At 40.2% G+C, this 72,089-nt stretch overlaps 1 protein-coding gene across 1 annotated transcript; it reads left to right on the top strand.

Annotated features, from left to right (window-relative positions):
• Positions 1 to 28,615: 28,615 nt before the first annotated feature.
• Positions 28,616 to 64,450, top strand: LOC126234239 (coiled-coil domain-containing protein 137). The gene is made up of 4 exons (XM_049942930.1): positions 28,616 to 28,821; positions 33,789 to 34,080; positions 50,442 to 50,789; positions 64,162 to 64,450. Exons 1-4 carry the CDS (start codon positions 28,745 to 28,747, stop codon positions 64,396 to 64,398), a joined length of 954 nt encoding a protein of 317 aa, XP_049798887.1. The 5' UTR covers positions 28,616 to 28,744; the 3' UTR covers positions 64,399 to 64,450.
• The last annotated feature ends 7,639 nt before the right edge of the window (positions 64,451 to 72,089 follow it).

The raw sequence follows: 72,089 nt of genomic DNA, 5'->3' as shown, positions 1-72,089 counted from the left end.
TTCGCGACATAAAGTCTTCTTCTTTAAATAAAAATGAATTTGTATAAAACTGCGACGGTTAAAACTCGACGAAATGTGAACCGTCTGTATGGGTGAAGCACTCAATTTCGTTAACTTGATATTTGCTCGCTCTCCTGGAGTCCTTATCGACAAATGGATTTACATTTTAGGTCCATTAACCGTGCTATATGAATTAAGACACAAAACGCGTTTACACTTTTTCACTGCATATTTATTGTACAGCGTGACACGTGTGGTGCCTCACAAAACCTCTGTCAACAATGATCGCCAGCGAACTGGCTTTTCCTCTTAGATATTATCTCTAATTATGTTCTCTTTATTGCTGTTACAGATTTTCGATATTGAAATTAAAAATAATTACATCCAATTCATCTGACTCCCATACATTATAGTTCCAAGTGCTCTAATCAGTTTTAGACATACAATTCAGCCAAATTACAATGTTATTAAAGGAATTTGCATCAAACATGTAAAACAAACAATGAACTTATTAGCTTCCTTAATTACATGAAGACGAAATTAACCATGATTATCCTACCCTGTTTCCGATATATTTCTGATCAGAACTTTTTAATAGTGTTAACAGTAATGCTGTCTTTTACGCATCTACATCTACATCCATACTCCGGAAGCCACCTGACGGTGTGTGGCGGAGGGTACCTTGAGTACCTCTATCGGTTCTCCCTTCTATTCCAGTCTCGTATTGTTCGTGGAAAGAAAGATTGTCGGTATGCCTCCGTATGGGCATGTATGGGCTCTTGATTTTACTCTCATGGTCTCTTCGCGAGATATACGTAGGAGGGAGCAATATACTGCTTCACTCCTCGGTGAAGGTATGTTCTCGAAGCTTCAATAAAAGCCAGTACCGAGCTACTGAGTGTCTCTCTTGCAGAGTCTTCCACTGGCGTTTATCTGTCATCTACGTAGCGCTTTCGCGATTACTAAATGATCCTGTAACGAAGCACGCTGCTCTTCGTTGATCTTCTCTGTCTCTTCTATCAACCCTATCTGGTACGGATCCCACACCGGAGAGCAGTATACAAGCAGTGGGCGAACAAGTGTACTGTAACTCACTTCCATTGTTTCCGGACTGCATTTCCTTAGGATTCTTCCAATGAATCTCAGTCTGGCATCTGCTTTACCGACGATTAATTTTATATAGTCATTCAATTTTAAATTACTCCTAATGCCTACTCCCAGATAATTTATAGAATTAACTGCTTCCAGTTGCTGACCTGCTATATTGTAGCTAAATGATAAAAGATCTTTCTTTCTGTGTATTCGCAGCACATTATACTTGTCTACATTGAGATTCAATTGCCATTCCCTGCACCATGCGTCAATTCGTTGCAGATCCTGCTGCATTTCAGTACAATTTTCCATTGTTACAACTTCTCGATATACTACAGCATCATCAGCAAAAAAGCCTCAGTGAACTTCCGACGTTATCCACAAAGTCATTTATATATATTGTGAATAGCAACGGTCCTACGACACTCCCCTGCGGCACACCTGAAATCACTCTTCCTTCAAAAGACTTCTCTCCATTAAGAATGACATGCTGCGTTCAGTTATCTAGGAACTCTTCAATCCAGTCACACAATTGGTCTGATAGTCCATGTGCTCTTACTTTCTTCTTTAAACGACTGCGGGGAACTGTATCAAACGCCTTGCGGCAGTCAAGAAACACGGCATCTACCTGGGAACCCGTGTCTATGGCCCTCTTGAGTCTCGTGGACGAATAGGGCGAGCTTGGTTTCACACGACCGTCTTTTTCGAAATCCATGCTGATTCCTACAGAGTAGATTACTAGTCTCCAGAAAAGTCATTATACTCGAACATAATACGTGTTCCAAAATTCTACAACTGTTCGACGTTAGAGATATAGGTCTATAGTTCTGCACATCTGTTCGACGTCCCTTCTTGAAAACGAGGATGACCTGTGCCCTTTTCCAATCTTTTGGAACGCTACGCTCTTCTAGAGATCTACTTATATCTTTTGATAATTTGTTCACATGTTTTGGTTGGCGTAATACCATAAATTGACTTAATTACTTTGAGAATTAGTTACTTTGGTTGCATACACTTCTTATACAGTTTACGTTTTGTTCCAGATTCTGTTTCACATATTTTTGGACAACAGACGACATTGAGTAACACTATATTATATTATTTCATTACATGATAGTTACAAAAAAATACTCTCCAACATTCCTACCAATCAACTGAATTCTGTTAATCAGATGTATTCAATATTTCATAGTAATTTACGTTTTATATCATCTACAAAGGAGAGATTACTGGGACAAACATTGCTCTGGCATTGTAATTGTTCCCTTATTTGCAAACTGAGCACCACAATGCAGTGACTGAAGTGTTAAGAAGACTATGCAACGTTCGCTCGGACATATGCATATCGTATTTATCCGCAGAAACGAGGCAGCGACTTTAAGTTAAATGTACGAGAATTACATAATGTGTATATGAGTACAGGTAGTGGCGCGATAACGACGACATATAGAACTCTGGTTCTGGCCATGAGTCTTGCACGGATAGCCAGACGGTTAAGGCGGCCGCTCGCAATCCGGGTTGGAGGGCTCGGTCCGGCACAAATTTTCTTTCTGGTCATTCCCTTAACACAGCTGACGTTTGTTCGTATGCGCAACCTCGAATACGTTTCATGATCGAAATCTGGGTGTTTATGTGCGTTGATGATGTGATATTCTTGCTATCGAACAGTGCAATACACTTCAAAAACTGATTTGTTGCGTATCAAGAGTCGCCTACAAAAGCGATCTAGATACTCCTCGAAAACTTCAGCCAGAAACTTTGAGTGTTCACCCTAGGTGCAACGATACAATATTTGTGATCCGCTTATATGAGGTCTAACAGCACATGTTCATTTCATGTTCCAAAATGTTTACTGTATCTGTCCTCCTTCGCAACTTGTTCTAAAATTAAAAAAGCAAACCTAATATGAAGTTCATCTCACAGAATTGTCAGGTAAGCACTACGTGCGATAACATTCAACATCTGGTGATAATCGCAAGTACCGCATACAACCCTGATAATAAGAGAAACTGTCTGTTGCAGATAATTGTCCACAGTCACAATAAACATTTTAAAATTGAGTATGTTTCCTGGATACGCTCTATTGTTTACTTGCAACTGAATTTCATAATTAGCTACCTTCTACCCTATTCTTCATTATCGATGACTCAATGTTAACATTAATCATGTTTAGAATACTGCTTAGTAAGTCAATTTATGTCTGGGCCAGACGGTAAGAAAATTGGTGTTAAGTCGTTCGTTACACATAACAGTAACCTGAGGTACAGCCGGTTCCAACATTCACGTCTGGCCCAGATACGAGGATCAGTTTAAAAGTACACTAAATTTTTCTCTACAGAAATTTTTGTTGGAAATAATGAAAGATAACTTATTTTACAACGTATACTTGATATCTTAGCTGTTTTTTTTTCTTTTTTGCGTAGTCGGCGTTCAAATTTAAACAACTGTCGTAGCACTTACTTTTCCGTCTGCATACTCAATTAGCGCTAAGTTGTTGAACCAGTCACTAGCCTCCTCTTCCAGTCCGTTGGCAGTGCCATAGTGCTTTCCCCTGAAAAATCCTTTAATATGGAAAAAATGTTAATCACTCGAGGCCCAGTACGGGCTGTTAGACGTGCCCCCATCAGTCCTGAATGTTTCGAGAATGGATTAATAAATGATACAGAAAAGGTGCTGTTAGAGCAGCCAAAGCTAAAGTAATTATACATAAATGACTGACCATTGATAGAGTATAACGGATGTTTACATACAGGTGTTAAGACAATTAAAATACAAAACTGAATGAAAAGTCCAATTGTCCAAAACAGCGGTAATTATTGAAGTCCATTAGAGACTCACACAACCGGTTTCGCAACCTCTGAATTGCATCTTTCGGCTATATAATGCTATGTCATTTGATGTAGAGAGCTATTACAGAAGGCCATGGAGTAATAGTTGGCGTTCTAGGCAAAGCACTCAGCCTTCTTCAACTGGTAAAACCATCATCGATGATGAATGTCCACTCTGTGTTAAAATCACAATGAACTATCATCAGTTGGAAGATTAAAATATGTTCCAAATTCGCAATGAACTATCATCAGATGGAAGATAAAAATACGTTCTAGTGCGCCTTTGTTGAACAACGGACGATGGCCCTCGTAAATGTTATCTAGTAAAATACTGGGTCCAGAAGCCGACTTCAGTAAATACAGCTGTTGCGGATTATTGAACTTTTCATTCAGTTTTATATTTTAACTTTTTTTACACGTATATGTAAACATCTGTTATACTGTGTAAATGGTTAGTTAATTACGTACTTAATTTGGAGTTCTTCAGTTCGTTGCTCCACTGCGACTTGTGACACGACCACTTGGGCACACTACGGCCGTAAGTCCACTACTTAATATTCTTGTCTCTCGATTCATATCTCACGAACGCAACAAGTCAGACCTCCGGATTTCGCAAAACAATTGGAAAATACAAAATTTTCAGAAGTTCTCGTCGATTTTTTAATTACTAATTGGTCACAGCACGACATGGCACCGATTATCGCTAGTAAATCCACCCACGTTAATCACATGTGCTATGAATGTTGGTGAAAATCTAACTTGTCAAGAACATGAGAGGGCAGCTATTAAGATTATTTATCATGTTTATCAAATTAGTTAACGAGGTCAATTATCTATTCAGTTTTCGACACTGACATTTTACTTATCATGCTTGGGAATATGGAATTTGTAAAAAGTTCCGAAAGGATTTGAATGGATGTCGGCGTTCGCAGTTCCCTCCATTTTATTGATGTTTCGCGGGTGTTGAAGCAACCGGACTGTTCTAGCAAGATATTTACCTGCTTTATATGATATGATCGATCAAAACCGCGCATTCTAACGCAAGGGAAAGAAAGGCCATTGACAATGCTTAAAAATTCTACACGCTACCAAAAGACTTTCACGGATTTAGGCAGATATATTTCTGACACCGGGAATTTATTGAACTTCTCAGAACTCACATGAAGATTATAAAACGAAAAGATCTGGTTAGAGTAAATATTTTTAAACAAATATACAAAATGAAAAGTGAGCATTTATCTAACTTTGAAGCGTGCAGCCTACTGCCGTGTAAAACAGAACGGCCAAATATATTTCGCAAAGATAGAGCAACGCTAATACTAAACTCCTAATAGCTCTAAATCTCACAGATTTAGGATGATTGGACAACTAGGGACGTTACGATTTTTCGTGACCCTCCGATTGCCAACTACCAGAAATGAGTGACATTATTTTAGACGAAGAATTGACCTCCAGAAACAGGTAGGTGACACTAATTTCAGTGCAAGATCTTTATAAAGAAGTGAGTGATTCTGACTAATTACATTTGTTTACCAGAAGAAGATACTGAAGAAATTGGAAAGTGATTATGATGATGATGACGATATCATTGTTGATCCCGACATTGATTAAAAACGTTCACCTTTCTTCTCTTTAAGTAAACTGTATTCGCACTCTTTATTCCATTTCATTTCTGTACCATTATTTTACAGAACCCTTCTGTGGGATGGTTTCGAGTAAGGTCTTTATAAATCATATCAGAATTCGAGGGTTACATCTAGTAGAAGCCGACCTCGGGGAAGATCAGTTTGGATTCCGTAGAAATACTGGAACACGTGAGGCAATACTGACATTACGACTTATCTTAGAAGAAAGATTAAGGAAAGGCAAACCTACGTTTCTAGCATTTGTAGACTTAGAGAAAGCTTTTGACAATGTTGACTGGAATACTCTCTTTCAAATTCTAAAGGTGGCAGGGGTAAAATACAGGGAGCGAAAGGCTATTTACAATTTGTACAGAAACCAGATGGCAGTTATAAGAGTGGAGGGACATGAAAGGGAAGCAGTGGTTGGGAAGGGAGTAAGACAGGGTTGTAGCCTCTCCCCGATGTTATTCAATCTGTATATTGAGCAAGCAGTAAAGGAAACAAAAGAAAAATTCGGAGTAGGTATTAAAATCCATGGAGAAGAAATAAAAACTTTGAGGTTCGCCGATGACATTGTAATTCTGTCAGAGACAGCAAAGGACTTGGAAGAGCAGTTGATCGGAATGGTTGGTGTCTTGAAGGGAGGATATAAGATGAACATCAACAAAAGCAAAACGAGGATAATGGAATGTAGTCGAATTAAATCAGGTGATGTTGAGGGTATTAGATTAGGAAATGAGACACTTAAAGTAGTAAATGAGTTTTGCTATTTGGGGAGCAAAATAACTGATGATGGTCGAAGTAGAGAGGATATAAAATGTAGACTGGCAATGACAAGGAAAGCGTTTCTGAAGAAGAGAAATTTGTTAACATCGAGTATAGATTTAAGTGTCAGGAAGTCATTTCTGAAAGTATTTGTCTGGAGTGTAGCCATGTACGTAAGAGACACATGGAAGATAAACAGTTTACACAAAAAGAGAACAGAAACTTTCGAAATGTGGTGCTACAGAAGGATGCCGAAGATTAGGTGGATCGATCAAGTGGCGAATGAGGAGGTACTGAATAGAATTGGGGAGACAAGAAATTTGTGGCTGACCTTGACCAAGTGAATGGATTGGTTGATGCGTCGCGTTCTGAGACATCAAGGTTTCACCAGTTTAATATCGGAGGGAACTGTGGGCGGTTAAAATCGTAGAGGGACGCCAAGAGATGAGTACAGTTAGCAGAAGGATGTAGGTTGCAGTAGCTACTCGGAGATGCAGGGGCTCGCATAGGATAGAACAGCATGGAGAGCTGTATCAGTCCAGTCCTCGCACTGAAGACCACAGCAGAAGCGACATAGAGGCAGCATGCCTCAGTATTTCTGCAGGGGACTTCAAACGACTTATTGAGTCCATATCATGTCGAGCTGCTACGCTACGCCGGACAAAACGATGTCCATCTCGATGTTAGAAGGCATCCCATGACTTTTGTCACCTCACTGTATAGTTTACTGAACATTAAAATTTTTCTGTTTGTATTAGTTGCCTCTTGTATTTGGTAATCATTGTTGTTACAATTGCCAATTACAAACGTTCGCTGACTAAAATTTCAACACGAACGCCGTCAAAGAGGCCTGCTTTTTGCCATTAGATGTATCATCTATTCATCATGAATGGGCTTCCGAACTATGTGTTCTAGATAGCTATTCCTGTAGGCTTTGCAAATAAACCAATAAAACATTAGATGGTGTCACAGAAAGCACTGGCCTTAACTTTAATGGCATAATAGATCGACTTCTACTTTTCTAAAAACTAAAAACGGTTCATCCACATTTTCACTCTCTCATCAGGTAAGAGTGACAAGTTATACGATGTACTATAATAATGTAAGTGTACATTTTACACTATTGAAAAAATAATGCAATGCGCTAGCCTTCATCCAAGCTCATTCGACTAGGACTGATTTTGGCTTACGTACCGCCACGAATTTCAACGGTCAATCGACCTCATTTTCCATTTTCAAATAAACACATTCCCTCTGTGTCAGTGCGCGACAGTTGGATTTGTGTGATTTATGGTAGCAACGCTGAAATCACAAGAACGCATATCCGCCATTGTTTACACCGGATTATACAGCACACAATGGTTCCTAAATCTCCTGCAGATCCCAGTACCAGTACCTTGCGTCCGCATCTGGAGTGTTATATCCAGCGAATACCGGAATTATGTCCTAGAATTAAGATGGCTCATGGACTTCGCCTTTTGCGGATTAGGGGGCCTACATTATTATGAGTCAGAGGATCGTGCTCGCAAAGTTCCGTCTACGATTATTCTTTCTTGTGTGGGTGGGAGCATCCTCATTCTCACAACAGAGGCCATGTTTCTTCATCCCCCGAGGATAACTATCTCGTGTTTACAACGGTTTCATTGCAATTAGCTTCCGTGTAGTGAAGGATTTGCATTCCAGCTGATGATGTGATTGTAAGAAAAAGAGTAATCCACTTAGCAGGTTTTCCTATCGTCTCGAGACTGTTTGCCGTTTCACTACAATAAATAATAATAAAGATAAGCACAACGATAATGATGATTCAGGAGGAAAATTCCAACTATAATCTCTGTCTCAGGTGTTGTAAAGAGGATGAGCTACATGTGGCGAGAAAAAAGGAGAATGAAAGAGCATTTTAAATCTATCGTAATAGCTGTGCAAGGTGAGACTTTCTATAGATCTGAAAAATGTCTAGGGTACTAGACTTAAATTTTAGAGTGTTTCCTCTGCAGCTTCAAACCACATAATATTATCCTGTTCAGTTCCGATGAAGAACGGGTTTCCTAAAAAACGCTATTAGGTGTTTTCTTACTTCTATAAACTTTCCAATACGACGCAACCTTGAGTCCGTAACAGATGTTCGATACAAAACTATTATGAGCTGTCAAAATATACCCACTAATGGCTCTATAACAGATACCTAGTGCGACACTGTTGAACTCCAAATAAATAAAGCTAGTTCTCTCAACAGATACTTCTGTTCACTGTGGTAGGACTGTCAGTAATAAAATAATCAAGAACACACTACAGCAGAAGTATGTCGATATTGAAATCAGCCGTAAGTCGGTACGCAGCAAAACTATGACAACCTGGATTTATGTTGTTACACTGGAATGTACAGTCAATAGCCTGCAATAACCTGGAGGACTTGGCAAAATCAGAAAATCATGACCTACTGTTAACGAAATCTTTACAACGTTATCAGTCTGGTGACAGCGTCCCATTGAAGCAATATTTTGGTAAGTTTGTTATTCATTTTCTTCAAACAAAATGCCAAGAAAAGTTCTGCATAAAATCTTTTATTATTTGTTGATCTACCAACGAGATCGTGGCAATATGCCTGAAACTGAGCAGGAAATGTGTCGAAATAGTCGTGTGGCTGATAAATAAGAACAATAAAAGTAGTCACCCAAAGTCCGAAACTGTTCCTTGTGCCATTGGTCGTACGTTGATGAGAAATGGTTCCCTCCTTCATCGCTGACAGCCACCGACACGCAACGTTCATCAATCCTATATAACTCTAAATGAAGCCACGTAAAGTGATCGTTCATGAATGACTACTCAATCGGGCGCCAGGTTTTTGTTGTTGTTGTGGTCTTCAGTCCTGAGACTGGTTTGATGCAGCTCTCCATGCTACTCTATCCTGTGCAAGCTTCTTCATCTCCCAGTACCTACTGCAACCTACATCCTTCTGAATCTGCTTGGTGTATTCATCTCTTGGTCTCACTCTACGATTTTTACCCTCCACGCTGCCCTCCAATGCTAAATGTGTGATCCCTTGATGCCTCAAAACATGTCCTAAAAACCGATCCCTTCTTCTAGTCAAGTTGTGCCACAAACTTCTCTTCTCCCCAATCCTATTCAATACCTCCTCATTAGTTATGTGATCTACCCATCTAATTTTCAGCATTCTTCTGTAGCACCACATTTCGAAAGCTTCTATTCTCTTCTTGTCCACACTATTTATCGTCCATGTTTCACTTCCATACATGGCTACACTCCATACAAATACTTTCAGAAACGACTTCCTGACACTTAAATCTATACTCAATGTTAACAAATTTCTCTTCTTCAGAAACGATTTCCTTGCCATTGCCAGTCTACATTTTATATCCTCTCTACTTCGACCATCATCAGTTATTTTACTCCCTAAATAGCAAAACTCCTTTACTACTTTAAGTGTCTCATTTCCTAATCTAATCCCCTCAGCATCACCCGATTTAATTTGACTACATTCCATTATCCTCGTTTTGCTTTTGTTGATGTTCATCTTACATCCTCCTTTCAAGACACTGTCCATTCCGTTCAACTGCTCTTCCAAGTCCTTTGCTGTCTCTGACAGAATTACAATGTCATCGGCGAACCTCAAAGTTTTTATTTCTTCTCCCTGGATTTTAATACCTACTCCAAATTTTTCTTTTGTTTCCTTTACTGCTTGCTCAATATACAGATTGAATAACATTGGGGAGAGGCTACAACCCTGTCTCACTCCTTTCCCAACCACTGCTTCCCTTTCATGCCCCTCGACTCTTACAACTGCCATCTGGTTTCTGTACAAATTGTAAATAGCCTTTCGCTCCCTGTATTTTACCCCTGCCACCTTCAGAATTTGAAAGAGAGTATTCCAGTTAACGTTGTCAAAAGCTTTCTCTAAGTCTACAAATGCTAGAAACGTAGGTTTGCCTTTTCTTAATCTTTCTTCTAAGATAAGTCGTAAGGTTAGTATTGCCCCACGTGTTCTAACATTTCTACAGAATCCAAACTGATCTTCCCCGAGGTCCGCTTCTACCAGTTTTTCCATTCGTCTGTAAAGAATTCGCGTTAGTATTTTGCAGCTGTGACTTATTAAACTGATAGTTCGGTAATTTTCACATCTGCCAACACCTGCTTTCTTTGGGATTGGAATTATTATATTCTTCTTGAAGTCTGTGGGTATTTCGCCTGTCTCATACATCTTGGTCACCAGATGGTAGAGTTTTGTCACGACTGGCTCTCGCAATGCCATCAGTAGTTCTAATGGAATGTTGTCTACTCCCGGGGCCTTGTTTCGACTCAGGTCTTTCAGTGCTCTGTCAAACTCTTCACGCAGTATCGTATCTCCCATTTCATCTTCATCTACATCCTCTTCCATTTCCATAATATTGTCCTCAAGTACATCGCCCTTGTATAAACCCTCTATATACTCCTTCCACCTTTCTGCCTTCCCTTCTTTGCTTAGAACTGGGTTGCCATCTGAGCTCTTGATATTCATGCAAGTGGTTCTCTTTTCTCCAAAGGTCTCTTTCATTTTCCTGTAGGCAATATCTATCTTACCCCTCGTGAGGTAAGCCTCTACATCCTTACATTTGTCCTCTAGCCATCCCTGCTTAGCCATTTTGCACTTCCTGTCGATCTCATTTTTGAGACGTTTGTATTCCTTTTTGCCTGCTTCATTTACTGCATTTTTATTTTTTCTCCTTTCATGAATTAAATTCAATATCTCTTCTGTTACCCAAGGATTTCTATTAGCCCTCGTCTTTTTACCTACTTGATCCTCTGCTGCCTTCACTACTTCATCCCTCAGAGCTACCCATTCTTCTTCTACTGTATTTCTTTCCCCCTTTCCTGTCAATTGTTCCCTTATGGTCTCCCTGTAACTCTGTGCAACCTCTGGTTCTTTCAGTTTATCCAGGTCCCATCTCCTTAAATTCCCACCTTTTTGCAGTTTCTTCAGTTTCAATCTGCATTTCATAACCAATAGATTGTGGTCAGAATCCACATCTGCCCCTGGAAATGTCTTACAATTTAAAACATGGTTCCTAAATCTCTGTCTTACCATTATATAATCTATCTGATACCTTTTAGTGTCTCCAGGATTCTTCCAGGCATACAACCTTCTTTTATAATTCTTGAACCAAGTGTTAGCTATGATTAAGTTATGCTCTGTGCTAAATTCTACAAGGCGGCTTCCTCTTTCATTTCTTCCCCCCAATCCATATTCACCTACTATGTTTCCTTCTCTCCCTTTTCCTACTGACGAATTCCAGTCACCTATGACTATTAAATTTTCCTCTCCCTTCACTACCTGAATAATTTCTTTTATCTCGTCATACATTTCATCAATTTCTTCATCATCTGCAGAGCTAGTTGGCATATAAACTTGTAATACTGTAGTAGGCATTGGCTTTGTGTCTATCTTGGCCACAATAATGCGTTCACTATGCTGTTTGTAGTAGCTAACCCGCACTCCTATTTTTTTATTCATTATTAAACCTATTCCTGCATTACCCCTATTTGATTATGTATTTATAACCCTGTAATCACTTGACCAAAAGTCTTGTTCCTCCTGCCACCGAACTTTGCTAATTCCCACTATATCTAACTTTAACCTATCCATTTCCCTTTTTAAATTTTCTAACCTACCTGCCCGATTAAGGGATCTAACATTCCACGCTCCGATCCGTAGAATGCCAGTTTTCTTTCTCCTGATAACGACGTCCTCTTGAGTAGTCCCTGCCCGGAGATCCGAATGGGGGACTATTTTACCTCCGGAATATTTTACCCAAGAGGAGGCCATCATCATTTAATCATACAGTAAAGCTGCATGTCCTCGGGAAAAATTACGGCTGTAGTTTCCCCCTTGCTTTCAGCCGTTCGCAGTACCAGCACAGCAAGGCCGTTTTGGTTAATGTTACAAGGCCAGATCAGTCAATCATCCAGACTGTTGCCCCTGCAACTATTGAAAAGGCTGCTGCCCCTCTTCAGGAGCCACATGTTTGTCTGGCCTCTCAACAGATACCCCTCCGTTGTGGTCGCACCTACGGTACGGCCATCTGTATCGCTGAGGCACGCAAGCCTCCCCACCAACGGCAAGGTCAATGGTTCATGGGGGAAGGTTTTTTTATTTAAAGGAATGCACAGTGTCTCATTAAGAACCTCAGGGGATGAATACAACGAAACAGCATCTTCATAGTGGGGAATAAAAGCTGTACCATAGCCGATGTTGGATCCACTCTGTTTGTTTTTGTACATAAATCATTTGCCATCATATAGCTAAGAATCAGAAACTGCTTTCTTTGCTGACGATGCATGTATTGTAATCAAGCCTTACTGAAAATTTTCTCTGCAAACGGACTACCACGGAACTTCGATGAAACACAATGCATGTAATTACGTGGTGCAGGAAGCTGATCGCACCATTTCGAGTAATATCTGAGGGTGTATCAATATAAGAACAAAATTGTCTAATTCTTAGGTGTTGAAAATCACGTGTTACAGATCTCCTTATGCGTCTAAGCTTCTGCGTTGCAGATAATATCAGATATTGAAGATGAAAATGTCAAAAAGTTTACTTGAATTTCCTATTTTATTTCCCTAATGTCTAACGACATGATATCCTGGGCTAACTCCTCATTGAGGACGAAAGTGTTCGTTGCTCACAGGTGTGTATTAAGGATAATATGAAGTGTCCATTCTATAACATCTAGAAGATAGCGCATTAAGTATCTGAACATACTCACAAGAGCCCAGAATGAAGTTTGTTGTCAAAAATCTCTCTCTCAGTTCAAAATCAACAATAACGTTCGTAGATGTAGCACTAGGTGAGAAATGGTGTCACTATCAGTTACTGAGCCTTAGTGGCTCACAGAAATGAATGTGGCATTAATAGCTTATTACCATCTGCAGTACAAATTGACCAAATTTCATGTTTCTAACCCCATTAGTTTATCAAATAATGGCACCTGAAAGTAAAAAAAAGTGTAATTTTGAGAAAAACCCATTTAAAGTTTAATATTGCAATTCTAGTATAGTTATTGATGAGAGTTACTTACCACTAATATTTTCCTGCACCATTCTGAGATTCATCTGAATCATACTGCTCTTCTTTTCTTCTCTTGGTCCCTCTTCTTTTCTGTCTGGCTTCTTTTGTGCATTTTAAGTTAGCAATATCTGTTCTGCGGATTCTCTCTTTATCTATTTGCACCAAGGATTTTGCAGTATTTCCACTAGATTTTATGCCCAATTATTCCAAAACATCCAGTTTTCTAATCACACCATCATTGAAACATAAAATAGCATCATAAACACGAAATTTGAGGGTTGTAAGCTGAACAAATACAGTTTTCGGTAACCGGTTCCAAATGACAGCATTCACAAATTCACTTAAATTTTGGGTTTTCCCATGAAGACATTTCTTCAACAAGGTATCTTTACAAAGGTCTCTAAATATGGGTTTAATTTCATTCATTACTGATGTAGGTAAAGAATGTTTGTGGTCATATCTGGCACTTCTCCTCTACTTGCACCAAGTGTCAGGATCATTCGGGCAACGCCCAGGTTCCCGGGTTCGATTCCCGGCGGGGTCAGGGATTTTTTCTGCCTCGTGGTGACTGGGTGTTGTGTGATGACCTTAGGTTAGTTAGGTTTAAGTAGTTCTAAGTTCAAGGGGACTGATGACCATAGATGTTAAGTCCCATAGTGCTCAGAGCCATTTGAACCATCATTCGGGCAAAGACCGTGCACTGCATTTTCATTTGTGGAAAGCTTATGGAAAAAGATAGCCCATACAGCTTTTTTCATATTTTCTAAATTCCCTACATTTATTCTTATGGCCAAGCCAAGGATACCAAATTTAAGGCATTACTTCTCACCAGCACAACGGAGTGGCCGGCGGCTTGCACTTAACGACCGAGAGCAGCAACGTTTGCGTAAAGTTGTGAGTGCTAACAGACCAGTATATCGATAACAAATACGGGGTAGGAAACATTGAAGCGGTAAACAATAGAAACATGAAATAATATACAAGGAGTGGAAGAATGCTGTGAATTATCTCTGCATGGCGCAAAAAGGAAGGCGTGGCATTGAAATGTCAGATTGCACAGAGCGTCAGGAAAACCATCATATCTCACGAAAAAATTGTCGTATTTATATAAAACAAAAACTGTTTCACGCAGGAAAGTCCAGGAATTTCAAATATGCTAAAATCTAAAAGTCGAATTTTGGAAACCCACTTGCCTTCCGTCTCCCCTTAAGCCCTTCTCCGTGTTACGAATGGTTCACACGGTTTAAAAATGGCCGGATGGAAGTTAAAGGTCATCCTCGTTCCGGACGCCCTTTGACGTGTACACGCAACGCTCATGTCATGAGCGTCAAAGAAACTGTTCGTGTCAGTTGAAGACTGACTGCCCGAGAGATTTAAGGAGAATGTAACAGTTCAGTTGCATCACGTCATGACATCCCGACACAGCGTCTTGGAATGCAGAACTTCGCCTCGCAATCTGTGAAGAGCTTTTGGATCGCGCAAATGAGAACGAGATGTTCCTGAAGAGAATCGTAACTGGTGATGAGACATGAGTCACCGGTTATTATGTTGAGACAAAGATTCGATCTTCACAATGTTTTTTTTTTAATTTAAAAATGGCTCTGAGCACTATGGGACTCAACATCTTAGGTCATAAGTCCCCTAGAACTTAGAGCTACTTAAACCTAACTAACCTAAGGACATCACACACACCCATGCCCGAGGCAGGATTCGAACCTGCGACCGTAGCAGTCCCGCGGTTCCGGACTGCACCGCCAGAACCGCTAGACCACCGCGGCCGGCGATCTTCACAATGGGTCGGGAAAGATGCTCCAAGACTAAAAAAGCTCGTCAGGCCACGTCAAATGTCAAAGCCTGTGCTGATAGGTTTCTTTGAAGGATTTGTTCATCACGATGACCCGACCCAGCCTGGAATCGAATCCGGGCCCCTTAGCATGACATTCTGTCGCGTTGACAGCTGAGTGGTCAGCGCGACAGAATGTCATGCTAAGGGGCGCGGATTAGATTCCCGGCTGGGCCAGAGATGTTCTCCACTCAGGTACTAGGTGTGTGTTGTCTTAATCATCATCTTCTCTTGCCCATCGACGCGCAAGTCGCCGAAGTGGCGTCAACTCAAAAGATTTGCAGCAGGCGACCGGTCTACCCGAAGGGAGGACACCCCTCCCTTTTTTTTTTCCATCACGATTACGTGCCACAAGGCAAACTGTTAATCGCTCGTATTATCGCGACGTGTTGCGACGCCTACGAGAATATGCGAGAAGGCTCTTGCATCACGATAACGCATCCCCACATTCATCCCTATTGGTGCGTTACTATTGCACAAAAAACATCACTATGCTGCTTCATCCCCCGTACTCTCCAGACCTGGCCCCTGCGAACTTTTTTATTTTATTTCCAAAGCTGAAAACCTCGTTGAAAGGACGTAGATTTGCAACGATATACGAGATAAAAGAAAATTCGGAGACGATGCTTCGCACGATCCAATAAGAGGCGTTCCAAGACTGCTTCCGGAAGTGGAAACGGTGTTGGGAGCACTGTCTAAGTTGTGGGAGAGAGTAGTTCGAAGGAGAACATGCACTGTAAGTAAAAGGTAGGCGTAGAAAAATTTTGTAGACAAAGTTCCGGAATTTTTTGAACAGATATCGTATAACCACAAAGGGAAATGGTTTACGCTATCCTTTACTCATACTTTGTACGTCACGGGAACGAATGAGGTATTAAGATATAAAAATTTTTGACCATCTACCCAGTGATGTAAAGAATTTAACAGATAGTGAAATTAACTTACAACCCAGACTGAAATTATAGCTGCTTGACAAAACTTGAAAGCTATACCTACTTCACAAATTAAACCTGCGCGCCTGTTCCAGAATAACTTTCTCAGTCTTCCCAATTATATTTTGTCTATCGGATAGTTACTGTTGTTGCTCATTGTCCATAAAATTTTAACGCACCTACGTCTGTATTCTTCCATTGTACTATTAAAAAGACGATCTACAATTTTCTTCTTATGCCTTCACTGCGGATGTGATCGAGTATGCTGTTTCTCTGGATTGAATTCGGCTTGTAACGGCCCAGTTCACCGCCGTTGTGGTGACAAGATTAGCCCTTCAGCACAGAATACATTTGTTCAGTCAATCCAAAATATCTACATTCACACATTTCATTCTCTTTCAGTTGCTGTCCACGAATGCAAATTGCAGTTTGGAATATTTCATATAGCCTCCTCCTCAAATCGGTTTCAGTCCATTGGCAGTGGCGTGCATCTTGCCAAATCTGTAAAATTACAGTGAATTTAGTATCATCCACTTCTTAGATAACGTTGCCTAGATTTTTATGGCAAAGGCTATTTTTGCGTGGCCTTAGAATGACGCATTCGGTGTTACTATCTGACGCTTTGAGCGCCTCTGCGTGTCTGGTATTACCGCAAGTTCAGCCGGCCGCTGTGGCCGAGCGGTTCTAGGCGCTTCAGTCCGGAACCGCGCTGCTGCTACGGTCACAGGTTCGAATCCTGCCTCGGGCATGGATGTGTGTGATGTCCTTAGGTTAGTTAGGTTTAAGTAGTTCTAAGCCTAGGGGACTGATGACGCCAGATGTTAAGTGCCATAGTACTCAGAGCCATTTGAACCATCTTATTACCTCAAGTTTCTGAAGGCTGTTCAACGTTCTTGAGATCAGTGAATAAGAAGGTAAGTGTGCAAAAGGTAAATGAACTGTCTCTTTGAAAGATACTATCACTAATTTCATACTCAGCCAATATGCAATTGAACTATAAAATCGTAAACGTATTGCATTTCCTCTACGTGAACTAGAAATTTAAGTTCTTTATACAGGGCGTTTCTAAGGTTTCTGTTCCAACTCCAAGGACGTGTAAGGTGCTATGGACAGGTAGTGGCTCGAATAGGAGACCATAACCAAAAAGGAACTCTTTGTGTGCTACAGGAGAAACCATGCAAAGCAATGAGTTCCAATTTCCCACATCTCCTGTGTGAAACAGGGATAATAATTTACAGTGTCTCTGCTAATTGCTATTATTATTACCAAAGAAACAGTGCAAAAACAAATGCAGATCCTAACTTCTGTTATACCAGTAGAATGTGATGCGGCTAGTTAGGGACAAGAGGCACTGAGTATGAAGTATGGCACATAATGACGATATGTCTCTAGTGTGTCTCATTACCGGTCATCATTACCACATGGGTGGGAAGCTTGCTAATAATTAGGAGATAAACAGAAAATACTGAGACCAGTGAATACATTTTTCCATATGGCTTGAATCTCTGAAATAGATTTTTTTGTCTGCACGTGACAATTTTTGGTGACAAATCTTTTTTCTTTCTCTTTGCAGATCTTATGTGCAGTCGTATTCATGAAACATAAGTAACAGTATTGTGGTTCAAGTCTGAGAGCGAAGCATGTCTGCTTTCATGTTGTCTGTTTCACTAAATAAATGAGACGAAGCGTCAGTTCTATTTGATGGCCATGTACCAAGAATCGGCGTCAGAGAACGGTACGAGATGTTGAGCAAGAAGGACGAAGGAAGATTAGAGATTTGTACCTTCACCCTCCCAAGCGCGATTCCAATGTGCTAACCACTGCGCCACCTCCATCTAACTTGGCAATGAGAAAGAGAAGACACCAGTACCGGTTACGGGCACAGCCAAACACTACTTTGGGGCACACACACACACACAGTTCGGTCAAGGTCTAATGTCCTATATAGACCTTGAGTATAGTCATCTGTCTGACGGTCTCCTGTGGCCCAACCTACAACCACCAGCTTCACGGTAGATAACCTAATCTTACAACTAATGTAAGATAATCAGTGTGTAGAGACGTATTGGACGTGGATGGAAACTGTCAGGATGCGCCATATTAAAACCCGTCAGTTTCCCAGGTGATTTATTACTTCCAGCTACAATGCCCCCGCGTCACGTAAAACTGCGTTCTTGTGGCTCGATAAGTTTAAAAGTGATCGAACAAGTGTAATGCATGAAGAGGGAGCGAGATGGCCATTAACCTCCAATAAAGATGACAACATTCGGCAAGCTCGAGAGGTGTCGAATAGGCGAATCACCATAGATAGGTAGCATCCGCTTTCAACATCAGCCAAGGCTGCGCCCATCACAACATCCACGACGAGCTCTGTTTCCATAAGGTCTGTGCACAGTGGATACCAAGAAAGCTTACCGACGACCCTAACCTCATCCATGTTAGGGTCTGTCAACGCTTACTCACTCGCTTCAACAAAGAAGGTGATGCATTTTTGAGCAGAATTGTCACCAGAGATGAAACATGGGTGCGTCACTATGAGTCAAAGCGCCAGAATATGCAGTGGAAATACCATGCATCTAGCTCTAAATGTGGAAAAAAAGTAAGTGCGGATGAGTAGGAAGAACAAACCTGTAATGTTTGGATACAGGATTACTAGCGTCTTGCTTGAGACAGTCAAGTCGTTTAAATATTTCAGCAACAACGTACAAAGCGATATGAAATGGAACGAGCATGTAAGAATTGTGGTACTGAATGCAAATGGTCGACTTCGGTTTAATGGGAGAATTTTAGGAGAGGCTGGTTTACCTGTAAAGGAGACCTGAATTAGTATGCAGGTACGACCTATTCTTGAGTACTACTCGGGTGTTTGGGATCCATACCAGGTCAGATAGAAGCAATTCAGAGTCGAGCTGCTAGATTTGTTACTGGTAGGTTCGAACAACATGTAAGTGTTACAGAGATCTTTGGGATCTCAATCTGGCATCGCTGGAGGGAAGGCGACGTTCGTTACGTGGTACACTATTGAGAAAATTTAGAAAACCGGCGTTTGAAGCTGACTACTGAACGATTCTGTTATCGCCAACATACATTGCGCTTAAGGACCTTGAAGATAAGATACCAGAAATTAGGGCTCATATGAAGTCATACAGGCAGTCGTTTTCCCCTTGCACTATTTGCAATTGGAACAGGAAAGGAAATGACAAGTAGTGCTACAGGGTACCCTCCACCACACGTCGTAAGGTGGGTTGTGGAATATCTATATAGATTTAGATGCAGATGTAGATGCAGATGTAGAAGGATATGGCTGCTGGCATGTTATTGGAAACGTGTATTGCTGAATAATGAACACCCTTATGAACCAAAGTAAATCAGATTAAATCTTTGTGAAAGTGATTATTATTCCTAGTACTGATTCCGAGAAATTAGCTGTTGATTTTTTTTTTAAATGAATTTTTGATGACAAATATCATTAAGGAATAAATAAATTCGGAGGCAGTAGTTAGTCTCCCCAGTTCCTTAAACAGCCCTCTGTGGGACGTTCAGGAGTTCACAGCACAAACCATTCATACTGCACATTTTTGGGTCAGAAAACTGTAGCCTGGCTTGATGAGTTACCCCAGAAAAAAAATCTCATGTAACGTTGTGAATTGAAAGTAAACATAATATACTGATGGGATACCTTTTACAAGGTCTGAACTGCATATACTACATCTTTTTCGGGGTTTTGTGACAGAGAAGTGACTAGTAACCATTTATTAATCTCCACGAAAATTTCGTTAGCCAACAATTGTAAAACTTTTTTGAGTTACTATTTATTGCAATGTTTGTAACATTTGCTAACAAAACAAACTTGGTATTTGGTAATGCTACTAACGAAAGATCATTAATCTACACAAGAAAAAGTAAGGACCCTAATATGGCTTCTTGGGAGTCACAACATGTTATTGATTCCCAGTTGGATGATCCTTTATAGCTTAATACACGTCTCTTTCCTATTGACATTCTCTGTTTTCTGTATGACGTATAGGATTTGAACCATTCTGCAGCATTTCGTGTTACACCATAATATTCTAATATACTGCAGTCTGCAAATTATTGTCTAATGAATTGAATACTTTTCCCCTGATGTACAGGTAGTCTTCACAATATCAGAACCCTTTAGAAATCCGAGTTGAGACTTGGATAATATTTTATTTGTAGTCAGATGGTTAAGAAGACGACTGTAAATCATCTTTTCTAACAATTTTGAGAATGCGGGTAAAAGTGAAATTGGACAATAGTTTGGAGGTATTTATTTATTTCATTTCTTATACAAATTCTTAACTTCAGGATATTTCAACTATTCAGGAAATATTCCACTGATAGAAGACTAGTTACATTTTTATAACTTTCAATGTCACTAAACTCAGAGGCACACTGTGTAACAAACTTTGCTAAAATGTTACTACAGCCACTATAATCTTTTGATTTTAAGAATTGTTTGGTGGAAATCATTTCTACTGGTTCTATGAGGGTCATATTGATTTTATTATAGTTATTTGTAGTAACTTTTCTGAGATATTCCATACCAGCATGTACTGAACCCGATGACCCCACCTTTCGAATAACAGTTATGGTGTGCTTATTGAAAAGTTCAGCAACACTGAACACATCTGTTACCTATGTACTGTTTACTCTTATTGCTATGGACTCCTCTCCATCTCTTGTTCTACCAGTCTCTTCCTTCACTACATTCCATATTGTTTTTATTTTGCTATCTGATGTGACCAACCTTTTCTGGTAATGCATTTGCTTTGATATCCATATTGCTATCTTCAATATTTTGCAGTATGTTTTGTAATGATCTATAGCATTCATATCAGAACAGTTTCTGACTGATAGATGTAGTTTCCTTTTTGTCTTATGAGATACCTTTTTCCCTTGAATAATCTATGGCCTTTTTATAGACTTTGGTCTAATCTGGGTTAGTTTTGTGGGAAAACAGTTTTTAAATAAATAAGGACATTATTAATAAAAGTGTTGTATTCCTCATTCCTGCTATAAGCATTGCACACTCAAATTCACGTCTCTGAGAAGATTCCTAAAGCAGTTAAATTTTTGCTTGCTGACTACACTCTTTAACTCAGATTTAGTAGTTTTTATATCCTGATCAGTATTAACATTTAGCAAAAGGAACTGTGTTTCATGGTCTGAGAGGTTATTTATTACTGGTTTATTGCTGGAAGAGTTTTCGATAAATTCTATATCAAAATCACCAGCAACCACTAATTATTTCCTTTTTCTTAAATAGGCCAACAAAGCTTCAAAGTGCTTCATGAACAGATTTAAAATTACCTGCTACCATTTGGTATGCATTTACTATTATGAACGATTTATTATGAAATTCTACTTCTGTTGCACATGCTTCCATGTGCTGCTCCAGTCAATATTTATGAATGTCAGTGTTATTAAATTTACGGCAGTACCTAATGAATATGGCAACTCCTCCATCTTCCATTTCTGCTCTCTAAAAACGAAGTTAACCTAAATCCTGCAACATTTAACACATGTTGACCAGTGGTGACATGATGTTCAGAGAGGCAGATTATGTCAGCTGGACTGAATTATTCTGATTCATCGATGTAGATCAGTAGCTCATTACTTTTACTTCTCAGCCCTCGACTATTTTGATGCACTATAGATAGTTGGCATTTCATATTCACCAAGATAAAACGGGATGGAAATAAATTTTCTGCTGATTGTTGAAAATTTTTAACCAACAGCAGTGTTTGCTGATCCAATGTGCCAGAACTATGCTGTTTAGTTTCTTTTTCAAACTGAAGGTTCTTTTTAGTCCTAATTTCTCTTAGAACCTGATTTATTTCTGTTCTACCTGTCCTAAAAAAAGGTGCAACTCTAACACCTGCAGTCGCTGGTATTTTACCACTCATGGCAGTGCTCCCACCCCCCCCCCTTAAACTTCCAGCTTTTAGGCCAGCCACTTTACCCTTACCTTTCTCGATGAAATGTAGGCCATGGCTACTATAACCCCACCTACCGAGAGAATCAACAGGAACCACACTAATATGTGACCCCACACCTGACACAAGTAGCTGTTCCAACTCCAAATTAACTCTCCTGACAGAAGAGTCCTAATTAGGTCACATATGGTGTCTCAGAACAGAAACCATCCCCAACAGTTATGTATCGATGCTGATTCAATCTTTACTAGGTCACTCTATATAGTACCCAGGGTCTCTGTCAGTACTGCTTCCCAGCCCACCATTGGTAATCACAATGTCTTCCTTGGTAAAGTGAACCTAAATCGTCTGTTACCTGACCCACACCACTACAAGGTTTAAAAAAAATGGTGACCTGGTATTCTGATCTTCATTCATCCTGCAGAAGTTGGCCTACACACCTGGCATGAGAAATGCCTGACAACAAAACTTTCCTTCTCTTTGCTGAGTTCCCTACATTCATACTCAATTTTCTGCTGAAAGTTTGTTGTGCTCTGTATGCACCTACCTCTGCCTGAGGCAACAGGACAGATGTGTGAAAAAGTTCTAAGCCTGTTCCCTCTGTTTTTGGTTGCCACTTCCCACCTCCCTTTACTCTTCTCCCTGCTTAACCTATCCAGATCTTTCTTAGTCTGATCTAACTCAGCCAGAAGAGCAGCAATTTCCCCTGCAGCCAGGCCACTAGCGCGAGTTTTGGTGTTCTCGTAAAGATAAGTCATTTTAGATTATAAAACATATAGATTAGTACTGATTACGTGGTAAATAAGTGTATTAGTGTGCCGTTTAAATGTACCATTAAAGGTTTCATTTTTCTTTACGGAATATAGCAGGAAACGCGAAAAGACCGTACAGTCGTATTTTCTGTTTACGTTCTGCTGCAACAAATCTATAGAATTTCGTTTAGTTGTTCCTTGCTCTCTCCAGCAATTTAACTTAGCGTACCTCTTCATTATTTAACTAGCATTTCCGGAAAGTAGCGTAAAGTTTAAGTTGTTGTCTCAGAAACTTTGCACTTTTATTTTTGTTTACACACAGTTGCGTATAGGCCAAATTTGTGTAACCATATTTTCGTATTTATCTGTAATTTAACTGACTTATTCTTAATAAACTATTACGTTTATCATGAGTGAAAAGTGCTTGACTTGCCGTAGAATTGTTAGGTCGGGGCTTTGGTGTGATGGGTGCTGTAGTTTTTTCCATGTGGGTGACTGTAGTGGCGTGGGAATAGGGGAAGTAAATGAGACTCATCAGTGGTTTTGTAGGATTTGTAGTGGACATAGGAAGATACTAGAACAGAAGAGGAAAATTGCCGCCCTTCAGGCTCAGTTAGACAAGGCCAGGGGAGATCTTGACAGGTCAAGGAGGGAGAAGGGTAAAGAGAGGTGGGAAGTGGCAACAGGCAACAGGAGGAACAGGCCTAGAACTTTGTCTGACAGCTTTATGGTGAATGTGGAAAATAGATTTGACCTGTTGCTTCAGTTAGAAGCTGGTGAGCCTCAAGCAGTTGCAGGTGTAGACAGGGCACAACAAACTTTCAGCAGCAAATTGAAAGTAAGAATGTAGGGAAATCAGTAAAGAGAAAGAAAGTGTTGTTGTTAGGTAGTTCCCATGGAAGAGGCGTTGGCCAACTTTTGCAGGATGAACTAGGATCAGAATACCAGGTCACCAATTTTTTTAAACCTAGTGCTGGTCTGGAGCAGGTGACAGAGGATTTAGGATCACTTTGCAATGATTTCACTAAGGAACACACCGTGGTTATAGTGGGTGGGGCAGGTAACAGTATTGACAGAGATCCTGGGTACAGTATAGAGTGTGACCTGGCGAAGATTGCATCAGCATTGAGGCATACTAGTGTTGAGTTTGTATCTGTTCTTGGGCGCCATGACCGACCTCATTTGAACTCTTCTGTCAAGAGAGTTAATTTGGAGCTGGAACAGCTGCTCATGTCGGGTGTGGGGTCACACATTGGTGTGGTTCATGTTGATTCTCTCAGTAGGTGGGATTATACTAGGCATGGCCTTCACCTCAACAGGAAGGGGAAGGGTAAATTGGCTGGGGAAGTAGCAGGAAAGTTAAAGGGGGGAGGCACTGTCATGAGTGGTAAAATACCAGTGGGGAGGACAGAAAGAAAGCAAATTTTAAGAGAGGTTAGAACTGAGACAAACCTTCAGTTTGAGAAAGAAATCAAAAAACATAATTCCAGCTTATTACATCAGCATAAACAGCCATTGGTTAAGAATTTTCAACTGTCAGCAGATATTTTAACTCCACCCAATTTTAACTCAGTCAATGTGAAATGTCAGCTATCTTTATTGCATCAAAATATTCGAGGACTGAGAAATAAAATTAATGAATTAACTATCTGCATAGATGAATTAGAGTCTTCAAACCCAGCTGACATAATCTGCCTCTCTGAACATCATGTGACCACTGGTATAGAACTTTTAAGTGTTACAGGGTTTAGGTTAGCATCTCACTTTTGTAGATCAGAAATGGAGAAAGGAGGAGTTGCCACATTCATCAGGAACTGTCATAAATTTAAGAACATAGACATTCATAAATTTTGCCTAGAACAGCATATGGAAGCATGTGCAACAGAATTAGAATTTCACAAAAAATCCTTCACAATATTAAGTGTATATCGAGTACCTGCAGGTAACTTTAATCTGTTTGTAAACCACCTTGAAGCTGTACTGGCCCATTTAACAACCAAAAACAAAGAAATAGTAGTTGCTGGTGATTTCAATGTAGTTTCCTTAAAGACTCTCCCAATAAGAACTTATTTGAGTTAGTAACACTATCATTCAACTTAATTCCCACTGTAAAGTTCCCCACTAGGATAGCCACTTGCTCACAAACAGCCATTGATAATAACTTTATAGAAAAGTCCAATGAACAAAATTATATTACAAAACCAATAGTCAGTGGCCTCTCAGACCATGACATGCAGTTCCTTCTGTTACATGTTAATACTGAACAGGATATAAAATCTGTTAAATCTGAGCTCAAGAGGGTAATCAGTAAGCCAAAAATTGATTATTTTAGGACACTCCTCAGAGACATTCACTGGACTGATGTTTACAGTGCTCATGGCATGAATGAAAAATATAACATTTTTGATAATAAAGTGCTTACCTTATTCGAACACTGCTTTCCCCCAAAACTTACCAAGGTTAGAGCAAAGTCTACAAAGAAGCCATGGATTACTCGAGGAATAGGGGTATCTTGTAAAACAAAAAGAAAATTGTATCTGTCAATCCGAAACATTTCCATTGTTGATGCTATAGCACATTATAAGAAATACTGCAAAATATTAAATACTGTAATACGGATGTCAAAGCAAATATATTACAAGGAAAAGATAGTCATATCAGATAACAAAATAAAGACAATATGGGATATAGTGAAGGAGGAGACCGGTAGAACCAGACATGAAGAGGAATAAATAGCATTAGGAGTAAATGATACATTGGTGACAGATGTGTATAGTGTTGCAGAACTTGTTAACAAACATTTTATAACTGTTACTGAAAAGATGGGGTTGTCAGGTTCGGTAGATGCTGCTATGGATTACCTTAGACCAGACATTTCAAGTAACTTCCATAATATGAATTTGACCCTCACTACCCCAACAGAAATAATGTCCATCATAAAATCTTTAAAATCAAAAACATCTAGTGGGTATGATGAAATATCAACAAAGTTAATTAAAGAATGTGATCCTGAGCTAAGTAACATATTAAGCTATCTGTGTAACCAGTCGTTTATCAGTGGAATATTTCCTGAATGGCTGAAATATGCTGAAGTTAAGCCACTGTTTAAGAAGGGAGATAAAGAAATAGCATCAAATTTCCGTCCAATTTCACTGTTGCCAGCATTCTAGAAAATCTCAAATAACATACTGTCAAAGTCACGGTTTGGATTTCTAAAAGGTTCTGATATTGAGAAGGCTATCTACACTTACAGTGAAAATGTCCTTAATTCATTAGACAAAAAATTGCAGGCAACTGGTATATTTTGTGATCTGTCAAAGGCATTTGACTGTGTAAATCACAATATCCTTTTAAGTAAACTAGAGTATTATAGTGTAACAGGAAATGCTGCAAAATGGTTCAAATCTTATATCTTTGGCAGGAAACAAATGGTGTTATTAGAAAAGAGACATGTATCAAGCTATCAGGCATCATCCAACTGGGAACTAATTACATGTGGGGTCCCACAAGGTTCCATTTTGGGGCCCTTACTTTTTCTTGTGTATATCAATGACCTTTCATCAGTAACCTTACCAGATGCCAAGTTTGTTTTGTTTGCCGATGATACAAACATTGCAATAAGTAGCAAATCAAGTGTACTATTAGAAAGATCAGCCAATAAAATATTTGTGGACATTAATCACTGGTTCCTAGCCAATTCTTTGTCACTAAACTTTGAAAAAACACACTACATGCAGTTCAGAACTTGTAAGGGGTGTCCCAAGAGTATATGTCTAACATACGATGACAAGAAGATAGAAGAAGTGGACAGTGTTAAATTCTTGGGATTACAGCTTGATAATAAATTCAACTGGAAGGAGCAAACCACAGAACTGCTGAAGCGTCTTAACAAATCTCTGTTTGCAATGCGAATTTTGTCAGACATAGGGGATATAAAAATGAAAAAGCTGGCATACTATGCTTACTTTCATTCCATAATGTCATATGGGATTATTTTTTGGGATAATTCATCAAGGCAAGCTAAAGTTTTCTGGGCACAAAAACGTGCAGTAAGAGTTATATGTGGTGTGAACTCAAGAACATCCTGCAGAAGCCTGTTTAGGGAACTGGGGATACTAACTACTGCTTCCCAATATATTTATTCCTTAATGAAATTTGTCATTAAAAATATATCACTTTTTCAAACCAACAGCTCAATTCATGGAATCAATACTAGAAATAAGAATAATCTTCACAAGGATTTAAAGTCACTTAGTCTTGTACAAAAAGGTGTGCATTATTCAGGAACACACATTTTCAATAACTCAGCCATAAAAAGCTTAACAATCAATGAAATTCAGTTTAAGAGAAGCCTAAAGGATTTATTGGTGGCCAACTCCTTCTACTCCATTGATGAATTTCTTAGTAAAACCAACTGATTTGTATATAAGTATAACATAAATTCTGCACAATTTCAGTGCAGTAATGTGTTCATTGAAAATTTGTGTGTGTGTGTGTGTGTGTGTAAGTATAATCTAACTTCTGCACCATTTCAGTGCAGTAATGTGTTCATTGTAAATAAGTATTACAATAGTTATATTACATGTTTATTCCCTTATAAATAAATAAAAAACCTTTTCATTTTAAATTCAGTGCATTAGTATTTGTAAAATGACTCTTAGTGTTAATTAAAAAATGACGATCATTCTACTTGGGACCTGTGGAATGGTACATTAGCTTATTTTTTTTAGTTGTAAATATTTGTCATGTATTGTTGTTTTTCTGACATGTTCCACGTCCTGGAGGACCTCCTCACTACGGATCAATTGGAATGAAAGTAAATCTAATCTAATCTAATCTATCTCCTTATCTCTGCTACAGACCCACTGATGAAACAGACTCACTTCTTCAATTCCCACCCCACTACAGTTACCTTAATGGAAAAAAAACTACTGCGTCCATCACCCCAAACCCCAGGAAGTAGCAACTGTATGGCAAGTCAGGCACTTTTCACTCACGATAAAAATAATATTTTAGGAGAATAAGTCAATTAAATTACCGAAAAACAAGATAACACGTTTACGGAAATTAGGCTTACTCTAGGCGGTATGTAAACAAAGCTGCTGCATTTAAAGTTTCTACATCCAGCAAATTAAATTTACGCTGCATTTCGCAAATAAAAATCAAAACAATGGAGGGATGTGCTGTTCTTAACTTGCTGGAAAGGAAAATGAATACTTAAATGAGATTCCTGATCTTCGACTCTCAGTCCGGCAAACGGTTTTAATCTGTCATGGTATTTCATTTCAGCACACATTCCACTGCACACTGAAACTTTCATTGTGGTTCCATTAACCTGTTTCTTCTTCTGGCAAAAGGTCCATAAATTCCATCCTCACCTATGCTTATTAATGCTTCCTCAATTCCTGATTAATGTGTCTATTTAATTTTTAACATGTGTTGCATATGAACTTCTTGTGACAACAATGATAACATATACAAGAGTTTAAGGACGACTATTCTATTCTGTCCGACGACACACATTCCCAGATGTCAAGCTAAGAGCAAATGTAAATGCTCGTCATCTATGCTTCATCTTTTAATTAAGATGGATAGCATATTGAAAACAAACCAGAAGAAATCTGGTCGTCTCGAGTGAAAATCGCTGGCGCCAGATGCATGTTTGGCGCCGGTTGTTAGTGCCGGATTGCGTACTGCTTCGCAATAGAAATAACGTAGAAAGAGTGTGACATCTTCAAGCTGTTGAACTTTGTTATGTGTGATTCGTGCATGACCGCATGTCGAGTTCCCGATTTGTTTACGTAGTACGTACTAAGTTAGTAGTGTTGGAACGCTGTTTTAATTAAGGCATGTCATTAACTGTTCTTAAGTGTCAACACGCATAATGGGGAGGAAAATTCCAGGGAAGAAACACAAAGGAGTGAAAGATCCACTGCAGCAGTTAGCCAAACGCAATCAGAGGTGAGTTATGGAAATAGAATTAATAGACAGTTAAAATTTTACTGCTGTGGGTACACCGGCACTATACCTAAGAGAATCGTACTGACACTGTAAGATTGCATTTTATTACCACAGAGTTTACCGACATCCTTCGTACAGGTGGGTCAACAGAAAGGTCCGATCTTACTCGTCGGCTTTGACCCGTGACGTAAGCGTGTTGTGGTGTGTGACGTCATTACGGCGCGGAAAACCTAATACATGGTTTGATGTACTCTTGTTTAAAGAACATGTATACGTAATATGAAGCAATTTGATGAACATATTGATCTGTAGCGTAGCCCACTTGAGGTTAGGTTGGGAGTTTTTTTTTTTGGAATGCGGCCGCGGCAGCGGCCGCCTATGATTCGAAAATTGATTTGACACTAATGAAGCCTGTGGGGGGATGGGGGGCACTGCAGACTCCCCCCACCGCATAACGACATATTTAGTTTCTCCCCACCCAAAAACCCCCAATTTCCCACGCTTGTCCCGTTACAGTCATTAGGCTTTTTGTGAAACTTGTGTATTTCAGTGTTTACAATACGTATTCGATGTTTTTATATCCGCCATATTGGAATTGTTGTTTATGGTCGTTTCCGCGGTATTTGTGACGTCGTGGGCCAAAGCCGACGGGTAAGATCGGACGCTTCTGTATTTCCTTGGAATTGTTGTTTATGGTCGTTTCCGCGGTATTTGTGACGTCATGGGTCAAAGCCGACGGGTAAGATCGGACGCTTCTGTATTTCCGTACAGGTTGGACAAACTTTATGTGCAGAGCTCCCGGCATCATACAGGATAACTAAACAGAATTGTTTACACTTTAGAGTGCTATTTCAGAACGTGCAGATTCGTGAATATTACTTTACTCCTTATTCAAGTTATATGAAAATGTAACGACTGCTTCATATTCTATTAGGACTCAAATATCGCACTAGTTATTATGATAAATTCTCCCAGTTCACGTCCCCTCACCCTCATTGTGTACCGCTGTCTGCCAACCCACCCACCCGTCTTTACCCCCTCTCTGCTCCTCTCGGTTTCCACTCCCCCTGCTCCTCCCCACCCTCACAGCCTTCCCTAACATTCAGCCTGCCATCTTTGTCCTGCCACCATCAATCGCTGCGTGGTCTATTGGGCAGTGTTCACTTCCCCCCCCCCCCCCCCCCCACCCTTACCCTGCTACACCTCCCCCTTCCCATTGCACTACAGATTGCTGCTTCCATTTGCTATTCGAACACACTTGCATTTGGGCCGAAGATTTCGGTCATGCGTACGTTAGGTGTGCTTGCTTGTGTGAATATGTGTGTGTTTCCTGTCTGAAGAAAGCCTTAGTTGAAAGCTCATTGTGTAACAACCTTTTCATTGTGCCTGCCTGCAACTCAGTGTGTCATCCTTATGGTGAGTAGCAGTCTATTCTTTTCGTATAATTGAAGTGACACTTTTAGCACAGTTTTAGCTACAATGAACTTTAATTGCAGTTTAGATTCTGTGTTTGGATTCCATATTTTAGCTTTGGTTTGGAAGACAAGTTTAACTTATGACTTATATTCTCTTTGCAGTTGGTGTCTTAATTCCATTTTTTGAGACCTTTATTTAAGGTGTGAGGCTTGATTTAACTAACCGGATTGTAAAGTGTTGTTCATGAGGACCACAGGTTCTTAGATCGTAAAAAGTTTCTTTGTGCGGCTGTTTTCCGCAGCAAGAGAAGGCGTTGTTATTTATAAAATAAATATTTCTTAGATTCTAGTCTGACGCAATATTAATATGTCAGGTGGGCTTAGGGAATTTGTAAATGACACTATTAAAGAGTTGTGGCTAGAATGTAAATATATGCTGTGGCTTACCAAACAAGAAAGCGCTGGTAGATAGACACAATAAAAAACACACACACAAATTCCAGGCTTTCGCAACCCAAGGTTGCTTCATCAGGAAAGAGGGAAGGAGAGGGAAAGACGAAAGGATGTGGGTTTTAAGGGAGAGGGTAAGGAGTCATTCCAATCCCAGGAGCAGAAAGACTTACCTTAGGAGGGGAAAAGGACAGGTATATACTCGCGCGCGCGCGCACACACACACACACACACACACACACACACACACACACACACACAGAGACATATATATATATGTATATGTGCAGGTGTGTGTGTGTATACCTGTCCTTTTTTCCCCCTAAGGTAAGTGTTTCCGCTCCCGGGATTGGAATGACTCCTTACCCTCTCTCTTAAAACCCACATCCTTTCGTCTTTCCCTCTTTCCTGATGAAGCAACCTTGGGTTGTGAAAGCTTGGAATTTGTGTGTTTTTTATTGTGTCTATCTACCAGCGCTTCCTAGTTTATGTAGGATAGTGACAATTTGATTGAGGAGTGGGAAAGCCAACAAATATCAAAAAGAAATAAAAATTGTGCTAGAAAATCAATCTATAGCATAGCTTGAGCTCAGTGTTCATCATTGACAGAATGTGCTGCAAATTTAATACACATGAGATGTGAATCCTGCTTTGTTATTTAGTTAGACGTATCCAGTTTTGGTATGAATATATTAGACATTTTGTCTGCTTCATAATTAAAATGTCTGCTTGTGTCTGTGTATGTACGGATGGATATGTGTGTGTGTGCGAGTGTATACCTGTCCTTTTTTCCCCCTAAGGTAAGTCTTTCCGCTCCCGGGATTGGAATGACTCCTTACCCTCTCCCTTAAAACCCACATCCTTTCGTCTTTCCCTCTCCTTCCATCTTTCCTGATGAAGCAACCGTTGGTTGCGAAAGCTTGAATTTTGTGTGTATGTTTGTGTTTGTTTGTGTGTCTATCGACCTGCCAGCACTTTCGTTTGGTAAGTCACATCATCTTTGTTTTTAGATATATTTTTCTCACGTGGAATGTTTCCCTCTATTATATTCATAATTAACACTATTTTTTTCGACAAATAAGTTAAGCAACGAGGTCAATTTAGAATTACAAAGTAGCTAAATATCCAATTATTTTAGCGCAAATTGTGTACATGGTCAACAGTGATAATGTGAGGCAGTTGGGAATGCAGTGTAGCTTGTATGAGGACCTTTCATTTTAATTTCTGTAGCCTGGAATATCTGCTTTCATTGTTGTATGTGAATACAAATTAGCACTTTTGCCTGTTGTAAATACTTTAGTCCTAAGTGTTTTGCAACTTTAAAAGTATACTAAATACTAGAAAATTCAAAAGTGATGATGGCTTAAATAGTGGTGGTGGCGGCATCCTCTGACAACAAAAGTGACCGAAGTAAATAATATGTCACTGTGGGTTAGGCCCTATATGGTGGTGCTCCCATTCCCACTAGTTTATCCTGTATCACATAAAGTTTCCGTGTCATGACAGTTAAAACCAATTGCGCCTGGTCTCCTGTAATCAGTTTCCTGAAACAGACAGGTAGAGGAACTCTAAGTGCTTTGGTATTTTATGAGGGTAATTCAAATTGAAATGGATTTTCAAGCCATGGATGGTGAAAGATCTTGCAATAGAGATGGATACCAGAACTGGAAGAACTGAAGGTTCTGATACCGTCTGCCAGCTTAGAACCACAATGTCAAGATTTTTCTTCTTATGGAGTGTGACAGCCACATTCAAGACGTGAACAGACGAAAACAATGTCAGTATATAAAATATAAACAAAATGATCCAAAGAACAACATGAGGCTAATGGGAAAACTTCCAGAATTAGGGATTTGGGGCAGGGACAAACAAAATGAAAGACATTCCTAATATAAAACACACAGAGCTATCCAAACAAAAACTTACTAAGAAATACAGTAGGCCTAAGCCAACGTCACATGAAATCCACAGAATTGGTATCTGAAGTTTCACTTCACCTATACATCTCGAATGAAGACAACATCACAGCTCACTCCAAAACCTCGTATTGAAAACTTTGTTTGACGTATGTTGCTAGAACCAACTCCACAATAGCAAAAAAAAACAAAATTTGCTGGCCTAGCTATTGTTCAAAACCTAACTTGACTCAAATAGCAAGAAACGTAGCTCCACAATGTCAACCAATCTTAATTAGTATTATTATCTGCAACAAGTAGCAAAACACAAATTCATACATCATTTGATTAACACCAGTTTCTGTATACAAACAAAACACAATCATGCAAGGAAATTGAACATGCATAGGCCGACGATACTTCTTACACTAAACAAAATGCATTTACCAACTTTAAATGCGAACATCACAATCAGCTGACACACAAATCTAGGCTTGCTGAAAGAACAAACATCTAAACATGCAAGCATGTGCACACACACACACACACACACACACACACACACACACACACACACACACACACACACGACTGTAGTCTGACGCCACTGAGGCCACACTCATTCAAAATAAGCTGGGAACCGTGATGTCACCTAACACAACAAATTCCATCACAGGTTAAAGCTGATGTCTGGTACAGCACATTAGGTTGACTCCAAGAAATGAGTGACTGTCAGTTGACCAGAGAAAGTAGTGAGATGGGGATATATAATAAGCTGAGGACGTGCCACAACGTATGAAGGACAAAAACAAAGATGTAGCACATAATGCATTTTTCGCACTGTGCAATACTAGTAACCTTTCAACGTTGAAGAGATGTGTGAGTTGTTGTTTCGTACCTGACCTTTTTGGATCCTGTAGTTGATAGTATGTCATTGTGTATTATGTGGAAATGAAGATACAGAAATGAATAAAACTAATACTACTATATTTACAATATGGAAAGGATAGATTTCTACTCACTACATATAGGAAGCTTCAGCTGCAGACAGGTTCAGTGAAAAGGAGTGCAAAACACACACACACACACACACACACACACACACACACACACACATGGCCACTGTCTCTGGGTGCTGGAGCCCAGCTGCAATATGCTGTTATTTCATATACTGTGAGAGTTTAATTTTAATACATTTTTCTTTTAGTCTTTCAGCAAAAGTCAATGCACCACCAACCCAACCAGATGATCAGACTGTTCCAAAAAGTTTAATACGTCTTATGAAGTTAAAAGATGATGTTAAACAAGGAAAATTCAAGCACAAGAAGAAGAGGAAGAAGCGGAAAGGTGGGGAGTGGCTTATAGACACCGAAGTCCTTGCTGAAAAGGACCATAAAGTACCTGGTATGACGCGGCCTGACAAACCTGTGCCACATCTGATTCAGAGACCTGGTGAATCAGAGTTCCACTTCTTACGTCGAATAGAGCAAGCTTGTCATGTATGTATTCTTTTTAAAAAATATGATATACTGTTTGCAATTTTGCTCGCATGTAGTTGATTTATGACCAGTTCCAGTGAGAGCTATACTCATTTCTAACTTGGTACTGAAAATAGTTTGGAAAACTGAATTTGGTTGATTTTGACTTGTGTTATAGACTTCCTGACATTTTTCAAATTAATAGTAGTAGTTGAAGAGAGAACTTAAATCATACATTAAGACATATGAATATACGCGGGTGTTTAATGAGGAGGGAGCAGGTGGTCAATAGTGGCATTATTGAAGGAACTATTCCGGCATTTGCTTTAAGAGATTGTTTAAAAAAAGAAAACAACAACAACAACAAGGGAAACCTAAAGCCTGGCTGGACAGAGCATGAGCCTCCATCCATCCAGGTATGAGGTCAGTGTCTAAACAGATACACTAAATCAATATGCAGTTACTTTAGGACTACAGCCTTGTTGCTATGCCTCTGTTAGATCACCCTGTCTTTTTTTCTGCCTGTCTGAAAATCTATGTTAGCATCTCCTCGGGATGAGTGAGATGTTGAATCCAGAAAATTCATGAGATATTGGTACACATGCAACAGCATGCACTACCAACATATTCCAAAATGTTACACATAAAAATGGGATTTTTCCTGGGCTCACACCTAGGTTTCTATTGGTGATAGAAAGATAGGTTCAAGTGTTTTGGATGGCACTTGGACTAGGGACCATTTGTATACCCAACAGAAGGATCATCTTACTTTAATTACCCTACAGTACAAGGTCAAAGTTTGAATATTTCAAACTTCCTGCTGTATCTGCAGGTAGCATGGTACCAGTGTGCATGTTGGAGCTGTAGGAGAAATGGGGAAATGTGGGAACCCACTGTTGGGAGAGCTGCCTGCTGAAGGGTAACCCAAACTAATGGTAGGCAAACGAAATACGACAAACAGACTGTTGGACAAGACAATGGACCAGGGCAAGAACAGACAATCTACACGACAGGGAGGTGCTGCGCAAAGTCATTGGCACAGCGATGACAAGAAGACCAAGAGCAGTGGAGAGAGAAATCCGAGGTGTGACGAAGGAGCAAAGAGAGTAACTGGATGACAAGCAGCAGTAGATGCGACAAGGCGTCAGCATTAGAACATTGTTCTCTGGGATGTTGAATTGGAGCCAGAATAATGTATCCAATGGTTTGTGATCAGTAATTGGGGAGAACTTTGCTCCAGAAAGGTAGACCTGAAATTTGTTAACAGCAGGCACTTGCCAGTGTCTCGTTTTTGATCTGTGAGAACTTGCACTGTGAAGGAGCCAACCCCTTGGACATATGTGCAATTGGCTGTTTGGAGCCATCCTCATTTGTACTCTGATGCCATAGACAGATGTGTTGGCCGCCACAACTGAGGGACTTTCAGGAGAGAAGGGGTGGATTTCAGCATGGTTTTTAATTGGGTAAGAGTCTGATCATAGGCAAGGGTCCAGTTGTAGGCCACTTCTTGTTTACGTGAGTGTTGAGGGATTGCACAGCATGGGCTGCTTGGGGGAGGAACTTGTAGTAGTAGTTGACATTACTCAAAAACACCAGGTGTTGGTGTAAGTTCCTGGGGCAGATGGCAGCGTCATTTCGATCAATAAACCAGACTCTGTCTTGGTGAACTAATGCCCCAGATAGTCCACTCTCATTTCCTCAAATACCATCAACACTTCCTCAAACACCAATGCAGACCTGTGTCCAGCAGGGTTGTAAAGAGAGTGTGGAGGTTTTGCAAATGCTCCTTGCAGGAGGATCCTGTAACAATGGTATCATCCAGATAATTCACACAAGCTGGAATGGGCTCCTGTCAGTTGTTCCAGATACCTTTGGAAAATTTTGGGGTTCAAGGTAATGCCAGAGGGAGGTGCTTGTACTTTTATAATCCAAAAAATGTGTCGATGACAACAGTATTGAGATACCTCATCAAAGAACAATTGAGGGTAAGTATCGACAAGGTCAGTCTTTGAGTAGTATTCCCTACCAGCAAGTGTGGTAAGGTGGTCTTCCATCTGGACGATAGGATAAGTTTCGACCAGTGATTGAGCCTTGAAATCGAAGGGAACCATTTGGCTTCCCGATTGTGAGTGAAGTGTCCCATGTGCTAGATTCTATGGGATTGATATCTCCAACAGCCTGGAGATGATCAAACTCGCGCTTCACTGCAGTATGTAAGGCCACCGGAATGAGTCCGGTGTGGTAAAAACGAGGCATGGCGTCTGGCTGAAGGGTGATGTGTGCTTGGAAATCTGAGGTGCAACCCAATTCCAGCTTAGATGGAGATGCAGATGCTGAACAAAGAGTGTCCAGTTCCTGGAAAGGAACTGTGGTGGATACGAGCTTGACTTTGTCGGAGATAAAAAACCCAAACAGTGTAAAGGTGTTGAGGCGAAAAATGTCAGTAGTTTATGGGGGAGGGGGATAGAGCTATCCCTGCCAGCCACCAAATTCTGGGAGGGTAGAGACAGTTTGGGCAATCACAGTTGTACGTACATTACCATATCGATCAAAAGAAACGGTGGCCCCTGTGTCCAACTGGAAATTGCAGCCCTCACTATAAATGTGGAACATGAGAAGTAACTTCCACATGAAAGTGAAGTCAAGCGGGACTGCTGACTGCAGCACATTTACGGTGTCCTGCTGACCTCGTGGGGCGGGATGGGAATAGGTCGTGTGACTGCAACACACCGATTTAAGATGACCCTCTTTGCCACAAAGCACACAGGATCCCCTAGCGATCTGGACAGTCTACCTGGGAGTGGGTGGAAAAACATTGTGGGCATGAAGCAGTGATCCCTGTGATCTGCGACTAGGTACAACCGGAGGCTCAGATACCACAGAAACATCAGACACAGATGAATCATGGTGGTGTTGCATTGGAGCTATCGTATGCCTGCGGCACAAGAGTGGAGTGCATGGTGGATTGTCCTCTGTAAACTTGTGGCCTTGCTATGAGTCGTTCAATACCTGCCTGCACGATTTCGAATGAGTGTGTTATGGGCGAAGTGTCCCCCAACTAGTGTTTATCTGGTTTCAGTGCTTCAGTGAGGATCTGGTGTAAGCTTCACCACCACGTCACAAATCAAAGTGTTTGCAGCTTTGCTAGCTTGATTGGTGCAAGTGAAATTGCATTTGCATTTGAGACCTGGTGAGCCATATGATTGTTTTGGCTGTTTCTGGTATTGATGGAACTTGAACCTAGAGGCAACTCCGTGGTATCTCTTGGAATACTAATTATCGAACAGAATGCGTATCTCCTGGAAGGAAGCCACGCGGGAGTGACTGCGTGATTTGGGGCACCATGTCATGGATTGTACGGTCCCTCCCGCCGGAGGTTCGAGTCCTCCCGCAGTCGTGGGTGTGTGTGTTGTTCTTAGCATAAGTTAGTTTAAGCACTGTGTTAAGTCTAGGGACAGATGGCCTCAGCAGTTTGGTCCCTTAGGAATTCACACACACATTTGAATATCCTGGAAGAGGAGTGTGACTTAGTCTGACAGAGGGGCCAACTTTTGGAGCAAAAAGAATGTTTCTAGTGAAGTCCAAGACTAAAACACCGATTGCTGCGATGAATCATCTGTGACTGAAACACTGTAAAATGCTGTTTCAGATGATGCAAGTGTGTGTCCCAGTCCTCCTTAGCATCATTGAAAGATGGAAGTCACAGAGGAGATCTGGGGGCATCAGTAGTGGGAGGCCTGGTGTAACTGGGTCTTGTGTGCTTTAAGGTGTCTGCCTGAATCTGAAGCGGTTTTTGTAACTAGTCTAACTGGAGCTGCTGCATTAACTGCTGCTGTTGCTGCAGCAGGCAAGCTAATTTAGCATCTTTGTTACTAAATAACTTCCTTTCCCTCGTCGTCAGTGCTATATCTGCAGGTAGCCGAGAATTGGTGTGCATGTCTGAGCTCTGGAAGAATGGAGAAATAGAGGAAGCTGCCAGGCAGGGGGACCACCTAAAGAAAAGTAACCCAAACTAACCAAAGATGAATGAAATGCGACAGACAGACTGTGAACAAGACAACGGACCAGGACAAGGTCAAATAATATAGACGACAACAAGTTTAGCTTAAACTCCAGCTACCACAGTGATTGTATTTCACAATTCTGCAGGTGTGGTGACAGATTATTGACTACTGTTTCTTTGTTTCCTTCATTATATTGCTTGGTCTTGAGATTTTTTTCGGTATTTATTGTGTTGCAATCAGAAAATGGGAGAGTGGATCTCATAATTCTTGAGACATGTCTTTTTGCGTTCTCTCACTGCTGCTTAAAACCAGCTGTTGACAGAACCCCTTAAATTCCCATTATATTTGATGTGGAGCACTGGCAAACGCTCTCCATACATCAGGTAAATAACGCCATTGCCCATATTCATAACTTTTACATTTTAATGCTTAATTTTGTGTAGAAGTGGGAACTGATATTGTGATAATTGGCAAGGAACATACAAAGGGCATGCTGAAAAGTAGTGACTCCAAATTTCTTATTTGAAAATTCTTAAAGCTTTTAAATAAAATAAACATTATTGACATTTTACATCATTATTCTTCAAGCCTACGTGTTTATTTCTCACCGTATACACCCTGGCAATGAACACATTTCTCCCAGCAACAGACTGCTCGTTGATACCATCACTGTGGACTGTTTGACTTTGTTTATGGAGCCATGGCCTCACCTCTCCCTGGACAACCTCATCACTAGCAAAGTGAAGTCCTCGAGGGTGTTCTTTAAGTTTTGGATACAATTTTCATCCAGATAGGATCAAGTTGGGACTGTATGGAAGATGATCGATGACAGTAAACCAGGGTGACTAATTGTCGCAGATGCCACAGTCCTTGTGTGTGGTTTGGAATTGTCATGCTGAAGGAAAGGGTGCTCCATTACAGGACAAACTCTTTGAATCCTAACTCGATTACAGCATGTTGTTTCTCATGCACTGGTATAGTCGTCTTACAAACCACTATGTTACATGCTACAATTCAGAGTGCTCTAGCAGTAAAGGACTGCAAATATGTAAACTTGGAGAATAAAATGTAGAATGTTAATAACATACATTTCATTTGAAAATCTTTTAAGTGTTTCCAAATAAAAAAATCAGATGTGTCAGTTTTCAGCACACCCTTGTAGATTTCAAAATTCATGTTGGTGGGTAAGTTTGTAACTCAATTTCAGGACCATGTATTTTGTAGACAGTATTATGTTCTTTGTTATAAACATAGTCCGTATCAGTTCAGGCAGGCAAGGAAAAAAATCTTACCTTCATAGTCTCGGATGTTATTGAATTTAGCACATATTAAAATGAAGGACTAAGTAAGACACACTCTCTTTTTTTTTTCTCCAAAGAGTTTTCTGCTCTGAGATACAGCCCTCCAAAGATGACACTGCACATACCATTTTTGAAGATGCAAATTTCGGAAAAAAATTTAAAATGCTGTATCTCAGGCACAGTTCTAGATATTTTGTTGTTTTTTTTTATTTGAAAGATAATTGCTTTATAATTATAAAGAAATCCTCCGTTTGGATTTATCTGTCAAAGTACTTTTACTATAGAGTTCTGAACTTTTTTATAATGTATGGAAAAAAATTTTTTTTTCAGTAATGCCAATCCATAAAATTTTGATTTTTTTTTTTTTTTTTTTTTCTGTTTGTTAGTACCATATAGTTCTACATTCCCTGAAAAGGAGAGCTTCCACTTTTATGTTGAACAGCTTTTACAAACAACTGAAATTTGTACCGTACATAAAACCTGTTTTATCATCACATTATCACATAAGTCTCATAAAAATCAAAACCTAGCCTTATTTAACATAATCTTAGTTTTTAAAGATGAGTAAGCGACTCTTTTTTTCAAGCATTTTAAATGGTTCCAAAATGTATGTGAAAGGTCCAAAGACTTAAAGGTTTCAATTTAGACAACTTCTGTGCACTCAGTTTTGTACTGAACTTAGCCAGTCAATGAACTAAAAATGTGTTCCACTGCTTCAGTGTCTTCCTTTGATATAGAATGATGCCTTCTTGTTGAACCAATAGGAACCGGAGCACTTAACAATCTTCAGAACGTTGTGAACTGGAAGTGAGCACTGGTGGCGTTGTAGCTGTCTTTCAGCTAAAAACCTATATCCAGTAGCTGGTCTATGTGGTAGCATAAAGTTCACTATAAGTTTGTTTAACTCGTAACTGGTGTCTATAATCTGTGAAATCCACCTGTCACAGTCAGACACACATGCCACAAACATCCACCTTCTCAGGTTGTGATCTGAATATTGTCCTGCTGTTTCTGAGGTGTTGGCTGAACAAATGAAATTTCTTCTTTCTTGCTCTTTAATGTGCCATTATGAGTTTGCCCATCACTTTTGAGTCCAAAAATGTGTGTTCTGAATTCCTTTCACAGGAGAAGTTTGGACAATTCTTCTGACAGAATTCTTCGATTTACTCTTTGGACAAAAGAAAGAGGGCTGTGGATGTGTAAGATGTCATGACTCTCGTAAAATCCTCAGCATTCTGAATCACAGCTGTATTTGGTCTGGAAAGATTATGTTTTGTAGCATGGTGCTCCAGCAGGCCTCTTACACTGTCACAAGGCCCCTTCCTGTGACCAGTAGCACTGTATACCCAGTCAGTTGGCACAAGTGACTTACTCAATTCAAACAGCTGGTAACAGTTTTTAAAATGAGAAGGAGCACCATCAGAAATAATGATGATCTTCTCTGCCCCTGTTTGCAGTTGAAGAATTTTGTGCATTGTTAGCAAAGCATGTGCTGAGTCATGTCCTGTGTCTTCACATATAACTGCAACACTTGCGGTCTTGTTTTAAAAATATGTCACTCCTGTAAAAATTGAAACCTGGTCATTACTCCAATGATACCTTTGTACTTCTTGTGGGAGAGTTACAGACCAGTTCTCAGCAAAATCACAGTGAAGCACTAAACATAGTTCTTCACCCTTTCACTTCTACAATGTATTGGTGTTGCAATTTCTTCAGATGCTGGTGTGTTACTACTTTAACTGACAATTTACCAAGTTCATCAATGAAACTGTCAAAGGCAACAGTTTTCTTGATTAGTTTATTTTCCTCCCATTCACATATGTAATTTCTGCAGAGTTATCTGCCACGTCTTCCAGGCCAAGTGTCTGTAAAGGCAGTCCTCCCTTTCCAGGGCAGTCGCCACATTCTTGAAACAAACAAGTCTCTCGCTTTACGTCACAGACTACTAATGACTTCACACACCCAACCAATATGTCACATGCTCCAGTAACTTATTTAAATTTACCACACACAGTTCAAAATTTGCACTGTACACACGTTAACAGACATTTCTAGGTGGGTGTGGGACTACCCACTTAGGTTGCAGTGCATAAAATTTTGACCTTCCAATATGTGAAGTTATATAGTTGCTCTTATAAATTGCAAAAGTTTCTTTAATATTGCGAGTCGTGTACTTCTTCACTTTCACAACTTTTTGACCTTCTACTGTTACATTTATAGTGTCTTTTTTGTTGGCACTCTGGTGAGAACAGTCCCATTTATCTGCCAGATAAAATGACTGCACTATTTGAACTTGAGCTGCTTCTACAGGGTGACCATAATAGGGATCTGGTCTTCCAAAGACTCCTTTTACAGACCTCACATTTCTTGATTTGTTTACCGCGTACTTTGATACTGATGGAACGTGGTTCAAAATTGTTTTCTTTGAAAATGTCTCAGGAATAAGAATTAAAACTTGCACCTTTTCACTCTAGGATGCACATTATTTAACAGCTTAATTGATATTTGTGAAAAATTCCTGGCAAGAGCTGCAAGAGTGTTTTGGTTCCTTTTTTTTTTATGATGGAATTTTTATTTTGAACAGTGTGGTCAGTTTTGCTGTAGTGTATACATCCATAGCTTTAGTAATTTCTGTGCGCTTTCTTGATGCATAGAGCTTGTGACTCGACTTCACTGACCACGGTTTCTTAACAGGACTAACACCTACCTCTGTAGTTGACTGATTCACAGTATTTAATTCTTCCTCTATTGATGCAAAATCTGCATCATCATGGGAGGCTTCACCTTGTTCAGATACTATCATTGTTGTCTTTGAAACAGAGTCTTCAAATAAGAACACTTATTCCTAACCTGATTTTTTTGTGATGTGTGAATAGTCAGTACACTTCACTCTTCTCTGGCCCCAGTCAGAAAACATTTCAAACAGTCCTTTTCACAAAACACACTGCAACTGGTAAATTCCTCACAAAAACACAGAACTCACTGGATAGTCTCAGATTTCTTAGAAGCCTCTTCCATAAACACATTAGTACTGAACAGTTACAATACAGAAACCGTGAATAAATAACCACGACAAAGAAACTGACAAGAAACTACAACAAAGTGTAAGAAATATCTGCAACAACAAAAGTGAAAAGAAATAACTGCAACAAAGAAAGTGATGAGAAATAACTGCAACAAAGACAGTAGACATAAACATTGTAATAAAGAAATTGGTAAGAAACAACTTCAGTGAAGACATACATTACCATTTTTTAAATAAACCTGTCCAACTTAAAAGTGGATGCTCTCCTTTACAGAGAATGTAGTACTATGTGGTACTAAAAACAGAAAAAAATCTTTTATGGATTGGTATTTTTGGAAAAAAAATTCTGTAAATTATAAAAAAATTCAAAAGGCGACAGTAAAAGAACTTTGACAGATATGTCCAAACAGATGATACCATTGTAATCATAAACCAATTATCTTTCAAATAGAAAAAAGTCTAACAAAATATCTAGAACTGTTACAAAGATTAAGCATTTTAAAAATTTTCCCAAATTCTCATCTTCAAAGTGGTGTTCGCAGTGTCATCTTTGGAGGCCTGTATCTTGGGACAGGAACTTTTTTTTGGAGAAAAAAAATGTTTCTTACTTACTCCTGAATTTTAACATATGTTAAATTGAATAACATCAGAGACTATCAAGGTAATGCCACTTCCTGAAGCGAATCGGATTATGCCTCTAGTGAAAAACTATCCACTGTCTGGCCATTCTTATATTTGAATTATTGTCATTGTGAGATATAGAGCTGATAAATTTATTTTAAGTTGGAAAGCTCTTTGTCACTGCAACCTCAAATGAACTCACTTCGTATTTGCTTTTGTTTAGAATATTAAAACTTTTATTGGTATAGTAGGAAAAACTGCAATGTATTCAATGTTTATCTCTGGTTTTGTGTATTGTGTCGTGAATGCAAATGTTTTTGCATAGTTGGAACTTTCACTTTGTTTGCCATTCCTGTTTCACGCTGTAGGCATTTCAGGAAATTGTAATGCAGTAATTGGGTATCTCTGACGTAACTTTATTATTGTAGAGAAAGTGATTTTTTTAGGTTGCGGCAAAAGACATAGTAATAATTAGCACCCAAGCCAAATTAATATATGGCCTGGCAAAAAATAATAAAGAGTAATAAAAAAACGTATCAAAAATACTAAACAGAACAGGTTTTGTAGTTATCATGTAAGAAAATCTTAAATACTGTGAAAATGGGAAAGGTTGGGTCATAACCAGCTAGTGGCCAAGTTAATGCTGGTGCAAAAGATGTATATAGCTTGACAAGGAACAAAAATTTACAATCCATTAGACTTTTGTGCATTATCAAATAAAACAGAAATAGCTTCATCGTGAAACCACTATATGCTGCTTGATGAATATAGTCATTATTAGACAACTAGTTTCATATGTCACTGTAATTACCAAGCCTATATGAGATTCATTATCTCCAAAATTATAGGGAAAGGATATTATACAGTGTATCCAACTACTGGTTATCTGTTACATAAAATAGAGGGCAAGACCTTAACCAAACTAGAAAGTTAGGTGTTCCTTTACAAAATGTGTCATACCTAATAGTCATATAGCAGCAGCAGCACAATCTGGTGGGTCCTCTTGCAGGAGAAGAAATCATTGTTGCCCAATCAGGAGACACGTAAATTGCACTTTCTCATATCAGCAGCTATATCACAGTCAGACAATATGTTTTAGTAACTGCAGCGTGTTTGTCACTTCTAGCCACTCATCCTCTGACTGAAGAATTACTCTGTGCCTCAGAAGTGATGACAAAACTGTGGTGGCAGAAATGCATAAGTCTTTCCATGGGCAAAGCAGATGCCACACTGAGAGGAGTCATAAGAATACTAAGCACGTGGAATTCACTTTAAGGGTTATCACTAGGAAAACACTTGATGGGCTAAGTCTTGATCATTGTTTGTTAGTCCAGGATCTTTACCAAGTTGTATTAATGGAAGATTCAGATAATAGCTGTGTACCAGAATGAGATTTTCACTCTGCAGCGGAGTGTGCACTGATATGAAACTTCCTGGCAGATTAAAACTGTGTGCTGGACCGAGACTCGAACTCGGTCTGGCACACAGGTTTAAGCTGCCAGGAAGTTTAATAGCTGTGTATTTTGTCATGGATTTGGTTAGTCAGTTTAAGAAACATTGTGAAAATGCTCAGCAAATTCCAGTGGGGACATCACAAGGAAGATTTGCATTGTAGAGAGCCTTGCTCTCAGAATTCTGAGACCTTTTCCAGTAAGAGTAAAGAATTACATTATGTCCTCCAACATATGTGTGTGATGACTACAAGGGAGGATAGATTAAGAACAACCCTTTTTCCCACATACCATTTGTAAATGGAATGGGGAGATGACAAAGTAATGCTGGTACGTCAAATCCCTCTACGTGCTGAACTGGTGTTTCCAGAGTATGGATATACATGTACTGCTTTTCAAAGTGTTTAATAAATGTACTCATCTGACAGATAATTCAAGCATCCACGACTCCAACCTTCATAGGCATGGAAAGTACCAGATGATGAAACAATGGAAAGTCTAGAATGGATAACAACAATATGAAAAGAACGGGTTTCTACACACCACATACAGGAGGCATAGAGCTGCTGACATACACAATAAAAAGATTACTAAACTTTTAGCTTTCAGACAAAAGAGTCCTTCCTCAGAAGTGGAAAACAAATGTGTACAACTGCAGCCTCCCCCCCCCCCCCCGCCCCCCCACCTCTCTCTCTCTCCCTCTCTCTCTCTCTCTCTCTCTCTCTCCTCTCAGACACACACACACCCGCACACGGATACTGTCCATAGTCACTCAGGCCCTATTGTTCGCTGTACTTGAGGTTGAGGGCAGCAGCAATCCAGGGTGGGTAGTGGGTTAAGGAGGTGGCATGGCATGGGATGGGAAGGGGAAGCTGTTGTGCTGCTGTGCAAGTGATTAGGGATATGGTGAGGAGAGGTTAGGGCTGCTAGGTGTGGAGGCATGAGGCTGTGCGGGGGGAGAGGGAAAGGAGAGGGAGAGATGTAGAGAAGAAGAAAATACTAGTACGTATGTTTGTGGAATAGAAAGTGTGTGTAGTGTGGCTCTCCCTGAGAGTATATGTTCCGTCAGTTACAGGAATGGTGGTAGGAGGATGCATTGGGCAAGTGTGGGGCTGGTCACAGGGCTAGGAGGCAAAGAGTAGGGAAATGCGTGTAGAGCAGGGATTAACAACTCTAGCATTGGCAAGGTGGTGTTGCATAACACTGCCAGTGTCTTCACACCTCAATGCCTGTACAAGGAATCTTTCCTTTTTACACAAAGCGGTAGGTGCAAAAATGGCAGCTGGTAAAAGGAAATCCCACCCATTTTCATAAATTGTCATCTGTGCAAGATGCTATTGTTCACATGGTGTTCACATATTTTAGTATCCCTGTGGAGAAAGAATTTGACAATGTGTTCAAGATCTGATGGCATTAGAAACTGGTTTCGATTTGTTCTCCTCTCCATATTTAGCAAATATTGAAGAGACTCATTCTGAACTAAAACTAGAAATTATTGACCTGCAGTGTGAGAGAAAATAAAAAGACAAATATCAGTACAAGAAAAACATCTTGGAATTCTATACACATATCTCTCAGGAAAATTTCATCATTTCCACAAACAGGTGGCTACAATAATAAATATTCAATTCTATGTGTGCTTTTGAACAGTTGTCGTCTGCAGTGAAAAATAAGAAGACGCCACTGGGAAACTCACTGTCTGATCACAATATAAACTGAATGCGGTGTCTACTATGTAAAAATAGAATTATTCTGGTTAAGGGAAAAAAATGCAAGAGAACCAAGAATCTTAAACTTTAATTGCGCCATTTTCTATAATAACTGACAAAGTAAAATAAGAAAAATGTGGAAGTATATGTTAATAAGATACTGTGGCAAGTGTGCATCTTTGTTTGTTTGTTTGTTTGTTTCATTAGCAATAATATTTGATACATGCAACTGTTCACACATTTAAATTGACTGACGAACATGTGACAACGGCTGTTGTGTTTCTCACTGGACTGTCCATTTGACTCCCCATTCTCCGCCACGCGCCAGTAGTTTGGGTATCATGCTCAACGCTCGCACTCTCCTGCTCACAGCTTGCTCTGTGAGTACGTTTCTCGTGATGCACTGGTGACTAGGATATTTCAGAGATAGGGGTTGATAAATAGCTAGTCTAAGTGAGTTGGTAGAAATATCAAACGGTATGCACCTCATTTCTGGACATGACTTAGGAAAACATAGTGCTGTTGAAATAATTGATTAATATATTGAATAACAGGATAGTACTGAGTAACAAGAAAGGGGTGTACTCCTAACTTTTTTTGAAGGATCATCAGTATCATTATTGGATGTGGCAGTCTGGGAAATGTGCTTTTGAACTAGACTGGTGGAATAATTATGTATAGTAGGCTGAGTTCAGAATGGTGGTGTATAATTGTAAAGAGTATGCATTTGAAGAAGTGTACTTGCCTTGACTGCTGTTTGCTTGTAGGTTAAATGTTATCAGAAGTGTGTAGCTGACCATTGGTCATCAAGGAAAGTGGCTTGAGATGTGGAATACGACCAAGTGAAATTTATTTGGGAGTATGTATTTAGAGATTCCAAAAATTTCAGTAGGCCAGCCTCACCATATGGCAGTTAATGTCATCAATGCATGTAAACCAAACAAAAGATTGAAGTTTTAAGAATCTGTGGAAAGCCCCTCCAAGCATGCGGGCATAGGAAGAATCCATCTTGGATCCTATGGCGATATCCTTGTTCTGTTCATTGTATGTCTGCCCCTTAATGGTAAAATACACTCCTGGAAATTGAAATAAGAACACCGTGAATTCATTGTCCCAGGAAGGGGAAACTTTATTGACACATTCCTGGGGTCAGATACATCACATGATCACACTGACAGAACCACAGGCACATAGACACAGGCAACAGAGCATGCACAATGTCGGCACTAGTACAGTGTATATCCACCTTTCGCAGCAATGCAGGCTGCTATTCTCCCATGGAGACGATCGTAGAGATGCTGGATGTAGTCCTGTGGAACGGCTTGCCATGCCATTTCCACCTGGCGCCTCAGTTGGACCAGCGTTCGTGCTGGATGTGCAGACCGCGCGAGACGACGCTTCATCCAGTCCCAAACATGCTCAGTGGGGGACAGATCCGGAGATCTTGCTGGCCAGGGTAGTTGACTTACACCTTCTAGAGCACGTTGGGTGGCACGGGATACATGCGGACGTGCATTGTCCTGTTGGAACAGCAAGTTCCCTTGCCGGTCTAGGAATGGTAGAACGATGGGTTCGATGACGGTTTGGATGTACCGTGCACTATTCAGTGTCCCCTCGACGATCACCAGTGGTGTACGGCCAGTGTAGGAGATCGCTCCCCACACCATGATGCCGGGTGTTGGCCCTGTGTGCCTCGGTCGTATGCAGTCCTGATTGTGGCGCTCACCTGCACGGCGCCAAACACGCATACGACCATCATTGGCACCAAGGCAGAAGCGACTCTCATCGCTGAAGACGACACGTCTCCATTCGTCCCTCCATTCACGCCTGTCGCGACACCACTGGAGGCGGGCTGCACAATGTTGGGGCGTGAGCGGAAGACGGCCTAATGGTGTGCGGGACGGTAGCCCAGCTTCATGGAGACGGTTGCGAATGGTCCTCGCCGATACCCCAGGAGCAACAGTGTCCCTAATTTGCTGGGAAGTGGCGGTGCGGTCCCCTACGGCACTGCGTAGGATCCTACGGTCTTGGCGTGCATCCGTGCGTCGCTGCGGTCCGGTCCCAGGTCGACGGGCACGTGCACCTTCCGCCGACCACTGGCGACAACATCGATGTACTGTGGAGACCTCACGCCCCACGTGTTGAGCAATTCGGTGGTACGTCCACCCGGCCTCCCGCATGCCCACTATACGCCCTCGCTCAAAGTCCGTCAACTGCACATACGGTTCACGTCCACTCTGTCGCGGCATGCTACCAGTGTTAAAGACTGCGATGGAGCTCCGTATGCCACGGCAAACTGGCTGACACTGACGGCGGCGGTGCACAAATGCTGTGCAGCTAGCGCCATTCGACGGCCAACACCGCGGTTCCTGGTGTGTCCGCTGTGCCGTGCGTGTGATCATTGCTTGTACAGCCCTCTCGCAGTGTCCGGAGCAAGTATGGTGGGTCTGACACACCGGTGTCAATGTGTTCTTTTTTCCATTTCCAGGAGTGTAGTTATTGGTAAGTATAAAGTTGATTAACGTGGGCAGGCATATGTAGGGAATCATCTGGGTGCTGGTTGAGATAATGTTCAGCAGTTGGCAGAGCAGGTACATGGGGAATTGTTGATATAGAGGATTTGGCATCAGTGGTGAAAGGTGAAAGCAAGGTGTGTGGTGGGAACTGGGGGGGGGGGGGGGGCGTATTTCAGATGATCTACGAAATGGTTGTTGTGTTACTTCTGATTGTTCAGATGCAGACTGTTTACACCAAAACAACACAGTTTCCACGACAGCCTACATAATTATCCCATGTGCTTAGTTCAAAAGAACATTTTCCAGGCCCTTACATCAAATCCGAGTATTGTTGACTCCTTCACAAAACAACTTAGGAATGCATCTCTTGTTGGTCATTATTGTCATCATCCTGAATGCCTTAATCAGCTGTTTCAATAGGGCTACGACTCCTTAAAATTATGCCTGGAAATTAGACCCATTCTGTCTGATATTTTGCCTGCCTCACCTAGATAGCTATTTGTTGTCCCCCAATCTCCAAAGTATTCTGGTCAGACCCAGTGTTCCTTCTACACTTCTTCCCTACCCTTGTGACTGTCCATGCTGTGAAATTTGCGTAATAGACCCTTGTACTACCACTTACTCTAGTACTGTAACTGGCAGAACATACATTACCAAAGCGAGAGCTAGCTGTGAAACGATACATGTTGTGTACCAGCTGTTCAATCTTCTACATTGGTATGACTACAGTCAAGTTATCAGTAAGGATGAATGTGGGTATAGACAGAGGGCATATAATGGCAGCACACAATATCATGTTGCAGAGCATTCTCTACAACATGGCTTGTGACCGCAGTGCTTGCTTCATCACAAATGCTCTCTGGACTCTTCCTCCCAACTCCAGTTTTCAGAAATTCACCAGTAGGAACTGGTTTTACAACAAGTGATTGGTTCTCGCCACTGACCTGGCTTCAATTTATATTTATTTCTGTGGTATCAGCATTTCTTTTCAGTAACTATGTCTTTTCTTCACTTGTTTTTATTTTATTTTCTTGTCCCCCTCATCGGATTACCATGTGTAAGACATTATTTTTACACACTTATTGATTCTTTAATGATGCTTTTTTAAGTAAGTTGTCTTGCAGATTGCCATATCTTCCACATTTAAGTTCTCATATTTTCAGATATCATCTGATGCAGGTACCAACAATCAGTCTTTTCTCTCATCTTGTTCATTAAGTCTTTGCAGACCCGAGTTTCTGGGAGACTTCTCCATGACTCTTCCCATTTCCTAAATTTCACATTCGTTTTCCTTCATCCTTCTTCCTTTCCCCTCAACCTACCTGCCAGGAAAAAGAGCCACTGCCCCTTAAGCATGCATGTTTCCACATATTTTGTGTGTTTTCTTGTGTAATGCTTATTGAGTAGATTTGTTACATTTTCAGTACAATTTATGAGTAACAGAAATTGCAGGATGTAAACAATAAGCAAAAATTATGTAAGGCAGCCACTTATCTGCTTGTGGTCTTAAGTACATGCAACCCCACAGACACCCAAATGTTGTTGCACTTGTAGCTGCCTTCCATAGTATCACCATAACTGCTGATCGTTGCCTTTGGGTGGCTGTTGGGTTGTATGTATCGCAGTGTGAACTGCAACTGAAAAAGACAAAGTTAGTAACATTTCAGAAACACACAGCAGAACAAAATGCAATGCCTTTTCTCATTGTATGTAAGTTTCAACGCAAATATGTATATTTACAATAATCTGTTTCAGGAAGTAATAAAAGAATCCCAGTTTGAGGATAAATTTGGAGTAAATGTTATAAGAGATACAGATACAGGTGAAGTGGTTAATGTTGTGAAGAAACCGAAGGATCCTGTTCTTGAGTTTGATTCAGCAAAGAAAAAGAAGAAAAACAATGATAGTGCAAATGCCACCGACAGTTTGTCGAAAACAGCTAGGAGGCGTCAAAAGAAACTGGAGAGGAAACAATTGAATAACAGTGATATGGAAAGAGATTTTGACATGTTTAAGGACAATGTGAAGTTTGGAGAGGTTGTCAGTGAACCTCCACAGTTGAAAGCACCAAAGGGAATCAAAAGCAATCCACTGGAATCAAAGGTAAGTTGTAATGAGTTGCTGCACAGAGACAAAGCAGAACGTCTTATTCTGTAGTCTCCTACAGTTCATTTGACTGTTCATGACAGTATTATATTGTATGTGGTGGATATGTTGTTTAAGTTCAGATAGTTATCCCTGACTTGAAAGATCCTTATAAAAGATGATGACCTTTACTACCGTTGTCTGTGTCCTCCATTTCTAAAAGTCTTGGTATATGTGAAATGGAGAATTTTAAAGAAGAATATGAATGTTTTCCTCATTTTTTGTGTGAGTTGTATAGTGTTAGATTCTCCTTTGCAATCTGGTCCCACTGCAGGCGAGAGCAGTGGAGTTGGACGCCTACTCGTGTTCTCACTCTTGTTTAGAGTGATTGCTCTTAAGAAGTATTTTTCCATTGTCTTTCTGCATAGCTATATTTGTGATCTTTTCTCTTCAGCAGTTGTCATAAGCACTTGGTAGGCTCTCATGGAATTAGGCTAATTGGAGAGAAAGTCTTCTTGTCATTAAAAACTTGTCTTTTGGTCATTTTTAATTTTTTTAGTTATGGGAACGTACAGCTATTCACATCCTATTTATGCTCCGAAAACATTGCCGAGATCACATTGCATTGCAGCCTGTGTGTTATTACTAATTTTTGATTTATATAAAGTTTTGTATTGGTTATAAATGTTACCTGAATGTTTGTAAAATAAATAGGTAAAATTGTATGCCAAGGACTATTCACCTTCTATCTGTGGTTAAAATTGCTTAAATTGATGTAAGATTGTGTCACTATTCAGGTACATTTGCAGAAAGTGAGTTAACCAGAGAGTGTCTTCAAACTTTATTCTTGTAGCACTTCTTTCACTCTTAAGTATGAAATGTTTATAATTACATAAATAATTCCTGTTAGGATGTTAGTCATGCTTTATAGCTGGAGGCTCTTCAGTCTCTTTTATGCCTTTAACTATGGAAATACTTGGTATTGTGTAAACTGCCAACTTTATTCTGTAAGTAAAGCAGTCATCAGTTTGAAGATTGTTTTGAACACCAAAGTGCTTTACTAGTCATGGTCCTGTTGGCAGGGCTATGCAATTGCCTTCCACTGACCTTTGAATTGACTTCCTGAGCCAGTTTAAAGTGGATTCCAAACCACAGTGCAGCTCGGCATTTTTCATATCAACAAACATTGCCGTAGATGAAAGAATGTAACAATATTAGAGAAGGAAAGTTGCTATTCACCATATAGCGGAGATGCTGAGTCATGATAGGCACAACAAAAAGATTCACACAGTGATAGATTTCGACCATTATGGCCTTTGTCAGCAATAGACACACATACATTCATGCACACACACACACTCATGCAAACGCAACTTGCATACACGTCTGCAGTCTCAGACAGCACCCATGCATGATTGGAGTGGCAGCTGGGTGGGGCTAAGGAGGAGGCTGGGCTTGGGAGGGGGAGGGATAGTATGTTGGGGGTGGCGGGCAGTGAAGTGCTGCAGTTCAGACGGGGGGCCGGAGAGGAGGTGGGGAGGCAGGGGGGTTAAGTAGCAGAAATGAGGGAAATAAAAAGAAATGAAAAGACTGGGTGTGGCGGTGAAATGACGGCTGTGTAATGCTGGAATGGGAACAGGGAGGAGGCTGGCTGTGTGAGGCCAGTGACTAAAGCCCGTATTACATAATGTGCCTAAACTGTACACCTATGCACCAACACCCCTAACGTGCATACCTGTAACTACAAACTGGTTCACTTCCGACGTATTACACCATCCACGCGGGATATACCTAGCATGCATGCGCAGCAGTAGACTACACGTGAAAATAAAATAGATGTCTTATGTCCTGATGTCTTGTAAAGTCGTTCGTTCTACCGCGCGCGCAACTCGAGGGCGATTATATGATACACTGAAACGTCATACGTTCAAATTATTTATGAACTCAAGGTTCCTATTTATAAAGAAACTGTTTTCTACCATTATGTATTAAGTAATAGTTTTTCTCTAATGTAGGTTAGTACTGTTCTGAATTACAGACGCAACAGTTTTATATTACGACACTTCATTACACAGGTATATGTGTATCAAAATTTACATTTATACAGCATATTGCACATTGAGGATCTACTTGTTTTTGGAGCTATTGCCCTAGCAGTGACAGTAAATCTTTGGATTAGGGCAGAACGGTGATGAAAACGAAAAGTCAAACGTTGCTGGGTTCGACCCTGGCTGACAAGAAAGGTGGAAGGCAGGGAAATATATTCACTGTTAATGAAAGAACTCAGGCTCGAAGATCCGCAAGAATTTCGGAACTTCGTTAGGATGGACGTGGCCCATTTTGAAAAGCTGCTGTCTATGATAGAAGATGGAAACAGAAAGTGTGACACAGTCATGAGGGAGGCTATCTCACCTTCTAGAGAGTAAGAATTATGTGGTTATGTTTTGTGATCATTCCAGCCTAGATCACTAATAAAATACCGGTGAACGCCCTGTTATGTTGCGGGCTGGTTGCAACATTAGCCATGTATGTGAAAAACGGCTTCCCATTTGAGTCAGTTGATGTTTCAAAGTACTGCACTGAAAAGGTGTTTGAATGTTGTGCAGGTGTGGTTAAATTTAACGGAGCTAAACTTATAACTTTTGTTATTTATAGATCCCCAGACTCCGATTTCACAACATTTTTGTTAAAGCTAGAGGAGGTTCTTGGTTCACTTTATAGGAAATACAAAAAGTTAGTTATATGTGGTGACTTCAATATTAATTGTATAAGTGATTGTGCAAGGAAGAGGATGCTGGTAGACCTCTTTAATTCATATAATCTTATACAAACCGTATTCTTTCCAACGAGAGTGCAAGGGAACAGTAGAGCAACCATAGACAACATTTTTGTTCATTCCTCATTACTAGAAGGGCATTCTGTTAGCAAAAAGGTGAATGGCCTTTCAGATCATGATGCACAAATTTTAACTTTAAAAGATTTTTGTGCTGCAACACGTGTTAAATATAGTCATCAGCTGTTCAGGAAAGCTGATCCAGTTGCTGTAGAGACCTTTGTAAACCTTATAAAGGAACAAGAGTGGCAAGATGTTTATAGCACTGATACAGTAGACAATAAATATAATGCTTTTCTCAAGACTCTTCTCATGCTCTTTGAAAGTTGCTTTCCGTTAGAACGTTTAAAACAGGGTACTAGCACAAACAGGCAGCCTGGGTGGCTGACAAGAGGGATAAGAATATCTTGTAGAACAAAGTGGCAATTATATCAAAACGTTAGAAACAGTCAAAATCTAAATGCAGCAGCCCATTACAAACAGTATTGTAAGGTGCTTAAAAATGTTATTAGGAAGGCAAAAAGTATGTGGTATGCAGATAGAATAGCTAAGTCTCAGGATAAAAATAAAACCATATGGTCAGTCGTAAAGGAAGTTGCTGGTCTGCAGAGACAGGTCGAGGATATAGAATCAGTGCGTAGTGGGAATGTCCGTGTTACTGATAAGTCGCATATATGTAGAGTATTTAATAATCACTTTCTGAATATAGCAGGTGAACTAAATAGAAACCTAGTCCCAACAGGGAATCATATAGCGCTCTTAGAAAAAAGTGTTCCGAGACTGTTACCTGAAATGCTCCTCCATGATACTGACAAGAGGGAGATTGAGTTAATAATTAAATCACTAAAGACCAAGAACTCTCATGGATATGACGGGGTATCTAGCAGAATACTGAAGTATTGTTCTATGTATGTTAGCCCAGTTCTCAGCCATATCTGTAACTTTTCCTTTAAGAGTGGTCGGTTTCCTGACCGATTAAAGTACTCGGTAGTGAAGCCACTTTATAAAAAGGGAGACATTGATAATGTTGACAATTTTAGACCTATTTCTATGCCATCGGTGTTTGCTAAAGTTATCGAGAAGGTTGTATATACAAGGTTACTGGAGCATTTAAACTCACATAATTTGCTGTCAAATGTCCAGTTTGGTTTTAGAAATGGCTTAACAACTGAAAATGCTATATTCTCTTTTCTCTGTGAGGTTTTGGACGGATTAAATAAAAGGTTGCGAATGCTAGGTGTTTTCTTTGATTTAACGAAGGCTTTTGACTGTGTTGACCACAAAATATTACTGCAGAAGTTGGACCATTATGGAGTAAGGGGAGTAGCTTACAATTGGTTCGCCTCTTACTTTAAGAACAGAAAGCAGAGGGTAATTCTCCGCAATATTGAGAGTGGTAATGGTGTTCAGTCCCAATGGGGCACTGTTGAGTGGGGCATTCCCCAAGGGTCGGTGCTGGGGCCACTGCTGTTTCTTATTTATATAAATGATATGCCTTCTAGTATTACAGGTGATTCAAAAATATTTCTGTTTGCTGATGACACCAGCTTGATAGTGAAGGATCTTGTGTGTAATATTGAAACAGTAACAAATAATGTAGTTCATGAAATAAGTTCGTGGTTTGTGGAAAATAATTTGATGCTAAATCACAGTAAGACTCAGTTTTTACAGTTTCTAACTCACAATTCAACAAGAACCGATATTTTGATCAGACAGAATAGGCATATTATAAGCGAGACGGAACAGTTTAAGTTCCTAGGCATTCGGATAGATAGTAAGCTGTTGTGGAAAGCCCATGTCCAGGATCTTGTTCAGAAGCTAAATGCTGCTTTATTTACCATTAGAACAGTATCTGAAATAAGAGACACTTCAACACGAAAAGTAGTCTACTTCGCATATTTTCATACGCTTATGTCATATGGTATTATTTTTTGGGGTAATTCTTCTGATTCAAAAAGGGTATTTTTGGCTCAAAAACGGGCTGTTCGAGCTATATGTGGTGTAAGTTCGAGAACGTCTTGTCGACCCCTATTCAAAATTCTGGGAATTCTGACATTGCCCTCACAGTATATATTTTCTTTAATGTCGTTTGTTGTTAGCAATATTAGCCTATTCCCAAGAGTTAGCAGCTTTCACTCATTTAATACTAGGTAGAAATCAAATCTGCATGTAGAATGCACTTCCTTGACTCTTGTACAGAAAGGAGTGCAGTATTCTGCTGCATCCATTTTCAATAAGCTACCACAAGAACTCAAAAATCTTAGCAGTAGCCCAAACTCTTTTAAGTCCAAACTGAAGAGTTTCCTCATGGCTCACTCCTTCTATTCTGTCGAGGAGCTCCTGGAAGAGCTACAAAATTAAGCAAATTCCAGTGTTACATTCTTGATTTTCTTCATTTAAACTTACGACTTGTTACCTGAATATGTTTTTTTTTTTTATGTTTCATTTTATCTGTTTCTAATATCGTGTTATAATTTCATGTATTGACTCATTCCATGACCATGGAGACTTCTCCTTAATTTGGTCCCACGGAACAATAAATAAATAAATAAATTACGTTTCCTGGCGAATGGGAAATCTTTTAAGAGTCTGGCTTTTAGCCACAGAATAGCACAGCCCACCATTTCAAAAGTTGTTGTGGATGTATGCACTGAAATTTGCAACACATTAAATGACCAGTACTTAGGTGACGTGTTATTTTTCCAAGTTTGGACTATACTCAGAATTTTGCAGTCCTCGTGTGTCGCACTGAGGCAAACTGCAAGGAATTTCTCCCTTTCACTGCCAGTTTCTCTTTTCTGGCATGTTGTAATCAAGCAAGAGGTGCAATTAAATCAAACCTGAACTTTCGTAAACTGAGGCGTTATGATACAAATCGAAAATCACCTTATAACGTTATATGCATATTCCTCAGAAAGAAACGATTTCCGACTACCTTATTATGATACAGTGGGTCATACATATACCTTTCCTCGCTGTATGCCTGATTTCAGACGCTTAATTCCTCTCTGCACCATTTCATTTCTAGAATACGAAGCTATCAATTGAAAAAATCCTTTCACAAACAACTAGTATATAAGAGTCTACCTCAAAAAAAAAGTTTCTTTTCTGCATTTGTGAAACCAGTTAACTGAAAAAATGCGGAAGATTCCCAACGCGAAAAATCCCCAACACGAACGTCTGTAATTAGCCACTAGATGCCTAACAATAACCAAACAACAACAGAAAGCACCGTGGTACACCCTTCTGCGCATGCACGAATTATCGCTGCCTACTGCGCATGCGCGGATTGACGGCAGTTTAGAACTGCTCTCTATTCCTGCCTGCAGATAATGTGTCTGCTAATTTTCGTAGTTTCACCCATTCTACCGCTAGATGGCTGTCACGGTAGACCAGTAACATTCGCGGCAGATCGTTGTGCAGTACCGGCTTAACAAAGGTTGAGGCCAGGAGGGTTATGGGAACGTAGGATCTACTGCAGGGAAAGTTTCCACCTGCACAATTCAGAAAAGCTGGTGTTGGCGGGGAGGATCCATATGGCACAGGCTGTGAAGCAGTCATTGAGATACCATGTTTGGCAGCGTGTTCAACAACAGGGTGGTCCACTTGTTTTTTGGCCGCAGTTTGTCGGTGGCCATTCATGCGGACAGACAACTTGTTAGTTGTCATGACTACATAGAATGCAGCACAATGGTTGCAGCTTAGCTTGTAGATCACGTGACTTGTTTTACAGGTAGCCCTGCCTTTGATGGGATAGGTGATGTTAGTGACCGGACTGGTGTAGGTGGTGGTAGAAGGATGTATAGGACAGGTCTTGCATCTAGGTCTATTACAGGGGTGTGAGCCATGAGGTAAGGGACTGGGAACAGGGGCTGTATAAGAATGGACGAGTATATTGTGTAGGTTCGGTGGACGGTGGAATACCACTGTAGGAGGGGTGGGAAATATAGTGGGCAGGACATTTCTCATTTCAGGGCACGATGAGAGGTAATCAAAACCCTGGCGGAGAATGAAATTCAGTTGCTCCAGTCCCGGATGGTACTGAGTCACAAGGGGTATGCTCCTCTGTGGCCAGACTGTGGGACTTTGGGAGGTGGTGGGAGACTGGAAAGATAAGGCATGGGAGATTTGTTTTTGTGCAAGGTTGGGAGGATAATTGCAGTCAGTGAAGGCTTCAGTGAGACCCCCAGTATATTTTGAGAGGGACTGCTCATCACTGCAGATTCGATGACCATGGGTGGCTAGGCTGTACGGAAGGGTCTTCTTGGTATGGAATGGGTGGCATCTGTTGAAGTGGAGGTATTGCTGGTGGTTAGCAGATTTGATATGGATGGAGGTACTGATGTAGCCATCTCTGAGGCTCAACATCTAGGAAGGCGGCTTGTTGAGTTGAGTAGGACCAGGTGAAGCAAATGGGGGAGATGTTGTTGAGGTTCTGGAGGAATGTGGATAGGGAGTCCTCACCTTCAATTCAGATAGCAAAGATGTCATCAGTGAATCTGAACCAGGTGAGGGGTTTAGGATTATGGGTTTTTAGGAAGGATTCCTCTAGATGGCCCGTGAATAGGTTGGCATAGGATTGTGCCATGCGGGTGCCCATAGCTGTACCCCGGATTTGTTTGTAGGTAATGCCTTCAAAGGAGATTAATTGTCAGTGAGGGTATAGTTGGTGATGGTGACTAGGAAGGAGGTTGTTGGTTTGGAATCCATAGGGCATCTGGAAAGATAGTGTTCAATAGCAGTATGGCCATGGGCATCAGGAATGTTAGTGTAGCGGGAGGCGGCATCAATAGTGACGACCAGGGCACCGTGTGGTAAAGGGACAGGAACTGTGGAGAGTCAGTGGAGGAAATGGTTAGTATCTTTTATATAGGAGGATATGTTCCGGGTAATAGGTTTAAGGTGTTGGTCTACAGCAGCAGAGATTGTCTCAATGGGGCACAGTTAAACTGGCCACAATGGGCCGGGTCGTCCTGGGTGGATGGGTTTATGGACTTAAGGAAGCATGTAGAAGGTGGGAGTGCAGTGAGTGGTAGGGGTAAGTAGAGAGGTGGACTCTGAGGAGAGGTTCTGGGATGGGCCTAAGGATTTGAGTTGTGACTGGAGAGCCTGCTGGATTACTTGAATGGGGTCACTGTGGCAAGGTTTGTAGGTGGAAGTATCTGACAGCTGACAGAGTCCTTCTGCCAGGTAATCCTTGCAGTTCAAAACAACTGTGGTGGAGCCTTTATGTAGGCATGACAACCAACAAGCTGTCTGTCCGCATCAATGGCCAAAAAACAAGTGGACCACCCTGTTGCTGAACATGCTGCCAAACATGATATCTCAATGACTGCCTCACAGCCTGTGCCATATAGATCCTTCATGCCAACACCAGCTTTTCTGAATTGTGCAGGAGGGAACTTTCCCTGCAATAAATCGTACGTTCCCGTAACCCCCCTGGCCTCATCCTTCGTTAGCCACTGACCTCACCTATCCAGCCCCCTCCCTGTTCCCATTCCAGCACTACACAGCCGTCATTTCACCGCCACACCCAGTCTTTTAATTTCTTTTTATTTCCCTCCTTTCCGCTACTTGCCCCCCCCCCCCCCCCCCCTGCCTTCTCTCCTGCCCCCCGTCGAAACTGCAGCACTTCACTGTCCGCCACCCCCACCATATTATCCCTCCCCACCCCAGCCTCCTCCTTACCCCCACCCAATCGCGACTCCCATCATGCACTGGTGCTGTTGTTCCCAGTGTGATTTCAGTTGTCTGAGACTGCAGACATGTGTGCAAGTTCCATTTGTGTGTGTGTGTGTGTGTGTGTGTGTGTGTGTGTGTGTCTAATCCTAATAAAGGCATCGCAACTCAGCATCTCCACTATGTGGTGAGTAGAAACTTTCCTTCTCTAATATTGTTAAATTCCATCCTGGATTTTCCAGAGAGGAAAGAAGTGAGATGTGGCATAAAAATCCTAGAATTGACTGGGGATTGAACCCAAGACCTTTATATTTGTAGTCTGGCTCCTAACCGCTGGCCATTGAGCCACTTTTTTCATTCCATAACAGGATTTAATTTCGCCAACAAAACTCTTCTCACACTTGTCATATATGGTAAGAAACTTGTGAATCAAATTTTATAATATTTTTCTTAAGTAACCACACACAAGATACATTTTATTACCACAGAAAGTTCTTGTATGACTTTCAATACATTTAATAGTTGCGCAGGCAAAGACAGACTTTACACTTCACTTAGAATTGTGAACATGTTCTATGAAGCTAGGGGATGGAGCAGTGAAATTGCAAAATGAAATAATGAACATAGAACATAATTTAAAAAGTATAGGGCACATAGACAGCAGAGTAAATGACTGACTACTTCACTCTTAAGTAAAGAAGTTTGGTGGTGTACTCGACATAAAAAAGCTAAATAAATTTGTTCTTTACCATTTGTTATCTCAACAGCAGTTGCATGTAACATAATTTTCAAGGTCCTGTTATAGCTGGCTTCCACTGTACATGTAATGCATTACAAAAATCATCATCATCAGTTATCTGCTATATTAGCAGGTTTTTTGCCTCTCCATTTTCTGCGATCCATTGCTTCCTTCTTAAGGCTGCTGTATGTTGTACCGTCCATCATGTCATCCAGTACCTGGAATCTCTTCCTTCCTCACTTCCTTTTCCCTTCTACATAACCTTCTAAAACTGTTTTTATCAGTCCGTCATTCTTTCTTAATATATGCCCAATCCAATTTCTTTTTCTTCTCTTTATTACATCTAGTAACTGTCTTTTCTCTCCCACTCTTCTCAGTGCCTCTTCCTTTTTTTACTCTGTCCATCCAACTTATTCTTTCCATCTTCCGCCATGTCCAGACCTCAAAAGCCTCCAGCCTTTCTCTGTCTTTTTTCCTCATAGTCCACTTTCAGCACCTTATAGAAGAACACTCCATACAAGACATTTTATGAGTCTCTTTCTGAGTTCTCTGTCCAGACCGCTGCAGAAGATTGTCCTTTTCTTATAAAACGCCTCTTTTGCCATTGCTATCCTTGTTTTAATTTCTGTGGTGCACTTCCAGTCGGTGTCTATCCTGCTTCCAAGATACTTAAAATTTTGCACCTGTTCTAGTACTTCTCCATTCAGCATAGTTTTTATTTTCTTATTTCCTCCTAGTGCCAGTACTTTTGTTTTATTTGTGTTAATTTTCATTCCACGAGTACTTTTGTTTTATTTGTGTTAATTTTCATTCCACAAGTTGCAATGGTGTCCACCAAATCCTGTAATTCTTTTTCCCCTGTAGCTAGAAGGACCATGTCATCAGCAAATCTCAAACACCCTACTCTTCTTCCTCCAATTTCTACTCCTTTTTCATCTAATGAGCATTGGTCAATCATATTTTCCAAGTAGATGTTGAAAAGAGTAGGTGACAAACAGCATCCTCGTCTTACTCCTTTTACTAGTCTGATCCAGTCTGTACTTTCTCCTCTCACTTTAACTGAAACTTTTTGATTAAGATATAATGAGTTTTATAAGTCTTCTGGTTTTCCAGTCCACTCTAGTTTCCCTCATTATAGTCACCAGCTTGTCCCAAAACACACTGTCAAATGCCTTTTCTAGATCGATGAAGCACATGTATAGGTCTCTTCCTTTTTCAATAAACCTTTCTCCCAAGATTCGTAGGAGCGCTATTGCATCTCTGGTGCCCGTATTCCATCTAAAGCCAAACTGCTCCTCGCCAAGATTCTCCTCCATTGCTTTTTCAAGTCTTTTATTAATTATTCTTAACATCACTTTGACTGCATGTGAAATGAGGCTGATTGTCCTGTGCTCGTGCTGCATTTCTTGGTTCCTTGTTTTTTCGGTAATGGAATCATTACTGTTGTCAGAAAGTCCTCAGTCCATTCACCACTGTCATATATTTTATTACATAACCTCAATATTTCTCTTATTCCATTGTGGTTCAAGCATTTTAGTATTTCTTCCAGTATTGTATCTGTACCTACCGCTTTGCCATTTTTCATTGCAGCTATGGCAGACTTTACTTCTTACATTACGATGGTCGGTCCTTTCTAGTCATCACTTACACTGTTGTGTGATTCAAGTTCCAGAGTTTCTGGTTTGCTATTTGCGTCATATAGCTCTTTTATATATTCTTTCCATCTCTGGAGGACATCGTCACGATCTTTGTACACTACCTCTTCATCTTTACTCAAAATTTCCATAGTAGCACTTCCTGCACTGTTTTGTTCCCATGTCATAGTCTTTACTCTGTTGCATAGTAAGTCGTATCTTCCCTTCCTGTTCAGTTCTTCAATTTCATCACATTCCTCTTTTAGCCATTTTTTCCTAGCCTGCTCTGTTTCTCTTCACAGTTCATTATTTAACCTTCGGTATATCTTTCTTGCATCTTCAGTGTTCTTGTTTTTTAATTTTTTTTTCTCCTCCATCTTGGAAATCATTTCTTGTGTGACCCATGGTTTTTTTGACCTTTTCCCTTTTACATATCCTATATTTTGCTGTCCTGCTTTAATGATTCCTTCTTTCAGCATATTCCAGTACTCGTTGGCATTATCAGGTGCTTTTTTGTCTCGTAATGTGTTTAGAAACTCCCGAGACAGCATTTCTGTATAATTTGTTCTTTGTTGGATCTTATCTTCTCTAAATCCCACTTCTTCACCGTGGTCGCCTTCTTCAGTTTTTTCATTCTTATTTCTATTTCTGCCATAAGTAAGTTGTGGTCACTATTAATATCTGCACCTGGTAATGTGTGCACCTTCTTGATTCCATTCCTGTATCTTTCTTCTACCAGTATAAAATCGATTTGTTTTCTGTATTTATCCCCTGGTGATTTCCAAGTGTAGAGCCTCCTCTTGTGGTTCTTGAACCATGTGTTTGCCGCTATCAGCTGCCTTTCCCTGCAGAAGTCAATTAACCATTCACCTCTGTCATTTCTCTTTCCAAGACCATGACTGCCTACTATGTTTCCGTCTTTCCCTTCTCCCACAATGGCGTTCCAGTCTCCCATTACTATTTTGCAGCATTTTTTATTTTCGTCCATTATTCTCTCTATTACATTGTACGTTTCCTCTACAATTTGGTCATCATGTTCTGAAGTTGGCATATACACCTGGACAATCAGTAAATCTTTTTGTGCTCCTTTCAGCCTTACACCAATAACCCAGTCATTTGCATAGTCTACATATTCCACACATTAAGCCAATTCCTTTGTCATAATCATTCCTACTCCATGAATTCCTTTTACTTCTCCTCCTGAGTAGTAGAATACATATTCATCTGACTGCAGCTCTCCATGTCCATTCCATCTTACCTCAGCAACTCCTACGAGGTCCATATGATTCTTTTCCATCTCTCTTTTAAGGTTTTCTAGTTTTCCTGCTTGTAGCAGAGTTCTGACATTCCAGGTACCAATTCTCGTTTTGATTTTTTGCGTCCTTTCAAGTTGTGCCCCCCCCACCCACCCACCCCCCTCCACCCACCCCACCCCACCCCTCCACCCACCCCACCCCACCCCCCTCGGAGATCCGAGTGGGGGACTATTTTACCTCCGGACACTGATTTAACATGAGAGGAAGCCATTTTTTGTGCATAAAATGGAGACTGCATTATGCAGGGAAGGTAATCTGCGGTGGTATTCCGTTGCCTTCCGCAGTTCTGGAGGCCGCCCCTAACATGGGATACAGGAGCTTTTTGCAGCCACCCGCTCTGGGTCAGACGCTGCATGAGAAGTACAGGTTGGAAAATGAAAGACCCCTAGCCCTCGAAACCTAATAGCGTCAGGGTCGGAAAAGAACAAGAGCTGGCCGAGGGTAGCCAGATAGGAAAGATAAAAGTGAGGAGCGTGGCATAAGTAAGTGGAAGCAATGCCAGGACTCAGCTCGGGGCCCCATGGTCGCCAGTCATGTATCACTAGGTGTGACTCCCTGAGGGAATTACAAAAATACATAGCCTATGTTCATTAAAGTATTATGTAAGAATTGGAAGTAAATCGGTCAAGAAATTTTTGAGATTTGTGTAAAATACGCTTTCTCTTTATGTATTACATATCTATTTATATATTACATGTTTTACAAAAATATATAAGCTGTTTCTGTCTGTATGTTCATTGGTGTGTCGTGCAAAAATTTGTGGTAAATCAGTCAAGTGCTTTTTGATATTATTGGTTATGTTTCCCCTTTATGTATTACGTATGTATTTATATAAAACTTGCAACAGCAGAACTGTCAAGTCAAATGTTTCCTTTTTCATAGCAACAGTATCAATATCATCTACAGTTACGGACAAAATGTCAAGCCTTTCTTATGTGATGACCTTTTATACATGTGGCATTTGTTTTTTATTAATTTTGAGATTGGAAAATGTGACTAGTAAAATCAAAAGGTTGCATTGTCTCTTCCTGCATTATTTCATTACAGGTTAATGATTTTTGGTTTATATTAACCCAATTGCTAATCAATTTAAGTTAGCCACTTCCCTCTGTACAGCATTACTTCATCAGTAGATTATCAATTACATCCCTTGAACCAATAAACTCACATAAAAATTATGTGCCTACAGGCTGGAAGAAAGGATCTATTATTGAAGACTTTTCTGGAGAACAAGTATGCTACAACAACAACATCATCATTATCATCATTGTCGTCAGCTAAGCTGGATTTGACTGTGAAAAGGAAAAAACTTCCTGCTGCAGAACTTCGCCAACTTGAGCTTCAAAGGCAGGCAGCTGTTAATGCCTACAGGTTTGTCAGATCAAAGAATCTGGATAGACGGCCTCTGGCACTGTTAGAAAAATGAAGTATACCAAAATATTTTTATATTGACAATAAATTATACTTTTTACTTAAAACATTTGCATTTTTCTTGTTTGTGTGCGTGCTGTAATGGCGATCTAGCTCTGTGCTGGACTATGCAGAAGAAAAAGCAGAATATACACCTACACAATAAAGTAAGAATCAACTGTCAACAGTGACATATGTGAAATTCATTTTTCAGACAGTAGATGTTGCCAAAATGACAACACATTTGAATCTTTGGCCACTCAATTCAATTATTGCAATCTAGAGTGAGGTACCTATTGTACTATGCTGAAAGGTAGAATACTTTGCGCATTGTCAATTCAGCAGTAGGTGCACAGCTGACCCTAGTGCACATGTATGCGTAACAATATTGTTACTGGTCAGAGTTTCACCATTCCAATGGGAATGCAGTGCCACCATGACAGAACCATCACAGACAGCAGCAAAGAGAACACAACCAAATACATTGAGACTAAATTTTAGAAGCAGATGACAAATTCAAACACAGATCTAGCTGCAACATCAGGACAGTGTAGTTGGTTTTATGAATGTGTGTTATGTATTAGCCTAGCTCTGGAGAGGACATTGTCTGAAAGCTCAGTAATGCTTTCAGTGTCATTTATGTACACATAGCAGTGAGTGTTACCTTTACAATGTGGAGTTAGGTGTCACTGGGACTAAAAGGAGAAATTCTGTGTAACAAATAAGATATACACTAAACACATAGCTTTTTATTCTTGGTATTTAGACTTTTGTGTTAACATCACCATACAGCACGTGAATGCCAATTGCGAATACATATGAATCAGTACTTCACATCCAGTGCACTTGCTCTTTTTTTGATGTAGTATTATGCTATGAGATTGCTGACTGAAATAGGCAATAATTACAAACTTAAATCACTGTATTTTAGCACAAAGGATATTACTTGATCTAGTTACAAAAAGGTAAGTAGTGTGATTTTGTGTGAAAGACAGTATTACTTAAATGGGATGTTTAAGAACTACTTTCATACCACTGTAGTGAAAGTATATTGTGGGTGGGCTAACGCCACCATTGTAAATAATCTATCATGAAACTGCATAGTACTATGTACCATTGTTACCAGTAAATCAAATCCAGTCAATATGCTATACTACAGGGTGCGGCACTCAAATAAGATGATTTGTGCAGATGAGATGGGAGAGCTGTTAGTGAGGCAAGGAATTTACCATGCTCGTCTGCACACCTGCACCTATAGCTACATCCATACTCTGCAAGCCACCGTATGATGCATGGTGGAGGGTACTCTATCCCACTAATCATATCCTTTTCTTTTCCACTCACAAATAGAAGGAAGGAAAAATAGTTGTCTGTATGCCCCTATACAAGCCCTAATATCATCTCCATGGGCCTTTCACGAAATTTATCTTGGCAGCAGTAGAATCGCTCTGCATCAGCATCAAATGTCTGTTCTCTAAATTTTCTCAGTAGAGCTCTTCGAAAAGAACGACGCATCCCTCCAGTAATTCCCATCTGAGGTTCTGAAACATTTCCCTTATCCTTATGTCTTGTTCAAACCTACAGGTAACAAATGTACCAGCCCGCTTCTGAATTTCTTCGATGTCTTCCTTTAATCCGGCCTGGTGTGGATCCCAAACACTCAAACAGTACTCAACAGTGGGTTGCAGTAGTGTCCTATGTGCGGCCTCCTTTAAGGATGCAGTCTCCTTTATGGATGAAGCGCACTTTCCAAAAAATTCTCACAATAAACCAAAGTCTACCATTTGCCTTCCCTACCACAGCCTTCACATGAGCATTCCATCTCATATTGCTTTGCAACTTTACACTGGGATATTTAATTGATATGACTGTGTCAGACAACACACTACTAATACTGTTTTTAAACATTATGGGTTTGTTTTTGCTACTCATCTGCACTAACTTACACTTTTCTACATTTAGAGTTAGCTGCCATTCATCACACCAACCAGAAATTTTGTCTAAGTCATCTTGTATCCTCCTACAATTACCCAATGAGACCACCTTCCCACAGATCACAGTATCATCAGCAAACAGCTGCAGACTGCTGGTTACCTATCCGCCAGATCATTTATGTATTTATAAAAAACAGCGGTCCTACCACACTTCTCGGGGGCACTCCTGATGATATTCTTATCTATGGTGAACACTGGCCATTGAGGACAACATACTAGGTTCTGTGACTTAAGAAGTCTTCAAGCCACTCACATATCTGGGAACCTATTCCATACGCTTGTACCTTCGTTAACAGTCAGCAGTGTGGCACCATATCAGATGCTTTACAGAAATCTATTAGTAATCACTCTGTTATGTGATAGTAACAATTCTTTTTCAGATGTGAATAATTTAATTGGAACATGCAGTGTGCCCCCCTCCCTTTTGATCCCTCTTCTCACGTGTTCTACCTCTCTAGTTAAACTTTAATTTTAAATATTATCTGAAATGTGAACAATACTTTAATACATGCAACTGTATCTGTTTATAGATAAACATGCATGACCTAAGAGTATTGGACAATTTCGTGGGAAAGGCGGTCACTGCAATTCCAACACACTGCAATTGAAGTATATGTGATGAGTAAAGTTACCAACAGGGAAATAAAAGCTTGCCAGCATTGTGTAGTGGTAATTGATCTTTAATGGCACTTGGGGATCTCATGGATTTTAATAGTACCTTTAACTATGAAACTCCTGTTAATTTTCTCACCGCAAAAGCACATTTACCTCACATAATGGCAGCAGGTCTACTGGGAAAGCAGAAGTACTTAATTTACACTTTAAATAGTCGGTACACAATAGCCATGAATTATTAATCATTTATAGACACATCACCACCTTTATGAAAAGCAACAAGTGTTAACATTTGGGAAAGAAAGTGTCAACTGAGTCATTTGTAGAAACAGTCCATAAATCTTTCCTGCACCTTGAAGTAAGCATGTCAGAAACATAACTTGTGTAACACTTTGGAAAGCGAGTATTATTTGTGTCTGTTTAAGGCCACTAACAGTTTCATCTGAATTCAAATCATTAACCAATTTGTTGCAACCAAAATACTGTGCACTTTTTGTCTTCTTGTGTCTGTTGTCCTGGCTGTTACTGTTCATGTTGTTTAAATATGCTGCTTGGAGCTTTCATTACCAGAACTTGCATGACATAGAATAATGTTGGCTCCATTAACCACTCACAATAAGCTGTGAGAATTCTGTACTAGTGAGAGATTATCACTGTCAATAGCATTTATTTTTCATAACACATATTTATTCAGAGAGTATACGCACTGGGACAATCAGGAAATCCAGAAGAATTTTTTCAGACGGGAAAAACTTGGGAATTTTTTTAAATTCCAGGAATTTTTCATTGTTTTAGTTTGCAATTAAATTTGTGTGATTTTGACGGGTGAGAACTGATACTCTAACAAAGAATTTCACTTTAGCCTGCTTCTGCAGAATAATACTGTAGCAATCAAACATGAACAAGAATATAATGCCAAAATAAAACTTATAGTTGCAAAGAAAATGTGCCATTTACAACAACAAAACACAGTGCACTCAAAAGTGTCTGCTGACAGCAAAATTTGTCAAAGGCTTTAGGACAAAGACTATGCAATATTTCTTGACAACAAACTGCTTTCCATGAGATTACATTTCTAACAGGTTACACAAAAATATTGTGAATAATGGTTTGAGACGTTACTCTCAAAGTAAATTTCCTTTTATGCAGGATGAATTACGTTACCTGTGAGAATGTGAGATGATTTTTGCAAATCTCGGAGCATTTGAGTCTCATTCAAAACTTAACACTTTGGGTACCAACAACATAGAAAATTTCAGGCCTAGAAGACCAGCCACTTACGCCATTATTTAAAATTTTGCTGGGACATTTGTGTTTGATATATCTTAAAGGGTTACCCATGTTAAAAAAGACAAATATTTTATGAAATCTGTTTAAAAAATTCCAGAACTTTGTCCACAAATTTTTTCTACACTTACCTTTTATTTATTGTACATGGTCTCCTTCAAAATGCTCTCCTCCACAACTGATACACCACTCACAACCCTGTTTCCACTTCTGGAAGTAATCTTGGTATGCCTCCTGCTGGATCACATGAAGTGCTGTCTGCAAATTTACTTTTATCTTGTCTATCTTTGCAAATCAGTGTCCTTTCAACAGAGTTTTCCGCAGGGGCCAGGCCTGGAGAGTACAGAGGATGAGGCAGCACAGAGATTTCACTTTTGTGCAATAGTCACGCACCAACAGGGATGAATGTGCGGGTATGTTATAGTGATGCTAGAGCCATGAACTTTCAGGCCGTTTCCTTCTCACATTTTCTTGCAGGTGTTGCAACATGTCCCAATAGAACCATTCATTAAGAGTTTGTCCCTATGGCACGAATTCATGATGAATTCATCCTTCAAAGTCAAACAAAATTAGCAGCATGGCTTTGACATTTGACCTGACTTGACGAGCTTTTTTGGTCTTTAGAACCTTTTCTGATGCATTGTGAAGATTGAACCTCAGTCTCAACAACATAACTGTAGACCCATGTCTCATCTTGGACAGTCAGTCTTTGATTGGCATACACAATTTCACTGACGTTCCTAACATGAGAATCATTGGTAGATGTCGAAGGGCGTTCTAAACAAGGGTCGTCTTCAATTTCTGCCTGCATCGTTTGGCATGTCTCTGTAAGGGTTTCCTTGAATTTCATGCAAAATTTAATGCAGACGTGTTTCTCCTCTAACTCTGCCAACTTGAAATTCGCAAACTGGTGACAACGTTCTACTCAATACAACACTGAACAATAACTAACAGACATATAACAATGAAACTTCTGGCAGTTGCACGTTAAAAACGGGCTCAAGGAGGGATGTCAACTGCATGTCCCTCCAACACACCACTGGCGCGAAATGTTCCAGAATTTTTTGAACAGATCTTATATGTGAACGCTAAGCTTTTCTTTTAACTATATGATATGTATATTAATTTAAACAATTTACTTTTTCTATATGTGTGTTTGCCCTACTTAATAGTGATGTTGCTGTTGGCTCACTACATCACATTTCATATGCTCTATCTGCTATTATTGGTTGGTGAGATCACATGATGTGAGCTATGGTCGGCTGACAAAAGTGCATCGCAAGTTGATATCAGAACTTCAGATGCTACCATGCTGTATTTGGTGGAATTTGTATCTATTCTTTCATAATATGAAAATATGCTGTGTACATGTTACCACGCATCAAAGATATTTCCAAAAAGCATTGTTTTTTTTACTGGATTTTGTTTCCTGAAGCACCTAAAAGTTCTATGGTGGGATGTAAAACCTTTACCATTAAAAGGATTTTACTGCTCCGTTGGGTAGTATATTGTCACTTAACATGGGAAACACATAGTTTCACCCAGTGTATAGTGTATTTTAACCAGGGAAAAAGTGTATTTTTAGTGGGAATATCCGGAATTTTTTCCCACCTTGTTGGCATAGACACTCTGTTATTACAGCTATTGTGAGAGAAAGGTCAATTACAATAGATGTTTAAAGCAGTTTATGAACCTTTGATGCAATCTATATGATATAGAAGAGAACAGGACATCTTGCCAGCTGTGTGATATAGTTGCATTTCTGTATATGTGTGGCTATAATTTTGGAGAATTATATCTTCAGTTCTTCATGACCATATATCGTTTTGGTAACAACCACAATCAATACTGACCTTGCCACACAAAGAGGTAACATTCATTTTTATTTTATTTATTTAATTATTTAATATGATCTGATTTGGCCATCAGGCCTCTTTTACAGTCGGCCAGGGTTTCACATTTACAATACCTTTTTTACATTGTATTTTTCTAAGAAGTAATAATCTTAATATGACAAATAATATTAAAATGACTTGATTGTCTGAAGTTGTAATGTGAATAAATAATACTATGAACTAATTAAGTTAATACTGGCAGTATTTTTACTACTGCAGCTGCTGCCACTAGTAGTGGTGGTAGTAGTAGTAGTAGTAGTAGTAGTACTAGTAGTAGTAGTCGTGGTGGTGGTGGTAGTAACTATCTTCTGAAGCTGGAGCTCTCTAATATAATGCGGGAGTTTATTCCAGAGTTGGGTTCCTGCCATTGAGAAGGGCCTCCAGGAAGTGGCTAAGTGATAGAGGGACAGAAATGATTTTGCTGTGATGGGAACAGGTGTTTCTGCTATGTTGTTCACAAAGAGCACTAAGGTCGAGGGGAGAGATGAGGGACAGTGTTCGCTGTGCTTGTCCGCATGCAGCCTGGAAAGCTTTGCATGCGATTGTGAAATGTGATCAAAGAGTTGAACGTAGCAGATAAAATGAACATGAGCATTCGTAACCAGTTCCAGGCACCATGATTTTTCCTGAGTAGCAGGATAACATTGCTGTTTCAGTAATTGGAAGTGTAAGAGTTTGTAAAAGCTTGTTTTACAGGTCAAGAGGAACAGCTTCTTATATTTTTGTTAGTCGTGAAGATATGCTAATGCCTTCTTGCACATCGCAGCTGTGTGCTCAGTCCAATTTAGATTTTTATCCATTATTACTCATAGCATAAGAAGCTACTTGGTAGAATATTTGCACAAAGCATTATGTAATCATAGCTAACACTTGGTTTAAGAATCATCAAAGAAGGTTGTTTATCTGTAAGAAACCTGGAGACTGCAGAAGGTTTCAGACTGATTATGTAGTGATAAGACAGAGATTACAGAACCAGATTTTAAATTGTACAACATTTCCAGGGGCAGATGTGGACTCTGATCACAATTTATTGGTTACGAAATGTAGATTAAAACTGAAGAAACTGCAAAAAAGGTGGGAATTTAAGATGGGACCTAGATAGACTGAAAAAACCTGAGGTTTTAGAGAGTTTCAGAGGGAGCATTGGGGAACAATTGACAAGAACAGAGAAAGGAATACAGTAGAATGTGAATGGTTAGCTTTGAGAGATGAAATAGTGAAGGCAGCACCTGATCAAGTAGGCAAAAAGACGAGGGCTAGTAGAAATCCTTGGGTAAGTCAAGAAATACTGAATTTAATTGATGAAAGGAGAAAATATAAAAATGCAGTAAGTGAAGCAGGTGAAAGGAAATACGAATGTCTAAAAAATGAGATTGTCAGAAAGTGTGAAATGGTTAAACAGGAATGGCTAGAGGACACATGTAAGGATATAGAAGCATATATTACTAGGGGAAAGATACATACCACCTACAGGAAAATTAGAGAGACCTTGGAAGAAAGAGAACCACCTGTGGGAATATCAAGAGCTCAGATGGAAAACCAGCCCTAAGCAGAGAAGGGAAAGCAGAAAGGTGGAAGGAGCATATAGAGGGTCTATACAAGGGGAATGTACCGTGACCGTGCAAACGGTCGACGGCGGGAGTGACATCTTCGACTTGCGGAAGTTGCTGGGCTTCCCGGTTACGACGGAGGCTCTCCCGACCGCCATGGATCCTCAGCCCCAGTGCTTCAGGTGCCAGGGCGAGGGCCATGTTGCGAAGTATTGCCGCAACGTGGTGCGGTGCGTCAAGTGCTCAGGTGAGCACGACAGCCGCGCCTGCGACCGCGGCAGCAACGCTCTGCCGACATGTGTCCGGTGTGGCGGCCCGCACGTCGCCAGTTGGCGCGGTTGTGCGGCTTTCTCAAGCCGCAGCCGT

Source organism: Schistocerca nitens, chromosome 2 (genome assembly GCF_023898315.1).
Source record: "Schistocerca nitens isolate TAMUIC-IGC-003100 chromosome 2, iqSchNite1.1, whole genome shotgun sequence".
Lineage (NCBI taxonomy): Eukaryota > Metazoa > Arthropoda > Insecta > Orthoptera > Acrididae > Schistocerca > Schistocerca nitens.
Note: the sequence above shows the minus strand (reverse complement) of the source record. Positions and strands in the feature narration are given on the sequence as shown.

Coding starts and splice junctions, on each gene's coding strand:
- LOC126234239 (XM_049942930.1), top strand. CDS start 28,745: ATGGGGAGGAAAATTCCAGGGAAGAAACACAAAGGAGTGAAAGATCCA. Junction 34,081..50,441: donor GAATAGAGCAAGCTTGTCAT/GTATGTATTCTT, acceptor AATCTGTTTCAG/GAAGTAATAAAAGAATCCCA. Junction 50,790..64,161: donor GCAATCCACTGGAATCAAAG/GTAAGTTGTAAT, acceptor ATGTGCCTACAG/GCTGGAAGAAAGGATCTATT.